The sequence below is a fragment of the Acartia tonsa genome, chromosome 11, assembly GCF_053477335.1.
Source record: "Acartia tonsa isolate MP-2025a chromosome 11, ASM5347733v1, whole genome shotgun sequence".
Classification (NCBI taxonomy): domain Eukaryota; kingdom Metazoa; phylum Arthropoda; class Copepoda; order Calanoida; family Acartiidae; genus Acartia; species Acartia tonsa.
The window spans coordinates 24,501,367-24,559,921 of NC_137270.1; the positions used below are offsets into that span (position 1 = coordinate 24,501,367).

Genomic DNA, 58,555 nt, shown 5'->3' on the forward strand with positions numbered 1-58,555 from the left:
ATAACCCAATTTCTTATTTTAGATTTTAAAAGAAAAAGTTAAAAAAATATTTTGGGGAGTGGAAATTTTTTTTTATTGGTGGGGGGGGGGGCGGGGGGTGCCCCCCCCCCCCCCATCATTTTTAATTTAAGTTTAAAAATGTAAAAAAAATATTTTTTAGGGGGGGGGGTATTTTTCATTTTTGGGGCGGTTGGGGGTGTCCCACCCCCCCAAGAAAATAGTTGTAAACCTTCCATGGACTTATGAGAAGCTACCCTGTTAAGGAGAACCCGATCGGCCGATCCTTCGGTACAGACACACAGATACACAGACACACAGATACACAGATACACAGACACACAGACAAACATCCTGTTACTTTAGTATAAGGATAATAAAGTAAAGGGATGTTTGTTTGTTTGTCTGTCTGTTTGTACTGAAGGATCTTGCTTTCCGCTGAATCGATCGGGTTCTCCTTAACAGGGCAGCTTCTCATATTTTGGGAAGAATACCACCTTCCTCCCATTAGAAATCACAAAAAAATCTAATTTTTAAAAAAATATTCTTGCTTTTGCGTAGAGACTTAAAGAAACATAGACAAATTATTTCTCAAATTAAATATTTGAAATAACCCACCAGAGGCCTCTAGGGGCGTAGATTTTGCAAAATGCTCAGCAAATTGAGTTCTCCATTGTACGGACGATTCCGTGATATATGGTTTAAGGCTATTTTATTTCCCTACCTCACAGATTACAGATCCCCTAGTCCCTAGATTTTAATGGTTTAATAGTGTAGCCGCTAGTACTCATACTGCTCTATATATTCTAGTTGTTACCCCCTCCTAACTACTTTGTATTTTAGTGATGCAAGCGACTACGCCCCTAGATGCCTCTAAGGAGACTTTTATTTAAGGGAGGGGGGAAATTTGACCCTAACCCCCCCCCCACCCCATTTTAAATTTGAGATTTAAAAAGAAAATTTAAAAATATTTTTTAAGGGGGGGAGAGGGGTAATTTTTTCGGGAGATTGGAGATATCCTTCACTAAAATAATTTAAAAACCTTCCCTGGACCTACAAGAAGCTCCACAGAAAAGAACAACCAAATCGGCACAAAGTGAGATCTTTCGCTAAAAACAAAAATAGCTTATTATAGGATTTATATGAAACCGAGTTACTCAACTAGAAGCTAAACCTTTTTAATAACGCAACAAACAAATCTTAAAAACAATCAATAAACAAGTTTTTTTTACATTTATGGGTTTCAAAAATTCCAACTCAAAAGAACAAAATCAAATTTAAAAACTAAATTTTTTTTGCAGAATAGTGTAAACTTTTAAATAGTATAATTATTGTTATTAGTTTGTTTTTAAATTACAATTAGTAAGGATGACAAGAAAAAAATAATTTTTATAAATTTTCCAAAATTTTGCATTTATTTGAAAATTATTATCATTATCTTTAGTTAAAACTTTATACAAATTGTAATTACTTTTGTTAGCTTTTTCCATTAAGACCTAAAAATGCAAAACGCGTGTTTAGACCTGGAAAAGACCTTTGATGGTGTCAAAGCTACTAAACACATGGTTTGTCAGTCTGTTTGTCTGTCTTTTTACTTATTTTCCAGCTCAGCTACTTTAGTATTTTTTCATTTACGATGGTCTGGACTAATGTTCGAACATTGATTTGTAAAGCCTTGTAAAGCTCAATAAATTAATAAGATGGAAAGACAAACGATATAGAGTAACAACACATTCAAGTAATATGGACATACATACAATTTAAGACTTAATCATAGAGATGGTTCGCTTATATCATTGTGCAAAATCGTTCTAGGAATTATTATTCTAAAATTCAAGCTTTTAACATTGTTACTTGTTGTAATAGGAATCAGTATTCCAAAAATCAACTGAATAGGACAATTATATTATAACAAAAATTTGTTATAAAAAACGAAAAAAATCAGCATGTTTTAAATAGACGTACGGACTTTCTTCTAACGATTAAAGAGTCGCCGTGCTTCCTAAATCGTACCTAATTGATATAGGAATCTACAATCTACATGGGAAGTTTGAAATCGAAAGGAAAATTCTAACATGATTAAATTAACGGGAAGAGCTACCCGTTAAGCTAGAACCTGCCCTATATGTAGAAAAGCTTTGTTTGAAAAATAAAAAGATGATATCATCATTTTTTTCTTTAATGTATTTGAAATAGAAATGAACAAAACAGAAGTGGATTCTTTAAAAACTATTTGGCTCACTAAAATTAGTGAGGCTCGCTAAAGATTTTTGTGAAAAATCCTCCAAAATCGCATTAGAAATCTACAAAAATTAAACAAAATCTTATGTTAATAACCCTTTTATGATTTTAATTAATTTTTGTAGATCTTTTATGCAATTTTGGGGGATTTATCACAAAAATCTTTATCGAGCCTCACTAATTTTAGTGAGCCAGTGAGCCAAAAAGTTTTTTAAGAATCCACCTCAGCATTATATTTAGAATTTTAATGGATTTTAATGGTTATAAATTATATAAAATGAGTAAACCTTTGATATTCTTTTTTAGTTCTTAAGGTACAGTATTGAGTAAAGGAACATAAAATAAAATACTTTAAATTGTAATTTATAGCATCGCATTTTAGACAGCTTTCCGTGGATAGTCAAATAAAAAATTATAAGATAAATTCGAGTTTAGTTGGTCCCAAAGGATCGAAGGCCTGGGCCAACAAAAATGTTATTAATTTTATGAACTTTATTGAATTATTTATGGAAAATTGTCTTTGATACGATACATGATTTTCCAGTATGGCGCAGAACCGGTTCTAATCCAGCAGATATTAATCTTATTCAAAGCCATACTGGAAAAAGAGTTCCATCTAGCCTTTATAGTACCATACTAAGAATCATTTATCATCTTGAAAAATTTAATTAACATTTAAATTAAATTAATTAATGATTCTCAAAGGCCTCTTTATGGTTTATGCATGAAATATATTAAATTTATAGAGGAGGGTGCTTGATTAAATTTACCCCAAAAATTTTAAAAATTAGTCTAAATAATAGAACAAGTATTCGTTTAGGTTAGGTTTAGTAAATGTTAAAAAAGCACAGCATGAATGAATGAAGTGTTCTGTAGGGTTAGAGCCCCCTATAGGGGAATAATAATATTCTTTTATTGAACAAAAAGGGGTGGGGATTTAATTTGGTCCAAAAATGGGTGATTTTAAAAATGATATAAAGTAAAAAAGACGAATTCACATAGAAGTAAGTTATGGACTAGAGCTTTTAATGAAATACAAAGAATAAGTATTTTTTACCTGGGATCTAAAGAGATAAGACAATGACTGATAAATTGATGTTCATCCCCAATAATGATAAACAGAATTGCCTCTTTTGTAGATTAAAATTAGTGGTTGAAACGTTTGGACACCTAACTTATTGAACCGACCAATCAAAATTCCATAAAAATTCCCAAAGTTATTGAGCCAACGAATAAGACCAACCCTCCCTGATTTTTTATGCATTATTCAAAGCAGTTGTGTGCGGGGGGATTGTTTAAAAGATCCCCCCTTAGAATTCAATTTGCCTAGGCCCGCCTTCCCCTTTTTTTTATCCCCCTAATGGTTTCACAGCCACCTGGTGAATCGCTGTGCACGCCACTGATTCAAAGACTGCACATCCCTTCTTCTTGAATATATATATAGAGTATAATAGTGTTGTGGAGCCGGAGCCACTATTTTCAGAGCGGCTCTGGGGGAAAAAAAGAGATTTTTAATACCTAAATTGAACTTAATGTTTAAATTTTATAATTTGGAGACCCTTTTAAGTGTTTAAAGTCCATTTTTCTCAAAAATTGAACTTTGAAATTTAAAAGTCAAAAATAGACTTGGAAAAAAAATTTTGTTGAGTTTTTCTTGCTTTTAGGTAGGCGCCGGAGCTGGATCCGTTATTTTGAGAGGCGGCTCCGCAGTGCCGGAGCCGCAACAAAATGAACGGCTCTACAACACTGGTATAAATGATATCTATTGGTTAGATCACACATAGGATATTGGTTAGAAGGAAATCACAGGGATGGAGGGACATCCGGCTGGTTACTAAACTAGTCCCCAAAGTTTTATTATTTTATGTTTGCTCAACAACTTTGGGGACTTTAATTGAATTGTGATTGGTTAGTCCATTTTGTGGAGTGTTTAAACATATCAAACACTAATTGTAATCTACTATTTTGTATCATCATTGGTGATGTACATAAATTGATATGCCATTGTCTTATTCCTGAGTATATTATCTTATTGCATTTCTAACTTGAGCCAAGATTCTAACTGATCATATTGCACAAAGGCATGCAGGGAGAGGACATTGGGCTGTAAATTATACTTAATAAACTCATACTCTAATTCACTGGCTTCAAAAATCGGGTTCTTTGATGAAGCTTTTTATAGTGTCTATAAAAAATGACGTCCTACTGGCCTACAATTGGTTAATTAAAATGTATACTAGTCTGCCATTGGTGATTTTGTCTGTGTATTGGCCTATTATTGGTCATATGTATGGTTTGACGTCATATTCTATAAGCTTTATAAAGCACTAAAGCAGTGTTCAATATTTTCTATTAATAATTTTAAATGATGGAAGGGATAATTTGTTAATAATAATTGTGTGTATTTCCAAAAATTTATCCCCATTGTCTTATCCTTTCGATACAATATTGAAGCTTATTTTGCTCCTTTTTGTTAATTTTTGTTTTATTATTAGAATTAAAAATGGCTTTTAGTTTGAGTAGGAGGAGCATTCTGGTTTATTTACAGGTAAATATTTTTCAGTTCATTCAATTTGTACTCCAGTGGCGTGTACAGGATTCTATGAGGTAAAGTAAACCGGATGGGTGTGTAGAAAATAGTAAGAATGCCTTTTCAATTTCTTTTTTAAGGGGATTGTTGAAAAACCTCTGAAACCCCCAAAAGAACTGGGTGCTTCGCGCCATAGTTCAAAGCTTTCGGTTTTTAAAATCATGTAAGCTTTTACAATTTAACCCCTCCGATTTTTTTATATAAACTTGATTCCCCTCCCCCCCTTTTGAGATTTTTTACCCACAAATTCCTAATTATAAAGCTGTGGAACTTTATAAATGCTAATATTTTACAGATTTTTATCCCTTTCTTTATAATAATAAGAGACTAATTGACTTTTTCCTCAGCTCAAAGTTTGGAAAACTCTTCCGGAGACTCTTCTGCAGTGTTCTTGACATCATTGGATGTACAATATGTGGATATTGTGAGATTTTCTCGGAGATATAATGTTTCTCACAGCTGTCTAATATAACGATACCCCTCATCTCCATCCATTTATGACTTTATCCCATCCTCTCCCCTGACCATGGAGGAACGTATTGACCAATATTGACGACAAAAATTCCCTTGTCACAATATCCACACGTTTTCTTTGTCCATTTTGTCATCCAATATTTAACATCGACAACAAGGATGATAATATCCATAAGTAGTACAGCAACAATAAGCTTGGGAAATCCTTATATAAACAGTATTACAGTCTATCTGTCAACCGGTGTTTGTACCAAAGTATCTCGCTAACAGCTGAACCGAGATGATTTTCCTTTACAAATTACAATTAAGATTTTTATAGGTCCTAGAAAGGTTTATTTTAGGGAGAGGGTATTACACCCTCCCAAGAAAAATTGCCAATAGAAAATGTACCAATGTAAAAATTATTTTTCTTTTTAAAACTAAAATGTAGAGGCTTCTAGGGGCGAAGCCGCTTCTTAAGTTAATTTTAAACGGATAATTAAAAGTTAGCAGTCTGAATACGTGTAAACTTAGATGTCTACAGAGAGTTCACAAACTCCGCTAATCCTATTTGTTGACTTAATTTTGGTTTGTTGGTCTCTTGAGCAGACGTTTCTGTTTATAGAGTTGCTACGCTGCTATAACTTTTATTATACAGGGATTTAGGAAATTAACAATGGATTTCATATTCTTATATTTGCTGTCTTGGATTTTTGGTACTAGAACCTATCCAACTCTTCTAATTTTAGCTTATTTCTAAGGGTTTGGCCAACAGCGCAAAGAATGCCGCTAAAAAGTTATCCTTTAAGCAGACGAAGCTTACTGAAAATAATTAACACAACTACTTGTCTTATCCCTATATCCCTTATTATTTTTGAGCATCAAACTTTTTCTTTTTAAGAACTTGGCTTTGGCGTTAAGAAAATTGATGATTGATACACATTAGACCAAAAATGTACGGAAATTTAAATTTGTAGGTGCAAATAACCACTAGTCCCTAAAGTTTTATAAAAAATGTTTTCTATTCGTTGGCTTAACAACTTTGGGGGCTTTTATTGATTTTAATTAATTATTCATTGAGTGTCTAACGTTTCAACCACTAATTGTTGTAATATACAAGAAATCAGCCGGATACTCGGTATCCAGATAGTTTCAACATTCGGTATCTGGTCGGATATCCGGCCCAATCCTACTTAATATATCAGAAACGGCTGGTTATAGGAATAAATTAATCAAAATCTCTTTAAAATCATGAATATTTAATTCTAAGAAAAAAGTCTATGGAATGTAAAATGAATAATAAAACCTTTCAAATATTTTCCTAACATAGTTTATAATTGAGAAGAATTATTGAGAAAACATTATTCAATTTATACTTAAGCATTCCATTTAGATCAAATAAAAATAATAATGAATATAAATGTTTTGACTTAGATATCAAAAAATTTTATTATTAAAAAAATATTAGATGAAAAAAATGGACACTGTTATTTTGTACCGACAAATTAAGACTTAATAAAAGTATTTCCAATATGGCAGCGAAACCAATTAATATCCGCTAGATTAGAACCAGTAATGAAAACACATGTAAAGCATCGTACTACAGAAATTTTCTACAAATATTAAAATCAAAAATCAATACCAGTTTTGTTAGACGGGCCTTCAATCCCTAGGTGCACACAAAACTAGTATTTTGCCCATTTGATTTTTTTTCCATAAGGATCTTTTGTCCAATAGGTCTTTTGTCAATTTGACTTTTGTCCGTTGGTCTTTTGTCCATTAGGTATTTTGTCAATTTGGCCTTTTGTACAGTAGTTCGTTTGTCCATAAGGTCTTTTGTCCATTAGGTCATTTGTCCATTAGGTCTTTTGTTCATTAGGTCCTTTGTTAATTAGGTCTTTTGTCCAGTAGGTCTTTTGTTTATTAGGTCCTTTGATAATTAGGCCTTGTCCAGTAGGTCTTTTGTGCAATAGTTCTTTTGTCCAATAGGTCCTTTGTACAATAGGTCTTTTCTCAATTAGGTCTTTTGTCCATTAGTTAATTTGTCAATTTAGTCTTTTGTCCCAAGGCCCAAATCTGAGCTTATGTAATTAGAATTAGCAGAAAGTAGGATCTGAGCAAATTTGTTGCCAATTTGGTTTACTAATCTGATTAAATTCTTTCCCATTTAGATTTCTTACCTATTTTTTTATTAGCGAAGCTACTCTTCTAGTCGGTCTGTCTGTACGAAGGGGGTTTGCAATATAAGGGTTTGTGGGGGTGTTCAGGGCTCAATAGGCACTTTTAGGGAAATCATCAAATTTGGTCTGTTCTATAGTTGAGTTTTAGGTTAATAAGACAATTATATCTTTTTTTTTAGGTTATATATATGGCGACTGGCGAGAAATGTGAAGTGGGAAAGAGACAAAGTCCAATTGATATAGAGACTGACTCTGTTAGGTATCTTTTTTCATTATCTAGTAGGCGTAGCAACTCTATAATTTTCTTTAAACATCTGCTTTGTATGATTTATGTAAACAGCATCCCATAATCATAAAGCAGTCACGCCTTTAGCCTAGCAGCTGCGGTTCAATACAAGGTTTACCCAAAAAGATGGGTTAGGGTATTTTTTTGTAAAGAGGGAGAGCTCTAAAAAACTGTACCTACATCCAAACGGACACAGGACGCGAATAAACCCTCCTGGTTTTTTAGGTACAGAGTCATACAATTTTTCAAAACTTTAAAATATGATAATATTAAAATAACCTCTAGGCGTACACAAGAGATTTGAAGGAGGTGGGGAGAGAAGTTGAGTGATGTCCACCCTCTTAAATTTGAGTTTTTTAGCTAATAAATCCTGTCCCTAATTGTAATTATTGTCTAAACACCAAAGTAAGTTCTCTAGACCCAAGGATCTTAAGGGATAAGACAATGGACGGTAAATTGATATACGTCCCCAATGATAAACAACAAAATTTTCCTCCTTGTTGATTTTTTAAAAAATGGTTGGGAAGTTTAGACACTGATCGTTTTAAAACAACCAATCAAGATTTCCATAAAAAGTACCCAATGTTTTTCAACTTTGGGTACCTGCCCAATTTAGAGACCAATGTTCCCTCCCTCCTTGTCTAGACTTGACTCAGCAAATACTATCTCTCTCTCTCTTCTTTAATACTTTGTCAGCATAATAAATCAGGGATCTAAAGGGATAAGACTATGGCCGATAAATTGATGTACATCCCAAATGATGTATGTAAATTACCCCTTCTGTAGACTCCAAAGTTGTTAGGCCAACGAAAACGAAAACGTTTTTTATAAAATTTGGGAACTAGAGTAATAAACAGCCCATTGTCCCCTCTCTCTGATAATAAATATAATATTATCTAGATACATAATTAGTAGATTTGACCAATAATAACACATATTATTGGTTATAGAAGTTTATATACATTTTTTTGGTACGAATGGTTTTTTATCCTTCTACTAAAGTAAGAGGATGTTTGTCTGTGTGTCTGTGTACCTGTGTGTCTGTGTACCTGTGTGTCTGTACCGAAGGATCTCACTTACCGCTGAACCGATTGGGTTCTCCTTAACAGGGTAGATTCTCATATGTCCCGGGAAGGTTTTTAACTATTTTAGGGGAGGGTACCACCACCCTCCCAAGAGAAATCACAATAAAATCGAAAAAAATTGAAATATTTCCACCGCACAGTGTCGCTAGCGTAGTCTCGCTGTGTAGAATCATGAATTTAACAGCTAGCTGATAACATAGACAAATTATTACTCAAATTAGATATTTGAAATAGAAACAAAATGCCACTAGAGGCCTCTAGGGGCGTAGCTGCTAGTCTCGTATATAGTAGTAATAGAAATAGAAGAGTAGAAGAATATTCTGAACCCTTTTTTCGTCAAATCTAAGAGAGAACATTCCTAGCAGACAAAAGTATTGTTTACTTTCGACTCAAGCTGATGTGGATTCTTAAAAAATGATAAACTCGCTATTCGAAAGTGAGGCAAAATTATTTTTGTAAAATCATCCAAAAGCACTTTAAAAATCTACAAAAATTAAACAAAATCATATGTTAATAACCCTCTTAAGATTTTATTTCATTTTTGTAAATTTTTTTATTCGATTTTGGAGGATTTTTCACAAAAATAATTTTGCCTCACCAGCGAGTTGCCAGCCTAACTTTTTTTTTAAGAATCCAACTTTTTTCAAGCTTTCAAATTGTAAACGAAATTTTTGGGCAATTAATTCTGATTCCGCAAAGCTTTCTACTAAGAAAATATACTGTTAACAGCTGACTTTTATGTATGTATGAAATGAAAAAAAACATGCCTTCGTAGGAAAATGTGTACATAATTTCAACCAATGAGATCCAATGTAAATTCCGATGCGATTCTCCTATTGGCTCAATCAGACATTCCCTCTCTTTCTTAGTACCTTTATTATAGTAGTGAAACTTCTTAAAGTGTCTCCAAAGACCAGCCAGTGACGTAATAAAAATGAGGGATTATCCATCTCTTTTTTAGGGGTTTCCTTTCCCACTTCTCTCCTCATCCCTCATTTTTATGACGTCACACGGCTGATCTTTTAAGACACTTCTTCTGCTCGTGTCATTAAAATGGATTTTTTGTGAATAAACAAAACAAAAAAACGTTTTTCTGCTGGAAATACATCTTAAAGTCGGATGGATTATTTCGTCTGACAGCCCATCTGGGGTTATAAATCTATTGTGAGCATCCTACGGCTAGTTCCAGAGTCCTATAAATAACCTGGAGAGCCTCCAGAGGACAGGTAAACCACAAAGTCTTATTGGTAAACCCAGATCTGATCTTCATTAATAAAACGCCTTTATGACTGATGACAACAAACCCTTTTTTACACGATCTTTTTATTAATGTCCTAAATATACCTGACAAAGAAACAGTTGTAATCCTTTTTAATGACTGTACAACCTTATCCTGAAAGTCCTTACTGTTTATAATAAGATTTGCACCTGTTTATGGCCCAAGGCATTATCCCTGAATTGTAAAATATTTGTATAGAATTGAGCAAAAGGTATATAATTATACAGTTTTACATTACTTACAAATTGCCTAGTTTGGTGTTTTTGTTTACAAGATTCAAGTAAAAGAATAGAGGGGGCTCGGGCTATATGTAACTTTGCTGACTTTAAATTGGATCTTTGAATATCAGCCAGTAGCGTCGAAAATATAAACACAGCCACTTCGCAACAAAAGAACAAAAGAAAGGTCCCCACCATATTTGCCAGATAGTTGGCAGGATTATACATCTATACATATACATTTATTGCTACAAATTGTTACAAAACGAACCTAAAACCCGCCTTTTACAAAAAGAATACATCTTCTCTCTGTTACAAAAGGTCAAAGTATAGAAAAGTGAGATAATTAGTAAAACTTCTCATGTATATTTTCACTTATCATGGATAAAAAATGTGTGTTGGTGTGTATCTGTCTGTCTGTTTGTCTGTTTGTACCAAAGGATCTTGCTAACCGCTAAACTGATATAGTTAGTAATCTTTTACAATGTAGCTTCTTATAGGTCATGAAAAGGTTTATAGCTATTTTGGAAGAAGTTATCACCACCCTCCCCAGAGAATTACCCCTAGAAAAAAATCACCCCACTTCCCCGTCCATTCACCTCAAATGCCCCTAGAGGCCTCTATGGGTGGAACCATCTAAAAAGGAAGCTGTGAGTATTGGTGCAAAAAATATGACGTAACAAAAAAATTAGCCAATGAGAGTCCATTATAAATTTTACTATTGGTCAATAACGGCCTCTCATTGGCTATTTTTTTTTGTTACGTCATATTTTTTGCACCAGTACTCACAGCATCTCTAAAAAGTGAAGCGATGCCTGTCCGTTTGTCTCTCAAGCTTAAATTCTTGAAAACGGCTGCCCCGATTAGACCCTGCTTTTCAGGCTATTTTCTTGGGGTTAACACGCAGTTCCCCCCCCCCCCCAAATATTTATTTATTTTTCCACAAATATGTGCAAAATTTAATTTTAAGACTTTTTTTGTATTTTTCAGGTATCAAGAATTTAGACCATTCAAACTTACTGGACATCATTTGCTTTCTTTGAGGTAAACTAAAAGATTATCCGAATAAAGTAATAGGATCTGTTTCTGTCTGTCTGTCCCGAAGGATCTCGCTGAAATCTGAACCGATTTGCTTCTCGTTTAGTGTAGCTTGTCATGGGTCCTGTGATATTTTTAATACTATTTGGGGGGGAAGGGGGGGGGGGGGTCCCAAGTGAAATCGCACCTAGAAAAATAACCATAACCAAAAAAAAACAATCTAAATTGAGCAAAGGTAGAATCCTGTCCCGCTACTTTAAGTGGCCCTAAAAGCCTCTAGTGGCGTAGAAGCTAGTTCTCTGATATTTAACAGTAAAATTGAATAGAACATTAGAGTTTTCGGTTAGGTGATTGCCCCCCAGGGTTAGGCAATTGGCCCCGCAGGGGTAGAGTCCCCCGCAGGGGCTAGAAATGGGAGAAAGCTACTGTGAAAAAAAAAGAATCGCCACTTAAGGAGCGTTGCCACGAAAGGGACTATACCCGATTATTCGTGCAATATAGCTCATTAAAAACACTAATTTTTCATACAAATTTTTATTATCAAACTGGAAAGGTTTTGGGATAAAAAATCTGATTTTTTAGGAGGTTATAAACCCCCACCCCTCCCCTTGTCGCTTTGGCAAACTTTTAAAATTTTATAGTTATTCTTTTAATAATGTTTTTAAAACCTTTATTTAGGAAAGACAGCTTGATTGTAGAGGTATCAAAGTTTTTAATAATTCTTAACACGAAATAAATTTCTGTCAAGTTGATGATCAATCCTATTATATAAAGTAGTAAGCGTTTTTTATCTGTCCCGAAGGATCTCGCTAACCGCTGAACCAATATTGTTCTCCTTTACAGTGAAGCTTCTTATAGGTCCTGGGAAGGTTTTAAACTATTTTTAGGGAGGGTGTCTTCACCCCCTCCCCCCCAAAAAATATTTTTTTACTCTTTTGAAAATCAAATTTAAAATGGGATAATGACGACTTTTCCCCCTCCAACTTTAAACTAGGGCATAGCTGCTAGGTGTTTATAAATCTTTTCCAGTGTGCCTTTGAATTTCCACTAGATTAGAACTGGTTCTGGGAGCCATACTGAAAATCTATTTATCGTATAATTATAGACAATAAAATAAATACTAGTTTTGTTGGCCCGGGCTTTCCAACTGAAATTGATCTTATGACTTTTGATTTTACTATCCACGAAAAGCTGTCTATAATAGAATAAGATAAAAAATAACTATTCCGATAAAATAGGAGACAGCGTAAAGTGCCTCCAAAAAAATGACGTCATACGATAAAAATGACCAGTGAGAGGCCAGTATAAATTTTACCATTGGTCAATTACAGTGTATACTGGCCTCTCATTGGTCAATTTTATTGTATGACCTCATTTTTGTTGGTGGCACTTTACTCTGTGTCTATAATTAGAATACAGGAAACACCATCAAACTCCGCGCCAAATCGACCCACACTAAAGCTACAATAGGTAATCAAATTATGGTCAGCTGAATTCTAGTTTCCTAATTTGTACATAGCAATCTCATCCTTTCTCAATATGTTACTAGCTAAAAAGCTTCAAACTTCCAACAAAAAAATCAAAATTTGAAAAATTAAAATTTTGATTTTTTTTTGAGTTTAAAGCTTTTTTAGTTAGTAGTACATGTTGAGATATTATGAGGAAACTAAGTACACAATCAGAAACTCAAATTCAGTTGACCCAAATTATCATTTCAACCAGGGAGAGAGGGGACAATGAGCTGTAAATGTCACTGGTACCCAAGGTTTAAATTTACGTTATCCTTTATGTTTGTTCTAAAACTTTGGGTACTTTTATTAATTGGTCCCAATATAGTTGTGTCCAAACTTTTCAATCAAAAATTTTATCTTAAGAACAGGTAATTTTGTTAATCATCATTGGAGAAATATATCAATTTATCATCCATTCTATTATCCTTATGGATCCCTTTTAAAAACTTTGAAATGTCCATCAATTACATTTTTTAAATTTTTCCCCATAGTATGACGGATGGATAATACCATTATAGAGTAGTTTCGCTTCGCAACATGACTTCAAAAAAGTTTTTAATGATTTTTTCTTTAAACATCTTATTAAATTGTTATAAACAAAAATAGAAATTTTTATTGAAATTTTATAAAAACAATTATTAAAATGAAAGGAAACAACTTATTTTTTACAAAAATTTAATGCAAAAACAAGGATGGTAACATTGATAAAGGCGAAGCTCAAAAATTAAACGGTATGGCAAAGGACCGTCAACACTTTAGAGTGTCAGACCTTAATTAGCAGAATATTAATTTATCAGTCTAAATATAATTGTTTGTAAATTTGTTGCAAAATTGAGTAAATGTAGGATACTGTTCAAGGACAAACTTTTAGGACTTGATTATATAATAATTATTCCAAAAATCTAATTAATAAGATAATTACATCATGTAAAAATATTATTTAAAAAGTTTTAAAAATCAACATGTTCTAAATGATCCTATTAACGAAAAGAGCTCTCTGTTACAGCAGCGTACGAACAGACAGACGGACGGACCGACCATAAGTTATTAACAAATAAACTTTTTTTTGTAGAGGGAGGCCCATTGAATGTAGAGTATGAGTTTGTTGAGATGCATTTTCACTGGGGAAATGTTTCTTCTATGTAAGTTGGAATAGTTATTTCTCGCATCGTATTATAAACAGCTTTCTGCGAATATAAAATGTACAATGATAAGATTAAAACCAGTTTTTTTAGCCACGAGATGCCGAAGGCACGGGCTAAAAAATAGTTTTAATTTTATCATTGTACATTTTTATATTTGTAGAAAACTGGATATAATACGATGATAGACATCGTTTTTTCGTATGGATAAGAACCGGTTCTAATCCACCGGATATTAATCGGTTTCGAATGGATACGAGAAACTTTATTATTGTGCACTTTTTTTCAGCCTGCCCCTAGCATCAAGGGGCTTTGTATTCGAAGGGGGAGGTAAGGGCAGAAAGATACCTTAAACCTTCCAAAAATAGACTAAAACCATTCCCGAAGCAATGTGAAGGTTGCTTAATTTTAAGCGGGACAGTTGAGCCTAGCCCCTATTTAACCTAACCTACCCTAAGCCGTTCAAAAGTGATATAAAGAAAACATTTATTTTCCTCCAATTGCAATAGATTAAAGTTCAGCACCTTGCCTTTGTAATATATCAAAGCTTTTCATAAATTCCGCCATACTGGTCTACCATTGCATTGGCCAATAAAATTCATACTGGCCTACCGTTGGTGATTTAGTATGTGTATTGGCCTATCATTGGTCATTTGTATTGTATGACGTCATATTTTACAGGCACTATAAAGAGCTCCTAATATATTATAAAGTTTATAGAATCCAACTTTTAGAAAAGAATAAAATAAGAATTAATTTTGAAATGAAAATAAATGCATATTTAAGTATTGACAATGCCCCTGGGTCGGAGCACAAGATTGATGGTAAAAGGTAATCATATTTTTTGCCCCTTTCAATTTCAAAATTTTAAAATAATTTCATAAAAGATCAAAAACAATATTTTTTGACTTATTCAACGGCATTATATGAAATTTTTTTACCCCTTAAATTTCTTATTTCAAAATGATGCCATAAAAGAAGCTAGTAAAAGTGGCGGCACAGATAACGTCAAAAAAATTAACCAATGAGTGGCCACTTTAAATTTTACCATTGGTCAATTACTTACAGTGTATACTGGCCTCTCATTGCTTATTTTTTTTGACGTCATAATCTGTGCCCCAATTTTTACTGGCTTCCCATAAAACATTTTTAAAAGACCAATATTTTTGGACTAATTCAATGGCATAACAAGAATATTACCATATTCCCAAAGTCTGCTGTCTTAACCTCTTTTCGAGGAAGCTTTGTGTTTATCAAGATCAAAATTAATTTCCTTATTCCATAATTCCAGTCCAGAAAAAATGTCGTCTTTGTTTAACTTTCCTAAAGAGTCGCGGCATTTGAATATTGTTTATGTTTTGGTCTCTCCACGTTACTTCTGATTTATATGTGTGTGGATAAAGACATTCGGAGAATTGAGTCGGGCCTAACATTGGTCTCAGAGTGCGTGAATAACCCTAGTATGCCAGGTGCTTAAACCATAAGAACTTCAGGTAGTTTTTTCTTCGTTTCATATATAATTGTATGGCATATAGGACCGATTTATTAAGTTTTAAGGCTTTAGCCAGCTACACGTGAAACTTTATTATGATTCAAATATTATGTTTTAGTAATTTTTATGTGCTTATATTTATGCATTTAACAATGGTCTATAAACCAAATAATTTTCCTTTAAAGCCAAAGTACCCAAAGATTCTTTAACCATAAGAAAAAAAAAAGATTTTTTTTAGTGCTCAAAGTTTTAAGTTAACGTATAATATTTTATTCTGTTTATTAATTGATCTTGTAATTTCAGGACTTTGAAACAGTTTGTGTCAATAAATCTATACTCAAACCTGCTGTTGAACTTGATGGTCCTGGTATTGGGGGTTTTGCCTTGAAAGACTAAGATCTCTAGAACTTCCCGCAAATTCGGAAGTCACACTTAAAGGAAGCCTGCAAGAAATACCACGCTTTAACTGCTGAAAGACTGCCACAAGTAGATTCAATACCCCAAATTTGAAGCCTTCAGCTTCTATAACAAAAAAGTTCTAGGCATTTTAAAATGACATTTTATGTACAATGGAAAATTTGAAAGAATTGCAATGCTCATGTTGAAAACTTTAAAATTAAACTACGTGGCCTAGAAACAAAATTATAAGCTTATTTTTGTCATAAATTTAGGTTTCCAGTAACTAATTATATTTTTACAATAAAAATACCCATTTTTATAGTCAAAATCATTAAAAAAAATTAAGTTTTACTTGCGTTGTACCGAATGTACTGTAGCCAATCAGAAGGCTGAATCAGCTTAACAACCAATCACAGCTAAGCTTGTATTAGTTTACCCCTTTGTTTCCGCTATTATTTTCGTTTAAAAATGCAATTTAAATCGATTTTTTTTCATAGATTTTGACTATGAAATGTGGTGTTTTTATTGTAAAAATGTAATCAGTTACAGGCAATCTAAGTTTCTGACAAAGATAAGGTTATAATTTTATGTCTAGGCAACGTAATTTAATATTGTTTTTTCTTTTATGAGCATTGGAAATCTTTCAAAAATTCCATTGAACATTAAATGCTATTTTGAAATGCCTAGAACTTTTTTGTTATTGAAGCTGAAGGCTTATAATTTGGGGTATTGGGTCTTCTTGTGGCAGTCTTTTAGCAGTTAAAGCGTGTTATTTCTTGCAGGCGTCCTTTAACCAAAGTGTTATGGTTAAGACAATTTCAAAGTTTGAAGTTTAGGCGTTAGCAAATTTCAAATGGTTCTGAAGAATAGGCATTAGCATTCTTCAAAGAATCTGAAGAATAGGCATTAGCATTCTTCAAGAGATCAATAGCATCCAGTGATTATTGATGCAAAAAACAGTGACAATTTTTCTGTGAAATAAGTACCTAGTGAATCAATATGCCACTCACTAAAAAGCAGAAAATTGAGTGAGCTATCGCTATTGGCAATGAAAGGCTAGAAGTGTTTGATGAACAGTTAAAAGTGTTTTATGATAATCTAAAAGCCTGCCAAAGTTTAAGTTCATGTGGAAATGTGAAATTAAAATCAATTCGTGACATTTTTAGTGAGGTCAAGGACCAATCTGACCTAATAAAAAATCTAAAATCTGCCATGGAAACTAGTGAGATGCGCGAGTTTAAGCGTGATTTTGATGAAGCTAGTGAACAGAAAAATGTTGCCGACAAAGTTCATGCATCGTTGGAGCAGTGTACGAAAATTCTGCACTGGCTTGACAATGATTCAGACGACGCGAGGTTGAGCACCATCGCCAAGAACCTCGACATCATTGAGAGAGTCAGGATGGACATGGGAGTGCTCGAGATTTCTGTCGAGTTGTGCCAAGAAGTACGTGATATGTACCGTAGGCTGAGAGAGATGGAACGTCGTACATCTAACTTGGATGAGAGTGGGACACCTGCCGCACTCTCCAGGAGTATGTCTGCTGTGGATATTTGGAGTCCCAACCCGCAGTATGGGCGCTGGGATAATAGCTTGCTGCCGTCGTTCGATGGTACTGACACGGATTACTCCAACTTTAAACAGGTCTTTAAAGATCTGTGCGCTGGTTACGGATTTACTGACCAGAGGCTAAGTCTGATGCTGTGTATGGAAAAAGTGATAACCAATACGGAGCTGCGCAAGCAAGTGTCAGCGATTAGAGATCATAATGAACAATGGTTGTTTTTGGATCAGATGTTTTTGTCAAACACCCGCCGGTTTATGAAAATTTTGACTAAGCTGAATAAGATGAAACCGGTGGAGAAACCTGTAGACGTAGTCAGTGCAATTGCTACCTTCAAAAGCACCATGCAGGAGGTAGAAACCATCGTTGGTTCTGAAGCAAAGGATTATCATCATCTGACTCTGATTCATATTTTTAAAGACAAATGTCCAGACGTCCTGAGAGAAAAAATTATGATGGAGTTAGGCAGCATGAACAATCCTAATATCAAGAAGATTGTAGAACTTCTCGATAAGACAAGAGGAGCAATGTTGGCTGGTGATCTGTCTTATGACACTGATGCCGGCAAGAGAAATCGTGATAGAGCTGCCGCCGCGCAAGTAAATGGCCGCAGTGACAATGAAAATGGACGGGCTGGAAAGGACAAAAATTCCAAGTGGAATAGTACATGTCCTATTGAAAGTTGCAACAATAAACATCTGATTTTCCGTTGTCTCACGTTTAAGAAGATGGATGTTGTTGACCGAAAAAAAGTTGTCCAGCAGAACGAGCTGTGTGAACTCTGCCTGTGTGATGGTCATGCTGCTGACAATTGTACTAAATCGGATAAGCTTGGTGTCTGTGGCACCAATAATTGCGACAGATATCAAAGTCGTCTGTTGCATGAGGCTAGTGCTAGTGTGAATACAGTTTACAAATCAAGTTCTGCGCCTAGCACATGTACCTTCCTGCTGCAGTTAGTTCCAGTTGTAGCACCTGGCGGCGGCGCCTGCCATGCCGCCGTCATGTTTGATTCAGGTGCGAATCTTCCGCTTGTGTCTGAGAATGTAAAATGACTTCTATGGGGTCCTAACGATTGACCCGATTAAGAGAGAAAATGAAACATTTTATCATTATTAACGTAATACTTTAGATACGCATATAGATTAGTTTTTTACTGATTTATTGAGCTTGAACAATTAAAACTATGTTCCCGGCACTAAACGAATGCTCATTATCACAGATATATTGACAATCTAAGGTTGTTCTAAATTTTACTACGAAAATCTCTGAAAAAAGATAAACTTATTAAATAAAATATTCTCGTAAAATTATAACAACCATTTAAAAATACATTAAAATTAATATTAACGTAAATCACACAAACAATTATATTAACCTCTCACAACCAAAAAACGTGCTAAACTGAATATGTTTGCTGTCACAGAATAGCATGATGAAATATTTAAACAACAACAAACGCGGCATATCCAAGAAACTGCGCTTCAAATGTCGTCGTTGTTCCAAGAATAAAACAACGAACGCGGCATCACCAATAAACTGCGCTTCAAATGTCGTCGTTGTTCTAAGAATAAATATTGTCTTTAGTTTGAAGCGAAATTATTATAAGTTTTACAACATTCCCGCCAAGGGAAGAGCTTCAAACCAGCTTCTGCAACAATTAGAAGATAGAAACTTCATACATCACTCAAATTGAAACTTGAATCTCAACACCTTGAGGTATTAAACCAGGACTTAAGGAGTCCTCAAAATATAAACTGATCAACAAACACATAGATTTAAGGTATGTAACCAGAACTAATGGAGTTCTCATTAGGTGTGCGTTAAAGAAACAAATACAACCCACCTTTAATAATGTCTTCTGGAGGAACTCTTGTGAGATCTTCTTCTTAGAACTTCCTCATTGCCATTCAGCTGATCTCTCAGATCCCTTGGGAACTTATTAGGATTCCTCTGGGATAACACATGTCTAGCATCATTGTGCTGCAATCTCTTTAGACCTCTAGTATAGTCTCTTACAATTCTATTACTAGAAGTAGAACTGGAAGGTGTAGGCTCTGTCTCATTATCCTTCTGTCTCTCCCCAACAGTAACAGACACATCTCTCAAAACTCTTAGCTGCTTCATTTTCCTGAACTCTCTATTATTTAGAGCATCAGGATTATACCTCTTAAAAGTATTCATCCTAGCCTTTCTCTCCAATGCCCATTGCCTATTTCTCTCAGTATTCTTACCAGGCATAGCTTCATACACAGATTGGGCTAAACCCACTCTGTCCTCAGACTCATAAAAAACCTTATCATTCAAGAAATTCATTCTTCTCTTGGGTAGAATCCCAGATACAGAATCCTCAATCCTCTTTAACTGTGCTCTAGTATTATCTTCTCTCTTTGTTAAGACCAGATCCAAAATTCTAACACATGTCTTCTTTTCTCTCAATCTGAGTAGGCAGCCTCTCATGTAATCATATGCTCTGATGTGCTGAACCCAAAATTCACCAGCTTCCTTAGTATCCAGAGTAGACAGTTTAGACAGAAGAGAGTAGATATTAGCCGGATCAAGTCTTCCCCATTCACACAATGCTGGAATGATTTCACGACCATTTTGAGGTCTAGGAGACTTAATCTCATTCTTCAAAGCAATATCCACACTGAACTCATAAACAGAAGTGGAAAACTGGGGGCTTGGCTGAAGATCAATTTGTAGACATGGCTCACCAGAATCATCAATTACATATTCCCTCTTGAACAACAGATCATATCTATTGGCTAGCAAGTCTGGCCTTGGAGTTGGCTGTTCACACATAAAGTCAGGCAGGTGGACTCTCTCTAACACAGCAAACTGATTGAAAAATACATGTCTGGCATGATGCAGATATCTTTCACCACCACATTGGGGTACAGGAATATTAGAATACAAATCAGCTAGATTCTCAAGAAGAGGGTTAAATCCAACTTTGATTGATCTCAGCAAATCTGCTCTAGTCTTAGCATTACATATTGCATCAGTGTCATCAATGCAAGTATTAATCAGAGCTTTAGCTACAAAGTAAGAGAACCAACAGTTGAATGAATCCTGAGTCATTCTCAAGGAGTATAAAGTCAAATCAGGATCAGGAAAGAGATTTCTAATCAGGGTGCCCATCAGAACCTGGTAAATTTCAACCATACTTCTAAGCCTTGCTTCTAAGTAATACCAGATAAATAAAGGTTGCTCAGAACCAGCCCATGCCCATCTTTGATCCATGAATTCAATACCAACTGGAAAGGGACTTCCATTGCAGACTACAGACAGCGAGAAAATATCAAAGCTGTCCATTCTGCATCCTGCAGCAACAGCTAGACTTCCCAGGTCAAAGGCCTTGAAATTGATACTAACTCCATAGAAATCTTCAAGAAAAGAGGTTAGTAATTTGACTTGATGATCTGCATTATCCATGTACACAACAGGCCTAGCTTTCAGGAACTCAAGAACTTCATTAGGCATATCACTGAATGTAAAGGTAAATGATTGGCACTTCGGGACATACTGATCATGGGTATCCTCTGGTACCCTGTCCCAGGGAAATTTTATGGTAAGGGTGGTTGTGTAACCATCAGAAAAGGTTATTCCAACAGGTACTTCAACTAATGTTTTGTCATCAGCATTGACTTCAACAGTATGACACTCCTTCCCATCTTTCTTGGCTGACAGAAGATCAAAGTAGGCTTGTCTTGGTATTTTCACTGTTTGAATGAAGCATGGAGCATTGAGTGTATGGAAAAATGATCTTGACTGAGCATTGAGTGCATTATTCAGCCTGGACAGTGCAGAGGACAACTCCCTCTTACTGTAATCACCCATCAGGATCAGCATATGAGTCATTTTGTCTGGTACTAGTTGTTTGTTCATAACAGGCTGATTCCATGATCTAGTGTAATATTGATCAGTGTAAAGTGAGGTATTTAGTGGTGAACCTCTAGGTAGGATATCAGAGATGTTCCAGTTATCTTTGATTTTCAGATGTTGCTCATAGATTCTTAACTTGACTTGACTTGAAAGGTATTCTGTCTCGTAAGACACTACCGCCCATCTCTACACTTCCTTCTATGTCTGGCTAAATTTTGTACTGTGTACTGTAGACCACAGTGTTCACATGGGGCTCTTCTGGACCTCGGAGCTTGCCCCTCATTCTCTGCGTCAGGATTGCACTTCTTCTTGTGCCTGGCAAAGTTAGACTTGCTGACTATCTTCTCACATTTATCACATTTCTTTCTGTCTGCGTCGATGTATGATCCTGTACAGCTCTTCATGTGTGTTGTTAGATTTGACTTGTAGTCAAAAATTTCTCCACATAAATCACATGTAAATTTCATTTTATGACTAGATTTCTCGTGGACTCTCTTTCTGTGGTTAATGAGACCTGTCTTGTTTTCGCAAACAATACCACAGTTTTCGTAGGTGCAAATAAAGTTGTCGTCAATGTCGTCTACCGGATTTCTAGGGCCGCTTTCTTCCGGGATTCTCTTTCCTTTCCGTCTTTCCCAGGACTCCAGGTACTTCATCCGTTCCTGGACTGTTGCCTTCCACACTTTCCTGTCCTCTGTCAGCTGTCCGATCTGTGTGTAATCTATACTGGCCTCCCTCAGTAGCCTCTTCCAGTACAGTATGGTTTTTCTCTTCTTTCCTGGAACTTTGTCAAATGACTCCAAATCTTCCATCCAGCCTAATACTACTGCTTTCGTCATTCTGTCGTCATCCATTCTGAAAACATGTCCAATCCGTTCCATTACTCGTTTTTCAATTTTCCATCTTACACTCTTCACGTCCAATTCGTTTCTGACATCTTGCATGTTATAACCGTCCTCTTGCATCTGAATAAGTGGGGGTTTGATTTTCTTACTCCACAGCCACCTATATTTTTTGTCCATTGTGCTCTGGAGTTGCTTGATTTCGCTCAGGTGCCATGTCCTAGTCTGACAATCAAAAAGTAAGGTAGATTCAACACAGGCCTCAATGATTTTTGCCTGCATTTTCTTGGACAATTTAGAGCCTTTTAACCTGTTTTTGACCTTAAGCCAGGTGGCTCCAGCCCTCTTCTTTCTCTGTTTGGTGTCTTCACTCTCACCCATGTAACATCCAAGCATTCTGATCTTTTCACTATCCTCCCTTCCAAAATTTAGTGTCTCCTCCTTGTCATCATTATTTCTCTCCTCAAACATGTTCATGACCTTCTTTGTCTCGTCAACACCCTGATTTAGCTCTTTTTTCTTTCCAGCAATTGTTGTGTCATCAGCAAACAGTCCTTTGTCAATCTTTATTCTCTTAGCTTCTGAATTGTTGGGTTTCTCCCATGTTCCAGTGCTTGGAAAGGCACTACCTGGGATCCACTTGAAGCTGATGCCTACCTCCATATCTGTCTCGTCCGCCTTTCTTTTCCTTGCTTTGGCTCCTATTCTCATCACTACTTGGTGAAAAATGTTGAATAGGACTGGGGATGATGGGCAGCCTTCTCTCAGTCCCCTCTGTGGTGTCCAACTCTCGCTTGTTCCTTCTCTGCTCTTGATTTTGTACATTGTAGTCTCATGCAAGTCAGAAATAACTCTCAAAGCTTTCTCTCCAATTCCGTATTTCTTTAAAATTTTCCATAGTGTTGGTTTATTTACTCTTGGGTAAGCTTTCTTCAGATCTAACAGACGGGCTCCTGGCATTTCTCCTTCGTCTATGTTAGTTCCTGCAGCTGTTGCTCTGTTAAGTAAGTCTCTGGTGTCCTCTTGTATCCTAAACATGATTTGCGTAACATCTGCTGTTGATCTGTTTTTTCTAAAACCGGCTTGGTCGTCGTCCAGTAGGTTCATTTTCTCTGACCACACTCTTAGTCTGCTGGCCATGATTCTGGCAAGAATCCTGGAACCCATGGCCAACAGGCAAACTCCTCTGTAGTTGTTAGCATTGTTTCTGTCGCCTTTCTTGTATAGTGGAATCACCAGGCCAATTTTTAGTGATAGATCCCACTTTTCAGCCCCGTTTTCAAACATATACTGAACCATTTCTATAACCTTTTCAATAATTTCTGGTCCTCCTTTGAACAGGTAAATTAACCTCACTCCGTCTTCTCCAGGTGCTGACTCTCTCATTTTTTTCATCTCCTTTAGAATTTCTTCTCTCGATGGAGTCTGTTCCAATATGTCCGACCATAATCTTGCTTCTTCAGTGTTACTTATATCTTCAACTAGATCTGCTGCTGCTTCCATGTCTTCAGGGTTGTTTTCAAATCTATCCTTCGAGATTTCCTGAAAATGGTTCTTAAACTGCTCTTTAGTCAAGTTGGTGGAGTCTGGGGCTCTAGTCATACCTCTAGTGCCCAACTCTTTCAATTTCTTGTAAACAGCTCCAGAGTCACCTCTGATCCCGGCTTCCTCACACTCTGATATTATTCCGTCCCACCATTCTTTCTCCCACAGTCTAGTTTTTCTCTGAAGGTCAGTCCTTGCTTCTTTCAGTTGTGTTTTTATCTGGTCTAGTTCTGCTTCCAGTCTTTCTATATCAGCGGCATTTCTCTCTCCTTGTCTCCTCTCCATACAGTCATTTCTCTGGGTAAGGCATCCAGTTATTCTGGCTCTCAATCTCTGTATTTCCTCGTCTCTTCCAACCATCCATGGGTTCTCAATCTTTTTTTCTTGTAAGCCACATATGTCCTCAGCAGCTTTTGTCACAACTTTTGTTATCTCTGTCCAATTCGTAGAGTCTTGCGGCATGTTCAGCCGTTCCGGCACCTCCAGCCGTTCCGGCACCTCCAGCCGTTCCGGCACATCCAGCCGTTCCGGCACATCCAGCCGTTCCGGCACATCCAGCCGTTCCGGCACCTCCAGCCGTTCTGGCACATCCAGCCGTTCTGGCACATCCAGCCGTTCTGGCACATGCAGCCGTTCTCGTTCTCTTTCCTCCAGTAGTATTTCTACTCTGTGTCTGTATCTAGTGGCAATGACCTCGTCTTTCAGTTTCTCCCAGCATATTTTTGGTGTCCGTTTTTGGTTAAATGGTATACTCTTCTTTGGTTTTTCTATGGTCAACGTCATTTTCTTTGGTTTGTGGTCTGACAATGAGTTTTCTCCAACTGTGCAAATTTTTCTGACTAGTTTATGTCTTTGGTTATTGCGCATGAGGAATCCATCTAGTTCATACCATCTTCTAAGGGCCGGGTTGAACCATGTTCCTCTCCTTTTGTGATTGAAAAAACTGTTTACGAAACATAAGTTGTTTTCTTCACAAAACTCTATCAGTTCTTGACCTTGTCTGTTTGTCTGTCTCAATCCAAACTTTCCACACACTCCTGCTCTGTCCTCGTTGGCTCCAATGTGTGCGTTAAAGTCTCCTCCCACTATTAGAACTTCATCTTTGTTTGCCCATTCTGTGTGTACTCTCAGGTCCTCTCTAGCTTCCTCTATTTCTGCTTCATTGTTTCCCTTCCACACTGGCATGTATGTGGCTGTGAGGGAATGTCCTAGGGATTTGATAGAAATTGTTCTCTCATTGTATTTGGTGCGTTGGCCATTTTCACACCAAGACTCTAATATGCGACCCCTTAAAAGTATTGCAGCTCTGTTGGTGTAGGTGATAGCTGTTAGGTTTTCATTTTCCCCTAACCAAATTGTCCCTTGACTCTCGCTCTTTACTTCAGAAATTAAAACTGCGTCCCAATTGTTTTTGTTAGCTCTGTCTGCCATTGCTCTCAGTCTCCTTCTGTTCTGTTGTCTTAGTGATACTCTCTGAGCATTCCAGGTGATGATATTTAGGGCCTGGTCTGTTCTCCTGTTCTGGTCAGTATTTTCTCTGGCTTGTCTCTTTTCTGTTCTCCTAGTATTCCTCCTTTCTCGTCTCCGTCTCTTTCCCTCCTCTGTCTTGTCTCTGGGTCCTGGGTTGGGGTGGATTGTCCTTAGTTTTATTTTAATCTCAGCCTCTGTTCTTCGTCTGTCTTTGGTAGTAGTAGTTGAAAGTGTATGCACTGGACTCCTCATTTTCATCCTTAAAGATGTCAGACTCATCATAGAGTACATTTTCATATTTTTCTGATTTTTCAGAAAACAATTTTCTTTGGTAGGATTCAGTCAGAAAAAGCTCTTCTCCACCTAAATCCTTTGGGTCTCTGCTTTTCAATCTTTCATCCAAATACTTTCGCTTTGAAATTGGATCTGGTGCAGACATTATAAATCTATTAAACAATCACATAATTATATTTAAAATAGAAATATTTGGTGTGCCGGGAATTAAACATAAAATTAACTATCTATCTTAATGATAAAAACAATAAAATGAATTTTATTTACATAGTATAAAATATTTTTATAAAATTACACATTCAATAAGTGATTAAAAGATAGTAGAGATGAATAAATACAAAAAAAAACATCCAGATTTACTTAACAGTATTGATACTTTGAAAGAATTCTTTAGAATTGAGGTTAAGATCTGTCACAGATGAAATAACACACACATCTCTTGGTGATCTCTCAACAAACCGGATAACACACTTCTTTCCAGAAGTGTTTGGATAGGAAATAAGGACTCCTCTTCCATTTTTGATGATATCTACAACCTTGCCTAACTTCCACTTCTCTAACTTATTATTGATGTTATCAAGAAATCGAAAAACAACAATATCCTCCATCTTCACTTCATCAGTATGGCTCATTTTGATAGGTTTAGGAATGAGATGGTGCATACGATCTAGAAGAAGTTGGTACCAATATGACTGAATAGATTCCAGGCGTTTTAAGAGATGAGTGGGGCATGATGATTCTGTCAGATGCATCGGTCCTTCAATAACTCTATTGTGTGATCTGCCAAGTTTAAATCGGTTTGGTGTAAGTATATCCCACCCAAAGTCAGCTGAATTAGATTGGTCAGCTCTTGCCAGGGGTATATCATCTATCTCTGATGCCATCTTGCTGAAGATTGTTTCCCATTGTATGGGGGTAAGAGCAATATCTGTGTTGATAGCTGATTTATTAAGCATGTCCCTGAGGGTTCTAATTTTTCTTTCAACTCTTCCTCTTTCCATATGGCTTTTAGAAGTGGATGGATAAACTTCTATGCCAAGGGACTCCCGTAATTGATGATTAGCATCACGCAAAGTGAATTCTACTTTATCCAAGCTTGTCATCTGTGTGCCCTGGTCGACAAATAGGCATGAGGGTACTCCATGTCTGCCAGAATGCCTTTCAAGAGCCATTACAACATCTTGGGTTTCTAATCCTTCTAGTACTAGGATACTAGTTGCAGATGACAAGAGACATACTATGACTAAAGCATAAATTTTCACTTCAGGTTGAGACCTTGTAGACCGAGAGTTTCTGAAAGGCTTTGATTTAAAGCCATATACTATGTCACACATAGAGTGGTAGAAAGCAGGTACTATTTGATATCTAGATTGAGGATGGTTACCCATTTCTAATTCAAGCGTTTTCTTCAACAGCATACGGCAGCGAGGGCAATTCCTGCGAACTTCTTGAATAATCCTCCTTCATTAGCTCATTTAACGTGGCTTCATTTCCAGCATGCTTCCTGGTCTTGTGGTGAATTTCCATCAATAATGAAAAGAACAAGTCAGAATCAGCTGATACAATAGGTAACACACCTTTTATCATATTTCCATCAAAAAATACTTTGAAGTTTAGGTCTTTCTGGATTACCTCGGCATCTGCTGGGATTCTTCCATGAGCGTAGAATATACCATCTTTCTCTTCGTAATCCTGCAATTTAACCTTATTTAGTTTTGACAGCAAGATACAAGTTTCAATACGGAGAAAATGATTAAAAGATTCAATGCTGAGAATCTTAAAGTACTCAGGAGGAACACCATTAGAAGCTGCTATAGCAGAGCACTTTTTACAATCCTGGGACTGATGGAGTCCCCTGCTCTGATGGGCTTTGTGTTTGACTGACCAGATGAAGTCAAGTACTTTAGTCATAATTCTTATTGATTTAGAGAATCCATTCTTAATTACATCAATAGGTGATGTAGAAACCCTGCCGGCTTTAGCAACGAAAGAATGGAAATTGGTATTACATGAACATTCTAGACAATGTTGAACTACATTTGAGATGCCAAAGCATTGCTCTATTAGAATCTGGCCATTATGTTGAGGGCAACCACTACAATGCATTGAGGTAGGAAAAAATTGTAGTGAAGCAGAGGAAACTTGTGCCGAAGGAAGTGGAACTTCAGGAAAGCATTCCTCATTAAGAAGTTGGCTCTGTGTAGCAGAGAGTTGTATGTCCAGGAATGTAGTTTTAGGCATTGATTTCTTTGGCAACTTCATCCATGGATAACCTGATACCCACAAGGAACCACTTGAGAGGTCTGATGGTTTTAAAGAAGATGGTTTTGTAATCATGTCTGCTGGATTCAAAGAACCATCAATATGATATAAAGGTATAGATTCCTTTGTTCCTACAACTGCTTCAATTAACCTTCTGATTTCCATGACTCGATTCAGACAAAAGAGTCTAAGCCTCTTGTTTGTATTGTGGCACCAGGCCATAGCTATAGAACTATCTGTGAAGTAAAGAACTTCAGTGACTAAATCTCCAAGTGATAGCTTGATATCATAGGCAAGAGCTGCAGTGATTCTGATAGCCTCCAGCTCGTTGCGAGGCACAGAGTTCTTCATCAATCTGCTCTTAGATGCCATTAGTTGACAGCTGTAATTACCATTTTCTAATTCTACTCCAGCATAAACAGCGCCACCGCCAGCAAATTCAGCTGCATCACTTATACATAGGAGTCTTATAGACTTAGGAGCAGTGTTTGCTGGAAAGAGATATCGGGGAATACTAAGACTGGGAATTTCTAGAAACTCTGCAAACCTATCTCTCCAATACTTTTGTAAATCTTGGGATAGCGGTTTGTCCCAATCCAGGCCTGAGAGAGCCTGACAGTCAAGCTTTAATTGAAGCTTGTATGGCTCCCACCATCCACTGGTGTCCCAAAACTCACAAACTCTTGAAATAACCATTCTTCTAGTAATTTCAGTTGATTCAAGAAGTAGAGATACATCAGCTGGATTTTGGACTGGAAATGGGTTTGGAGATTTAATTCCCCTCTTCTTAATGTTGAAGTTTAGCTCTGTGAAACCAGGAGAGAATGTGTCCTGAGACACGTTCCATTTGTAACCTAGGACTTTTAAGGAGTCCTCAAGCTCTGGGTGACCAGATAGAATCACAAATTTTGCAGAAAAGCCACCTGCTTCTAAGACTTTAAGGACTTGTTCAATTTGTTCCAGGCATTTTTCTTTTGTATGGTCTCCACCAATCATGTCATCCACATATGTGTCAAGGATGATGACAATGTAAGCCAAAGGATACTGGTCTTTGAGGAGTGTTGCAAGTTTTTCTAAAGCATATGTAGCCTGATTGGCACTGCTTGATACTCCATACCATGCTACTAGCATGACATACACATCAGGTGGTTTACTGGGGTCCAAGTCCCCAAATAAGAAAAGTTGATATCTATAAGAGCTTGGTTTTAAGTGGAGCCTATTGTAAAGCTTTGATATATCACTTGTCCAAATAAATTTCTTTGTCCTTGCCCGGTTAAGGATGTCCTGGATTTTCTTCATCTTGTTCTCACCCTTGGCTAGACATTCATTTAATCCTGACATTGAAGGATCAACCACCAGTCGCACTGGTGTGCTGGCTGAATCCTTCAGGACATATCTCCATGGCATATAATGCCTAAATGCACCATTATTTATCAACTCCTGATGTTGTTGGGGGAGATCCTCCAGTTTCTTAAGAAAACCTTTACTAACTAGGTCTTTATGAGCTTCCTTGACCCTTGCTTTGATATCATCAGATGCTTTGCATTGGGACTTGTATACCTTTTCAGCTTGTTTATAATTATCATTACCCCCATGCTTATCAGATAGGAATTGATCTGCAGGCTTGACAAACGGCAGGTCAACATAAACTCTTTTCTCATCAAGATTAACAGAGACACTCTCCTCAATCATTTGTTGCTCAATTCTTTCATTCAGCGACATCATTTTAGTACGGTTAGAGACCGAGCATTTACAAAGCTTACACTTTTCACACCTGAAGTTGACTGTGTCGTCTTTATCTTGCTCATCCAAGAATGATCTGAGTTTTCTTAATGGGACCTTGGCCTTAAATGCCGTAACACTGAAACACTGGCAATGAAGGCTAGAGCACAATTCATAATCAGGTAAACATTCATCAAAGACTTCTTGACCCAATTCATTGAAACTCTTACTGTCGACTGGGGTAGGAAAAATGGTTTCCCCTGATAGAGTCGTGTAGCTGTACGACAGTGATGGAGTTTTGAACTCTGATAGTGCACACTCAGAATCAACTATATCTGGCTTAAGGGCATACATTAATGATGGATATAAAGAATTACGATACTGGTTAACCACTTCAGAGAAGTAGATATTGAAGTGGTTTACATTGCCATGAAATTTATGATTTGCCTCAGAGAAGGAGGAGTGGGGGCCACCATAGCAGTAATATGAACCAAAAATGTCTTTAAATGGGGCTTTGTACAGACCTATCCCTGACGGAAGACTGAGGACACATTCTGGTTCAAGCTCGGGTGATTTTAACCCAATTAACAATCCAATTCTATCCTTACCAATGTACTGTGGTAGTGGAGTGTTGAGAGGGAGATTAGAATGTTGACGAGCTTCTTCATTAACTGCTGTTAGATCATACCCAGGAATCTTAATAGTTATGGTTTGCATTCCCTGAGCTTCTAGTTCATGATATTTACCAGATGGAGTGGGGCCAAGTATCATTTGATAGGTTCCATACTCTGTCCATATTTTTCCACCAGAAACAACGCCTATAGCACTTGGTTCTGTTCCTGTGACTTTCATCCCTATTTCTTCTGCTAGCTTTCCCTCGACTAGGTGCTGGTTAGCACCTCGGTCGTAAAGGCACAAAATAGATTTGCCATTAATATTAAGGAACTGCATGACTCCAATAGAATCATGCTTTACTTCATTAATGATATCCTCAGGACTAGGTTTTTCCTCTTTACCTGTCGAAGTATCAAATACAGGTGTAGGGTCTAGCAGGTTAGGTTTCTTGGAGCGAGATAGATCTTTGCTTTTAGGTTTCAGCCCAGTAAGAACTTGAAAGTGAGATGCCATATTTATTGGGGCTTTCAGATTGTCAACATCAAACCCAGGAATGTATTTCTCAATAGCTTTAAGGATCTCAACATTGGAGGGCTTAGTATGTTGGGGGTTGAAACAAAATAGCACAGAATATGGTGATCTTCTTGGATTTGATTTAGAGGCCTTTTTACACTCTTTACAAATCAATTCAAAGGGAACTTGATCCATATTACTACACCCTTTAGAACTGCAGTTGTCAGATGACTGCAAGCATACTAGGCAATGACGATATGGAAATTTCCTGCGATCTTCAATCCTCTCCTTTGGGCTTCTGAAGAAAAACTCCCTGCATTCATTTAGCTGGTGCTTGTGACCATCAAGTATACAAGGAAACTTTAATTGGGAAGCTGGTTTACTGCTAGAAGCTTTTTTTTGAAAATTAACAGAACCTGCAAGGGGTTCTCTATCATTATCTGCATCAGAATCAGTAATATTTCTTTCAGATGAAACAGCATGAGCCCTTACTGTCTTTGACCTCTCAACTCGTACTTTATTTAGCTCACTGTTTGGTGGAGCCTCTGTACGTGCTGCAGTATCATGGGACTGGTATGATTGATAAACAGCATTTATCAATAGTTTAAATGCAGTTTTACCGCGAATTCTTACAGTATCTTCATCCATCATCTGCATTTTATCGACAAATTTTGATTTGGCATCATAAGGAACATATGATAGTAATAAATGGAGGAAATCAATTGAGAAAATGTATTCCTTTGCCTCATCTGAAGGGATGTCTTCAGAAACAAGAAGTTTGTTGATTCTTTGAAAGGCTGAATTAAGAGTCCTGTAATACTCAAAGCTTGTATTAGGATCATGGTGTGAATTAGGTTTACTTAGTTTGCTGACAGGAAGCAAGATATCTGTAGTCAATGTTTTTAAATCACCATACCTGTGTATAAGGACTCTTTTTATGGATTCATAATCATTTTTGAATTCCGAAACCTCATCCTGAATGCTAGATGATAGGAATTTGTTGTACAGCAGTTCTGCCTTTTCCTCTGAAATGTCAAAATCTTCAGTATAAGCAGCAAAGCGCCTAAAGAATTCAAATACAGTTATTTCTGAATGTTTGGAGAATTTTGGCAGGCTGTCATACAGTTTGCTGGCTTGGGAACGCTGGTGAATACCAAGACTGTGATAAAGGTTTCTTACTTGAGCTGACCAGTCAATTGCCCTTTCAATGGTGACAGTTACCTCCTCGCAAAGCATAATATCATGATTAGAGTTTTTCATATAATAATGAAGTGATCTTTGAATTTCCCTACTCTGTGAGTCAACAGCTGGCAACTGATTCCTGTAAATGTCAGAGAGTGTACATTTTGACATTTTTGCAGGGTCGGGAGATATTAACCTCTTTAATCCAGCAATATTGGATTTTATAAGTTTTCCCTGTAGGTTTAGAGCATTGCTGACATTATCACTATTGTTACTTTGGATTGAGGCATTATCATCATTGCTCATTGGATTAGGTATATCACACATTGCCTTCTTGTTTATAGTAGGTTGAAGACCAGTATTGACTTCAGGAATAAGTTGAGCATTATGAGGTGCTGCTAATTGTTGATATGGATTAGACTTACGCTGAGATTCACTCCAGGATGTAACATGCTGTGAATTAGGATCAATTGGTACTGATGGAGTACCCTTAAGATTAGGGGCATGGCTCACTTCATTAGGAGCTGTTAATTGTTGAAGTGGGTAAGACTTACGCTGGGATTCAACCCAAGATGTAACACGCTGTGAATTATGATTGGATAGTACTGGGGGAGTACCCTTAAGATTGGAGGCATAACTCACTTCATTCGCAATGTATGCAGTCTGCTCTTGGGTTGTTGGAAATGGAATGTTTTTACTATTGCTTTGACGTATATATTCCAATTCAACAGCAGTGTTAGTCTTGAACATATTAAGCTCCCTGAGCAAAGCCCTTTGAGAGGTATTCAACTTTTCATTTACCTCAGTAATATTTTTTATAGCCAGATCAGTATTTGCACATTTTTGAACCAGTTCATTGGAACTGGTAAGTAGTGAATTAAGTGCATCACTCGATGGAAGTTGCTTCAAAGTATTTTCCAAGGAGATTAGTCTTGCATTCATGTCTAGCGTTTCATTGGCTTCAAGTACTGCTACTCTTTCAGCTAGACGAGGTTGGTGAGCTTTCAGTGAATTTAATGCTGGTATGACTGCCTCAAGAGCAGTGAGACGATTAAGAATTTCCATGGTTGTTGATGATGATTCTCCAATTTGTTTTATACCACGGGGAGCTATTTGGTCAGAAGAATTTTCAACCAGAGAAGGGAATCCATGGAAGCTGCTTAGGTTGGATTCAGATGTACACTTCAAGCTCCACTTTAGCTTATGCTCATCAAGAAGAGTTGCTAGCTCTGAACACCTTTCTAAGACATGATCAAGTTCACGCTCAAGTGCAATCATTCTTACTTTACTCAAGCTGGATGATAACGATATATATTTTGAGTGAAATTTGGATTTCCAATTCTGATCAACGCATGTATTTGTACCATAATGATTTATATGGACTGTGACTGAATCCAGAAATGTGTTTATGTCTGATAAAGAGCAGTCATTATTGATTGGAGGAAGTGAGTCCGGGTTTGATATCAGTGCAGTACCTGCACTAGCAGCAAAGGGAGTAGAGATGAATGTGGAGGTATCATCATTATTGACCTTTGGGGTGTTATTATCTTCTCCACTAGAATGATTTGGACTGCATAATGGCGTACTGGTACTAATCCCAATGGTAGGTGACAATGCTCGCTTCTTATCTATAATGGCTGACCGCTGGGATTTCCTGATAGTCAGCAAGGGATTATCTTTCTCACTGCATTCTGTTAATCCAGACTTAGCTGATTGTGAGCGTGTTTGAGCTCCTGTAACAGTTATTGATCTTCCTCTTGATACAGGCACACCCCTCTTAAGAGAACTTGACCTTCCTCGACAGGGGGATGACACATCTTTGGGGGTGATTTGATCTCTAATCCTATCAGTGGAGCTTTCTCTCGAGCCTGGTGGTAAATTCATTTCTATAATTATTTAGCTAGCTCTAGAGGAGAGCCCTGCTTAGAAAATATACTCTAAGATTATATCCTTATTCTTGATAGTATTTATATAAAAAGGAATATGAGGAACTTTATATTATAACTGGCAGCAAAGTCATTTAGAAAAAAAAAAAAAAATTAATATAACATGACGCTGCATGTCTTTGATACCTTGTAATTAATCGGCTAGCTCTAGAGGAGAGCCCTGCTCAGAATTATCCAGTAAACTGTATCTTTTTAACAGTATTTATGAAAAAGACAAATGTCATGGGTTAAAATACCCATAAACTATGAATTACAGGTTCAGTATCACTATTAAGTTTAAAGGAGATAATAGACATTCTGTGGAGTATTACTCAAGTTTACATGAATTATCACTTTTATTTCTGCAGGATTTTGCATCTAATTAATTCACAGAGTAATTGTCAATAATAATTAGATCTGACAAAAGTGCTTATATCAGCACACACAAAAAAGAAAGGTTAAGTGCTGAGACAGAGGTTACTAGGGTGTTATTAATAACTTAAATAGTGACTTTATTTAACTTTCCGCGGGATTTAAATCTAATTATATTACAGAAAGTTGACAACAGATTATTCTGCAGAAAGATCACTTTTATTAACAATAATTTCTGTATTATTTCAATTGAATAAACTGCCGAGAATCGCGGCAAGTTCGATTAAAATGCGCGGAAAATTAGACGAAAATTATTGTGTTATTTTACTAAAAATCCGCCGGAATCTTAGATTTAACACACAGTAGGATAGTGTATAATTGTACTATAATAATAACTTGGTATTTCCGCGGGAATGTCAACAATAGATTCGATATATTATCACTATATTCACCCTTTAATCTCGCGCGATTTAGTTTGAGAAAATTGTTGTGTTCTATTACTTAAAATCCGCGGGAAATTTCGTATTAACACAGTAGAATAGTGTGTTATTGTTTTGTGCTAATAACTCAGTATTTCCGCGGAAGATTCACCGACAGATGCAATATCATCACTTAATTTCGCGGGATTTATTTGTTATTAAAAAAAAACACTAATAAAAAATCGCGGCAGATTGGATTGAAATCCGCGGGAAAATTAGACGAAAATTACAGAGTATTATACTTAAAATCCGCGGGAATTTCATTTGAGAACACAGAATAATAATGTGCAGTTGTTTTGTAACATTAAATTAGTATTTCCGCGGGAAAATCAATGTTAGAAGCGATATATTATCACTATATTCGCCCTTTGGTTTCGCGCGATTTTATTTGATACAAAATTGTTCTACAACACACTTTTTGATATAAAAAAAAAGTATAAAATGCTTTTATAAAACTCATTAAAATTTAGAACTGTAAAATGACTTCTATGGGGTCCTAACGATTGACCCGATTAAGAGAGAAAATGAAACATTTTATCATTATTAACGTAATACTTTAGATACGCATATAGATTAGTTTTTTACTGATTTATTGAGCTTGAACAATTAAAACTATGTTCCCGGCACTAAACGAATGCTCATTATCACAGATATATTGACAATCTAAGGTTGTTCTAAATTTTACTACGAAAATCTCTGAAAAAAGATAAACTTATTAAATAAAATATTCTCGTAAAATTATAACAACCATTTAAAAATACATTAAAATTAATATTAACGTAAATCACACAAACAATTATATTAACCTCTCACAACCAAAAAACGTGCTAAACTGAATATGTTTGCTGTCACAGAATAGCATGATGAAATATTTAAACAACAACAAACGCGGCATATCCAAGAAACTGCGCTTCAAATGTCGTCGTTGTTCCAAGAATAAAACAACGAACGGGGCATCACCAATAAACTGCGCTTCAAATGTCGTCGTTGTTCTAAGAATAAATATTGTCCTTAGTTTGAAGCGAAATTATTATAAGTTTTACAACAGAGAAGTTGTCCAACAAATTGAAGCTGAAATCTACCGGCAGATATACAACCATTTCTGTGGCTGACGGTAGTGAATCATCCTGCCGCAATGTTGTGTTCTATCTGAAGGACAGGGATGGTAATTTGAGGGAATTTGAGGCAGCTGTTATGCCTAACCTCGGCGGTGGCAACAAGATGCGCTCGGTCCATCCTGAAACCGCCGCCGAAATATTCAAGATGCCGCCAGAAAGATTCACATATATTAGTGGAGGCTTGGATATCATCATTGGAAATACTCATCCTGACGTGTTCCCGTCAACCTACCAGAAAGTGGGCCAGTCTATGTTGTGGAGAACCATTTTTGGAAGTGGTTTTATCTGTGGACTGTGGAGCTGGTGAGCAGAAATCTGCGTATAAAGCTGTCAGTGTTAGTGGAGGCACCTTGCCTGATTTTTTGTCCTCAGAGTCATCCAGGAGCACCTGCAAGGTAACAGATTTGGGTCCAGGTTCCAGGTACAGATTGGGTCCAGAATGGTTGCGCCAGGACGAGAGTGCGTGGCCGGTGAAAACTGCCGAGCAAGTCAAGCAGGATTTACCACTGGAGGAGTTGAATACTAAGATGGTTAAGTTGTGTTCAATGAAAGTTACTGGAGAAGCCGCTGAAGATGTCTTACCTGATAAGCTGGTTCCGAGCAGGCCAGTTGAAGCAGTGCAAGTTGACCTTATGGGTCCACTGGTTACAAGGAGAGCTACCGCCAAAACGAGGAGTCAGAAAGCCACGAAGAATGTGTGGGTGTTCGTTGTTGTTATTGTTCTGTTGGCAGAGGTTAGCAAGATAATGAGTAACAGGCCTTTGACGGTAGAAGCTGCGAATGATGCGGAAAATTGGCGGTTGATTACACCTGGCCAGCTGCTAGGGAATGTAGGCTGCCAGCCGTTGTGCAATGTGGCAATGAAACCAGAGGACCAGATTTCCTGCAGGTTGAAGTTGATAGAAGATTTGTCTTCCCAGTTTTGGGCTTCCTACCGCCAGGAGATTTTGCCAAAGTTATTGAGGTTGTCCAAGTGGAAAGATGAAATGGCGGAGCCGCTAGTTGACGGAGATGTAGTGCTGGTTACGAGTACAAATCCGCTGATGAGATGTCTGCGGATGGGCCGTGTGACAAAGATTGAAGAAGGGAGAAAGACTGCAAGAGTCTTGTTCAGGCTGACAGATAAATCTCCCCTGGAAGAACATGCTGTATCAGTCAGGCAGTTATTAAAAATTATGATTAATAATTGATTCTTATTTTATGAAAATTAAAAACATTTTTTTAGTAAAAAGCTACATTTTCATATGCCTATTTTTATGCCTAAAATAAGAATCAAGCGAAATGCGATTAATTTTTATTCTATTTCATATGCTCAAATTTATTTTTATTGAGTCTAATTTCTTTTCAAAAGTACAATTCATTATAAAACTTACCTGAAAAGTTTACCAAAAAAAAAAAAAAGAATAAATGTGTCGAGGTTGCGTGATTCGATATTTATTCTAAGAAAAAATCAAGTATTTTTTTAGCAGATTTTTCTTTAAAGTTACATATGAATTTCAATCAAGTAAAAGATTTTATTCAGATCAAGGAATGATTGAAAATTCATATTTAAATTCTCAATGTTGTTTTGCAAAGATTTAAAATTGATATTTTATCATAATTTCGATGGAAATTCTAACAGAGATATTATTATCATTTTGCTATTATCTAAGTATTGAAAAGTTTTATTGTTGATTAAGATAATTACAGTTCTTATTCATTAAGTTTGAAAAACTTTCTGCCCGAGGATTTTGAAATTTTTTTCTTTCTAACTACTCTTTTTGATGCTTAACAAATTTAGTTTTAAGTACCTATAAATCTTAATTTTCTTGTCTAAGATTTATTTCGTTATTTGTCTTACCATTATTTGTTTACATTTCAACCAAATTATCGTAGGTACTTATTGATTATTAATAATGTTTTAATACCTATTGATTATGAAATGATTATTAACCAGTATAAGTTGTTATATTTATAAAATCATGATTAATAGGATTGTCCATTTTAGGATGTTGTGTATGTGATCTTGTCAATGTCATGTGCCTGGAATATCGTATGGTACGAACCAATCCCCATCCTTTTATCCTAAAATGTTAGGTATTATGAGTCCTAGTGAGGAGTATAATATTGCGTATGCATTTCACGGGGTTTCATTTAGTTAGGAGCAAAAATTGTCATGTTTTTCGGGATGTGGCCATTCTCATGTGATTATGGTGAGTTGAGTTTAGTGAGAAATGTTGCTAGTGCTAGTGTTAATTTGACTTTCAAACGGGGGGTGTGTCTTAACCTCTTTTCGAGGAAGCTTTGTGTTTATCAAGATCAAAATTAATTTCCTTATTCCATAATTCCAGTCCAGAAAAAATGTCGTCTTTGTTTAACTTTCCTAAAGAGTCGCGGCATTTGAATATTGTTTATGTTTTGGTCTCTCCACGTTACTTCTGATTTATATGTGTGTGGATAAAGACATTCGGAGAATTGAGTCGGGCCTAACATTGGTCTCAGAGTGCGTGAATAACCCTAGTATGCCAGGTGCTTAAACCATAAGAACTTCAGGTAGTTTTTTCTTCGTTTCATATATAATTGTATGGCATATGGGACCGATTTATTAAGTTTTAAGGCTTTAGCCAGCTACACGTGAAACTTTATTATGATTCAAATATTATGTTTTAGTAATTTTTATGTGCTTATATTTATGCATTTAACAATGGTCTATAAACCAAATAATTTTCCTTTAAAGCCAAAGTACCCAAAGATTCTTTAACCATAACACGTATGGTCCCTCAGATGTCAAAACTTTATTTTAGTGTTTGGCCAAAATGACTTAGCAATTGTATCTGTAAGTACGTCTAATAACACCCTATGCTATTTTTAAAATCCTAGAAAATTTTTTTTGCAAGAAAATTGCATAAATTCGCAACCTTTTTTAGAACCACTACATAACTCGAGTTTTAAAACTTTTTATATAAAATCCTTTTTACAAAAAATATCAATAATTACTTAAAATTAAACCTGAAAGAAAAAAAATCTCATTACACGTGTTAATTTGCATGTTTTAGGTCTTTTTTTGAGGAAAGTATAACTTCCACATTTTTGACAATAATTATATTTTTTAACATTTCAAAGTAAAATATAATAAAACTTAAACGATTTTTCTTGTATTATCAGTTGAAAATTTCATCAAACATGCAATTTAAGTGATGAAAATTTAATAAAATCATTTTTTGAATGTTTAGAATTACCAATTTTCTACATTTAAAACAAAATGTTAACAAAATTTAAAAACATTCTAATATAAAACTTTAAAAATCAATAACATTTTATAAAATGATGTTTTAAAAAATAAATCATTAAAAGGTATTAAAATGCATTTTAAGTTGCTTAAAATTAAAACGAGAATATCTTTTTACACTTTATTCTTTGTAATAGAGATTAATCGTCATTTGCTGAAAATGAAACATTTAATAAACTAATTGAATCTTTTTGTGACCATATTTAGAATTTTTAATTTTTACACTAAGGTGTTTTTTAATAAAAATCTTTGTTAATTTCTGTTTTACGACAAAAAAAGAAAGGGACTTTTTTACTATTTCTAGGTTATCTTATGCAATTTAAACTATATAATATGAAATAAATTTTAATTGTCTTTCTTTTGAGCCACAAAACACTGTAAAATGTAACATATATGCAAAAATAACAATTTTTTTAATGAATATTATAATATCCTTACATGACATTGCGTCAGAGCTTATTCTTTAGATCATATGTTCATGAAAAGTAGCCATAACTTGGAGGGTTGCGCTATTTATTAGAATATTAAATAAACTTGAATGGTAAAAATATTAGCATATCCTTTGTTAATTCAAATGCTTTAGGTATATTGTTCGGAAAGTTAGTTAAAAAAGAGAGAATTTGCTGTGTATACTGTTGAAAGACTTTCAAAAATGTGAATTACAAAGCAATCCTAAAAGATCGGGCCGTAGGCGAGTCTTAGTCGATTGGGGGGGTGGGGGGGGGGGTGGGGGTGGTTAATGATCACCTTTTCCAACCAATATTCAATCAACTTCTATTTAACACTTATCAGTCGGTCGCCTGCCCCCCTATTATCTCAGCTCCTATTTGATCAGGGCTCAAAAATTTTGTGCATGTCCCCTGTTTCATAATGAATTTCCGACTATAAGTGAATCAGATTTTCGTTATTAGTATACGAGGTAAAAAAAAGAACATTTTAAAAAAATTATTTAAATAAAACCCAACGTGTATTGGCAGTACAAACATCTTAATGCTAGCAGACATATGTTTATCAACATTTGCAGAAAGCTATTTCCACAAGAAAAATTATTCAGGTTTCTACCTCACAATTTTAAATATTTCTTTTTGATAAAATGTTTGACATATATCGTATAATCATTTACCAAAAAAAATATTTTGATAATTTAGATTTCAGAGAAGATTAATCCTTTCAAAAAACTAAGACGACATTTTACATCTTCTGTCATGACATTTTAGAAAAAATATAAAAAAAACAAAATTTAGTATGAAAACTATTTTCATCGATTTTTCTGAAGGTATTATCGTATTCTGTGGCTTTGTTATTATCATTTACTTATATTGAAAGTGCCAAACATTGTACCCTAACTTATCCATTTAATAAAAAATCAACCGTGATAAGAAAAAAAAAAGATTTTTTTAGTGCTCAAAGTTTTAAGTTAACGTATAATATTTTATTCTGTTTATTAATTGATCTTGTAATTTCAGGACTTTGAAACAGTTTGTGTCAATAAATCTATACTCAAACCTGCTGTTGAACTTGATGGTCCTGGTATTGGGGGTTTTGCCTTGAAAGACTAAGATCTCTAGAACTTCCTGCAAATTCGGAAGTCACACTTAACCAAGGTGTTATGGTTAAGACATCTGCTGATTAGAAACTTTTTACCGTTATCGCCGTTACCGTAGATAACGGTGCCACGGCGGTAAAAATAATTACTTGAATTTTAAAATTAAACAACATGCTTTTGAGTGTTTCTTGATATCTTTTATAGTTTTCGAGAATTATGTGGGGGGGGGGGGGGGTGGTTGGTGGATATTACGCCCCTCGGATTAGTGATTACTTGGAGGTCCCCCGGAAAGTTAATATTTTGCACATTTTATAATTAATGTATGTACTAGAAATATAGTTGTTAAATCCTTTATTTTCAGTTATCCTCTTGAGCTTCATATGGTTCATAGGTAAAAACATTTTTAAAAGCGAAGCTTTTCTATAATTAGGGTCGGTCAGTATGTCCGTCCGTCACAGACGAATAGCTTTTATCGTTAAAAAAGACATGTTTGAATTGTTCTATCGATTTAAAACTTTGCATGGTGATTCCTGTAGTAGTTAGGTACGATTCAGAAAGCGTAGCAACTCTATAATCATTACAAGAATGTCCGTACGTCTATTTTAAACATATTGATTTTTTTACTGTTTTAACAACTAATTTTTATGTGATCTAATCATCCGATTGATCTGATTTTTGGTATGTTGATTCCGGGGACAACAAAGTATAATGTTAAAAGCGAAGCAACTCTATATTCAAGTCCTAAAATGTAAGTATGTCCATAAACATTATCCTGTATCAAGCAGTTTTTCAACAAATATACTTACAATTTTGTTTCGACTCTTATACATTTATATTATGATTATTCAGTTCTGACACTATATAAGTGTTAATGTCCGTTTGTCCTACCGTTTCAGTGCTTCGCTTTTATGGATGTTGTCATCCTTGTCTTGTCACAAATAGATTAACAAGAATGACAACATACATAACAGCGAAGCTAAGCAAATCCGACTAACTAACCAGCATTAACAAATAATAAGGGTCAGATCGATCTAAATATAACCAAATATAACTGAAAAAAGGCTGTTATATATCACCGTACTTTTAGACTTATTATACAGATGCATCGCTTATTGTATTATACCTAATTGCAAAATTATTACCTTTATAGAATTTGAATCGATAATGCATCAATTAAAGAATATCCTTTTTTATACTGTAATTTACACGTTTTTGCCTAAAATACGACAACAATTTTTGTATAACCGATGAACAGATATGGTTCTCCTTTACTTTAAAGCTTCAGAAAGTCCTTGGAAGGTTTATAACTATTTTGGGGGAGAAAAATAACCCTTAGAAAAAATGACCCCAAAATCATTTCTCTTTTAAAATTACCCCTAGAGGCCTCTAGAGGTGTAGCCGCTAGTTGAATATAATAACAGTATATATCAAAACCATTCTAAATATATACAAATTATAATGATTATTCCTACAGAATAATTTTGCAGTACAAATGTAAATTACATTCCAAACATAACTGAACCTAAATTAATTACATTCTTGACAATGACCTTTTATTCGGAAATCATCAGGGATAATGCAATATATGATATATTGATGTACATACACCCCCCATAATAATCAACAAAATCTTCTAAATACTTTTTTTTTGAAATGGTTGGAAATTATTTTGTACAAACCAATCAATATTTAATATTATAAAGCATTTAAGCCATCGAATGACAGACTGTGTTGATAAAACTTTGGATACAAGCATAATTTACATATCAGTGTCCCCTACCTGCCTGACTTTCACTGATGTACAACAATGGATAAATATAGAATACCTGGATATATTGACATGGGGAAAATTTGTCGTCAATTTCAGTTGGCTTGAAAAGTAAGAGATACAAATTTTCCGGAATTTTAATGTAGGGAGTAGATTTGAAATCTGCATCAAATTTTAAGGATTTTTCATAAAATTCGTTTTTTTGTATAATTCTTTATCTAAAAGCGAAAATACAAATTAAGTTAATTAATTTTGGCATCTGTGATTGGTGGATTTAAAAAATCTGCGCTCTGATTGGATGTCGTACATCATTCAACCAATTAGAGCGCAGGTAGTTTAAAATCCACCTATCCTATTGGTCAAAATTAATTAACTTAAAATGTATTTTCGCTTTTAGATAAAGAATTTTACAAAAAACGAATTTTATAAAAAATCCTTAAAATTTGATGCAGATTTCAAATCTACTCCCTACATTAAAATTCCGGAAAACTTATATCTCTTATTGAAAAGACCATATTTATTGATCAGTTTGTTCATTCAGTAGGAGAGATGGGGATGGGGTAAAGGAGTAATGTTATTTAGTCAGCTGCGAGTATTTTATTAAAGAACATGAAAATCTGGAGCAACATCCAAGTTATGATATATCTATGGTGTTCAACAATACAGCATCTGTTCATTTACTAATTATCTGACTTCTTAAGAGATGGGTCAATGGACAATAAACCTTTCCTTATTTGTAAAATTTTGCTGGGAAATTTTTTCCTTAACGTGACTTGTTAAACACAGAAACCCACCTTCCCTTGTTTAAAAACAGACAGATAGACAAACATCAAAGTGCTTTTGAATAGGAATCTAAAGATAAAAGTAACAGAATGTCTGTGTGTCAATACCTAAGGATCGCGCTAACCACTGGACCAATATGGTTCTCCCCCTTTACAATGAAGCTGCATAGCACCTCCACCACCACAAGGGAAAGTGCTGTTTGAAAAATACTCCCCCCCCCCTCCAAATGTCCCTCAAGTACTTCTTGAGAATCTAGGGAAGTATCCGCTCGAAGTATTCTAAATTTTGTTACAGAAATGTTCACGATGAAACTGTAGGAGAAGCTGTAGAACATGAAAATGGTATCACAGTTCTGGGCTTTAAATTTCAGGTAAAAACAAGGATGACAACATCCAAAAAGCTAAGCCCTGAAAACGGTATTCGAACTTCTTTTTTAAGGTTTAATTTTAAAAAGAAAAATAATGAAGGAAGGTTTTTTAAGTGGCTATTTCTCTTGAAGGTTTTGAACTTTTTTCTGGACCTATAAGAAGATACACTGTAAAGGATAACCGTATAGACACAGAGGTTAGCGAGATTTCAAGCACAAACACACGTCCTTTTATTTCGATAAATGAATGAGAAATTTGAGATAAACAGGATGACAGAGCAGTGGCGTTCGGTAAGAGGGTGTCAACACCGCCCTTAAAATTAAAGTTGGAAAGGCCTTTTTCCTCCCCTAATGTTTTTTTCTTCCTTGGTGAATATCTGTGGACGCCAATGACTAACAAATGATGATCTTGTTTAGGTAGTAGATGATGAGGAAATTGCTGTTCCTGCAATGGAAACTCTAGAACAGATCATTGCAAAGAAACTCAGGTAGAAGCAGTGCCTATAAAAAATGATGTCAAACAAAACAAATGACCAATGAGGCCGATACACATACTAAATTACACACAGCAGACCGGAATTTTTTTATAATATATTTTTTTTTCATATCAAAACTATTGGAAACCATTGATTTTAAATATTTCTTCTGAAAAACTTTGATCTGCAAAAATTTTATTTTCAGAGAACCAGGATCAATTTGGACTGCTGAAGATTTTAAGGTCAGATAAAATTGATATAAAATTGATAAATACATTAAATATATTATAAAACATACAGTTTTCTATAATGTTAGCTTCTTATGTTCAGAGTGGCAAAAGCGCTATTAAATTACAAATTTCAAACCCTGATAAAATGTTTCTACCAGCTGGCTAATTTAACGAAACCTTCCACCCCACCCCAATTTCCTTATGACTTTACTTAATCCACTCCCCTTACCATGGTAGAACCTATGGACCAATATCTGAGGATAATATTAGCAACACTTTATTGACAATAAAACTTCCCCCTGCCACAATATCCACGTACTAGCGGCTACGCATCTAGAGGCCTCTAGGGACACTTGAGGAGGGGACAGTCAAATTTGATAACCCGATTTATTATTTTAGATTTAAAAAGAAAAAGTAAAAAAAATTTTGGAGGAGAAAATTTTTTTGGGGGGGAGAAAATTTTTTTCCAGGGGTGATTTCTCTTGGGAGGGTGGTGGTAGCCTCCCCTAAAATAGTTATAAACCTTCCAAGGACCAATGAGAAGCTACCCTGTTAAGGAGAACCCGATCGGTTAAGCGGTTAGCAATATCCTTCGGTACAAACACACATACAAACATCCTGTTACTTTAGTACATGGATTGTATTGTAGGGTGGTGTTTCTGGTGATATCAATGTGTTCAACTTTCTTCCTGTTCTTATGGATGAATATTTTCATTATCATGGCTCTTTAACTACAGGTATAGATAGATAGATAGATATCAATGTGTTCAACTTTCTTCCTGTTCTCATGGATGAATATTTTCATTATCATGGCTCTTTAACTACAGGTATAGATAGATAGATAGATAGATAGATATCAATGTGTTCAACTTTCTTCCTGTTCTTATGGATGAATATTTTCATTATCATGGCTCTTTAACCACAGGTATAGATAGATAGATAGATATCAATGTGTTCAACTTTCTTCCTGTTCTTATGGATGAATATTTTCATTATCATGGCTCTTTAACCACAGGTATAGATAGATAGATAGATATCAATGTGTTCAACTTTCTTCCTGTTCTTATGGATGAATATTTTCATTATCATGGTTCTTTAACTACAGGTATACATAGATAGATAGATAGATAGAGAGATAGATAGATAGATAGATAGGTAGATAGATAGATATCAATGTGTTCAACTTTCTTCCTGTTCTCATGGATGAATATTTTCATTATCATGGTTCTTTAACTACAGGTATACATAAATAGATAGATCTATAGATTATTCAGTATAAAGTAATGCTGAGGTGAATTCTTTAAAAGAAATTGGGTCGCTACAACACTTGTGAGGCAAAATTGTTTTTGTGAAAATCCTCCAAAATCACATAAAAAATCTACAAAAATGGAATAAAATCATAGAAGGATTATTAACATAAGATTTTATTATAACTTTTGTAGATTTTTATGTAATGTTAGAGGATTTTTCACAAAAAGAATTTTGGCTTACCAGCGATGCAGCGACCCAATTTTTTTTTTAAAGAATCCATCTCTGATGTCAATTTACATGATTTTATTTCATACAATTACTCATTTCATTATTCATGATTTAATTTATATCGTTTTTTTCTTATAAAATTACCTTATTCAAATAATTGAGCTTTTGACCGAAGTATCCCGAATGACGTCATAGTTGAATAGTTCATTATTCTCATATGACGTGATTCGGGATTTTTTGGCCAAAAGTTTTTAAATTTAATTTAATAAAGTGCTTCTACTGCACCAAATAAATAGAAGGCGAAAGTTAGATAAACAGATAGACAGAAGATAGATAAATAAACAGATATAGGCAATGGATAGATTGACAATTAGTTAAATGATAGATAGATAAACAAACAAACTTACAGACAGACAAACAAGTATCTATAATACAAAGTAGTACGATGTCTGTCTGTCTGTCTGTCTGAAGCTTAAGATAACAGTAACCACTGAACCGATTGGACTCTACTCTTCAGGGAATATACCTACTGGTCCTGGGATGGTTTTAAGCTATTTTCTGTGGGGGTGGAACCCCCCCCCCCAGAAAATGAAAAATACCCGCCCCCCCTCAAAAAAAATTTCTTTTTAAAACTAAAATTAAAAAAAGGAAGTTCGATTACCCTCCACAAAAAAAAAAATTTCTCCCCAACAAATTTTTTAAAACTTTTTCTTTTTGAATATAAATAACACAAAAACAGATTGATTAAACCTCTTGGGTCAAAGGCCCTAGAGGCTAGGGCCGAAGCCTTTAGTTATTATATGAAGTAAGAAGAAAAAAGGTTAGATCAAGACTGGTTTATTTCCCATTAACTTATCCTTGTCTCCTTGTCAGGTGGTTGTCAGGAGGCTGTGAACTGGATGGTCTTCAAGGTTCCGCTGGCCGTCAAAGAAAAACATCTCTTTGCCTTACAGGTTTCATAGATTTTAAAATATTTAAAATTTGATGTTAAAAACTCAACATGTTTAAAATTGACGTACGGACATTCTGGTAATGATTATAGAGATGCTACGCTTTCTAAATCGTACCTAACTACTACAGGAATCACTATGCAAAGTTTGAAATCGAACAAAGGACAATTCTAACATGCCTAAATTAACGACAAAAGCTATCTATCTCGTATGGACGTACGGACGGACCGACCCTAATTATAGAAAAAAAAAGCTTCTCTGACAACATGCACAAAAAAATCCCGGATTGGAATACGGACAAGGTGACATAAAGAATTTAAAATTACAGACTGTATGCTATTGCTTATTGGTATAGAAAACTTTTACACAAAAAAAATCAGCTGTCTATTCTGAATAGCTGCCGTTAAAAAAAACATTTACCTTATTACGGACTAACGGACAGAAAACGTAATTTAGAGAGTAGTGTTGTATAGTGTCAGAACTGAATAATCAGAATATAAATGTATAAGAGTCGAAGCAAAATTGTAAGTAAATTTGTTGAAAAACTGCTTGATACAGGATAATATCTATGGACATACTTACATTTTAAGGACTTGATTATAGTGTTGCTTCGCTATAACATAATATTTTGTTGTCCCAGGAATCAATACACCAAAAATCAGATCAATCGGATGATTAGATCATATGAAAATTCGTTGTTAAAAAAGTAAAAATCGACATGTTCAAAATGGACGTACGGACATTTTGGTAATGATTATAGAGTTGCTACGCTTTCTAAATCGTACCTAACTACTAAAGGAATCAACATGCAAAGTTTGAAATCGATAGGACAATTCTAAAATGCCTAATTTAACGAAAAAAGCTATCCGTTACTGATGGACGGACGTACGGACGGACTGACCCTAATTATTGAAAAGCTTCGCCTTTAAAAACTATTTTCTTTAGTGTTAAATATTAAAATACTTTTCATATATTTTCAGTCTTTGAAGAATAGGCAAGGAAAGGAGATTGTTAACAACTTCAGGCAAAATACATTTCAATTTAATCATAGATTTATCATATGCCTGACTCTCTAAACCCATAATTGTTGGGCAGGTGATTGGTTCGAATCCCGGTGCAACTAAGAAACTAAAGTCATTAAAAATGGTTCCTACTGTTGCTATGTCATGTGCATGACATATATAATGAGAGAAGGGAGATGAAACTCATTAACATGCAGAGTTATGACTTTCCAGGGATCTAAAGGGATAAGACAATGGCAAAAAATGTAAGTACATTCCCAATTATTATACTATAATTATTTCTTCTATAGATTACAATAAGCGACTGAAACGTTTGGACACTCAACTTTTTGAAGCAACCAAACAAAATTCAACAAAGTCCCCAAAAGATGTTAAGCAACTAATAAGAAAACATGGCAATAATAACAGCCTAACGTTAAGCAAGATTTTTGTTCAGACTAAAATAAGATCTTGTTGTGTATCCCATCCTCCATAGGCTATCTGAGGCTATCAATGACACGAGGGCTCGGCATAAGTGCGTAAGCCTCATTGAAATCGTCATATTATAAACTTCAGCTGGATGCCTAAAAATATTCTGAAACAGACAATCCATCTTTTCGAATTATCTTTTTATATTTGCAGACAAGCGGCTGAGGCGCAGTGCCGAGCCCTGATTGATACTAATAAGCAACAGACATATTATATCTTGATAGTATAAATTAAAAAGGGAATTTTTGCAGACAGACTTTTTTTACATCTTGGTATGTACTAGATACGGGCGACGAAATTTTAGACGAATTTATTCGACGATATAATTTTTAGAAAGCCAACTTTATCAAAAGAATTTTATAACTAACTCAATATATGTTTCGTCATACGCCAAATTATACGAGGGAAGAATTTTTTACACTAATTAATTTACCCAGGAAAAGCCTAATCCTAAAATATGCGACAATTTATAGCTGACTCATAATACGAACGAAATGAAAAAAATATGCAAAATGTGTACACAATTTCAACCAATGAGATCTCTTGTATGTTCCTTTATTATTCTCTTATTGGAGGAATCAGACAGTATGTCTCTTGAGTAAATCTATTCAATAAGCATTTTTTCTATTTTTTTAATAGCCATTTCTATCAGATGCTTTGCTAAGGTCAAGGAGATTCAGCCTTAAATAAATCATATATAGAGATGTTTTATGAAAGACTTCACAAAAGCAAAAGGGTATGAAAATTGAACTTGAAATTTTCAAATCTAATTTTCTCAAAAAGGCCTCATTTTAAGATTTTCGTTTTTCCACTAAATTTATATGTTCATTGGGACATTTTCGAAACAGTTGGCCTTATGTCTGGGAATTTTTTTTCTCTTACTGTCGCTTCGAGTGAACTGTGAATAAGTGTTAATATTAATGAAATGTTTTTCTTGTGATGTCTAGAGAAACCCAGCCTGTTAATGAAAGGTCAGTAATTATTTACTAAGTATATTTGCGATAACTTTTATTTAATGAAATCTTCCAATTTTTAACCTGTACAAAACGGCCTGCTTAATTGCTTCAAGATCCATGTCAGATCTATGTAGGAAATAAATGTCTATAAACGAGCTCAAATTTTCCAAGGACTATTCGTTGAAAACTCATAGTGCTCCAATAATCCATAATAAACTCTCATTGCCCAGAATGATAAGACCCATTATTTTACTTTATTAAAAACAAATTCATTTTTTTCATTTCATGTTGCTATTTACATTATAATGAAGTATTTAATTTCTAATCATAAAAAAGAAAATTTAAATTTATGATATAATAAATTTAAGAAAACTCTGTTTTAAAAGAATTCGATTGTGGCGACACTTTGTGTGTTCAAATATTGAACTAAAATTGTAATCATATAATAAACCCTTTGGTGATGGTAATGTAAAGAAAAAAATATAATTTAAAAAATCTTTTTAAGATCATTTAAATTATTAAATATTTACTTCCGTTTAAATAGTAATGCCGGGTGAAGAAAATAGATTTATTGAGAAATAAATATGCATATAGAAAACTAGCCAATAGGGAGATAGTTATATCGAGCCAACTCTAGTTATTCATATGTTAATGTTTTTGTTTTTAGTATCGAAGCTACTCTATAACTCTGAATGTCCTTCGGTCCTTCCGTAATCAATGAATTGGGGAAAACGTGATTTTCTCGGCTCCTATTCAAGATAGACAGCTGAAATGTTTAGGGAAGATTTCTATGACATATGCCCATCTAATCAATACATTGTTTTTTTCTGTTATTTAAGGTGCTAGATCGATTCCTAGATTCTTAATTTTTGTGATTTTAAAGGTTTTGTTATTTCCCTTTTTTATCAAGTTTATTGTTTATTGTATGACACTGCTCTATAGTGATTTTTTTCCCGATATCCATTCATAATTTTTTAGCTTTGCTACTTATGGATGTTGTCATCCTTGTTTCATATAAGAACAAGGATGACAACATCCATTAGTAGAGAAGCACAAAAATCAAACGGTAAAACTAACGAGTACACTTGTTTAGTGTCAAAACTTTAAAAGCAGAACATTATAGATTTAAAGATATACACAAAAATGAATATTATAGAGATGCTTCTAAAAAATTTGGCACCTTTTTGTCTTTGGAATTATTGTTTCAAAGATCAGCTGAATAGGATAAATATACCATACAAAAAAAAGTTTAGAATTAGCATAACATGTTGTAAAGGGAAGTAAGGACTTTCTAGAAATGATTATAGAGTTGCAACGCTTTCTGAATCGTACCTAAATGATACAGGAATAATCATCTAAAGTTTGACATAGATATAACAATTCAAATATGCATAAATTAACTAAAAAAGCTAACCGTTACGTACGTACCGACGAAAGCACATACATTCCCTAATTATAGTAAAGCTTAGCTTTTAGAATAGGAATATTTTTTTGTAGAAATTTAACAAGGTAGCTTGATATTGTTAGGGACACAACTAAAAAAATCAAGGAAACGTTTTGGTTTTGAAATAAAAACTTTTTGTTATTTCTCTTGACCAAATATGAAATTCGAGGTGTTTTTGTCCAAATGATTTCTACTATTTAATTTTTGAAGATTTTTAAATCTAACATCTAACATTGGAGCATTTATTACAAAAGTAATGTTATCGATTCTCCGCTCCTAACGATGATTCTTTTTTTTCACGAATGGGAACACTTTTATGTCTTATAGACTGACAAAAAAAGCTACTTTAAATCAAATACAAAAACGATAATATTTTAAATGATACAGTATATAAACTAGCGGCTACGCCCCTAGAGGCCTGGGGCACTTGAGGAGAGAAGAGTCGAATTTTATAACCCAATTTATTATTTTAGATTTTAAAACAAAAAGTAAAAAAATTTTGGGGGGGGGGTATTTTTTATTTTTGTTAAAAAAATGAAGAAAAAAAATTTTTTTGGGGGGGGTTTTCTAGGGGCGATTTCTCTTGGGAGGGTGGTGGTACCCTCTTCCAAAATAGTTATAAACCTTCCTGGGACCTATGAGAAGCTACCCTGTTAAGGAGAACCCGATCGGTTAGCGAGATCCTTCGGTACAAACACACTGGCACACAGACACACAAACAGACATCCTGTTACTTTAGTATAAAGGATAACTAATATTTTCATAACTTTTAATTTGTACTTTAGGACGTATAAAAACGTTTCAAACATATAAAAAAATAAAAAGTATAATCTAATAATAATGCTATAATTCTACATAGGAAAAAAGAATTATCTCATTTTGGACGCAGACTTATACATATTATTATTATTAGTTTACATGATCTAAAATAAGGAAGATTAGAGAGGCTTGTACATTTATTATATTAAGAGTAAAGCTACTCTAAATTAAATATTAATTAAACTAAAATTCGGGTATAGTCCCTTGCGAGGTAACACCCCTTTAGGGGCGTTTCGTCGTATTTTCACAATGGCTTTTGATAAGGTGAATTGCTGTGCACGCCACTGCTTGCATCATACTATACACGAAAGACAAACGAACAACTAATACTTGAAGAATAGCTTTACCACTAAATATTCAATGAATTATAACGTCCTTGTCACATTAATGAAATCAAGATTTTTCTAGCTTTATTTGGTTAATAAGTCATATTCTTTGAATGATATTTTATAAATAATCATCATGCCTACTATCTATAATACAAAGTAGAATGATGTCTGTCTGTCCTTCCGTCAGTCTGTCTGTCCCTTAAGATCTCGGTAACCACTGAACCGATCGGATTCTACTCTTCAGGGAATATACTTACTGGTCTTGTGGTGGTTTTAGGCTATTTCTTGGGAGGGGGGAACACCCAACCCCTCCAAAAAACAAAAAAAATCCCCCTCATTTTTTTTATAAATTGATTTGAAATTAGTGGTCGCAGCACCAAATTTTTAAATTACCTCTTGGGGCAAAGCTCCGAAAGTTTAGGGGCGAAACCGCTAGTATTTACAAAAAGAATTATAATCCTTCTAACAGCTCTACTTTTAACAACTTATTTTGTATAATTTTAGGCCTGTGTACTATCATGGCATTGAGCTGATTCAAAAGGATAAGATTTCTAGAGGATGTAAGTAATTAAATTTGTATTGCATAGCTACTTAATAAGCAAAGCTTTTCAGCTTTTAGGGTCGATCTGTCCATAACGGATAGCTCTTGTAGTTTATACAGAAATGTTAAAATTGTTCTATCGATTAAAAACTTTTAATAACAGTTACAATTTAGAAAGCGTAGCAACTCTATAAATATTACCTGAAAGTCCATTTTTATCATCAGGTGTATTGATATTATCGAGGCATTTACATAATCAAGTCTTAAATGTAAGTCCATATTCAGCATATTAACTTATCTTTTGTGTATACATTTATAAAGCTCAGTTTTCTTTCAGACTTTTAACTAATATTGAGTTAATTGAATTTGTTGCTACTCCACTTGTTTTAAAAGTTCGGGTATTTGTTTGTCTGTTTCTTTTTTTATTGATGTTGTTATCCTTGTTGAAATAATTTTTTTTTAATTTGTGAATTTATGTTACTTTGAACTAAACAAAACGTTTAACTCCAAAAGTTATAGCAAAATAAGATATATAATCCGATTCTGTGCATTTAGTCTATGCTTTTTTTGTAATTCATAAGCCTTATTATGCCATTACAATTGACGGGAATTTTATGTTCGTTCAGTTGTTTATCAGCTAACAGCCTTAGAGTTTTTTATTTAGTTATTTTTAAATAACTCTATTGATACTAACATTAAATTTGTTTATATGTAGTAAGTAATCTATTTGTTGAAAATATATTATTTATTAGCGGCTACGCCCCTAGGGGCTCATTGATAAAAGAGATGTAAGTAAGAGTTGAAAGGAGAACTATGTCGGGCAATTGGAGAGTGATAAAATTTATTTTCAAACATTGAATTTAAATTATGCAAGTTAGCCAAAAAAGAAACAAAAAAACTTTTCAAGAAAGTTTTTAAGTTTAAAATTTAATTAACAAAGTTATAGAAAATATTAGAATATTTCTCAAGATTAAATGATATTTTTTTCTTGCTTAGTGAATGTATACCTAAAAGGAGATTGTAAGTAAAAAATAAAGAATAATTTTTTACCACATATTGTAGTTAAGATTTGAATCACAGATTAATTGATTTTTTTTTCACTGAACATTTCAGCATTTTCTTTTTTTTGTGATTTGTTTCAGAAAATATTATTTTCAGTGGTTTCTCTCACAATGTCAAGTCGAGGAAATAGACCTCCCCCTCCCCCCCCCCCCCATTTTAAAATATTTGGTCAAAACCAAAAAATCTAAAGGAAGGGAACATTCGGCTGTTTATTACAATATTCCCCAAAGTTTTATAATAACGTTTTCTTTTTCGTTGGATTAACAACTTTGGGGACTTTTTATCGAACTTTGATTGGTTTGTTCATTAAGTTGGGTTCTTACGTTTTCATCACTAATTGTAATTTACAAAGGGGTAATTTTGTGTATCATTAATTTATTGGCCATTGTCTTAAACCTTAAGATTCATGGTTTCCTAAAAAACGGATTCATTATTTGAATATATCTTATTATTTTAAAACTAATAGAATTAGATCAAATATTTGAATCTTTTGTTAGCATCTGTTGGACTGCGAAGCACTGCCCTGCCGAAACATGAGGATTTTGTTCTGACCACTCCATGCCCTAACAAGAATATTCCAATGCATGCTGTCATGGCCGAGGTTAATATCCTTATATGCAAGTAACAGGATGTCTGTCTGTCTGTGTGTATGTCTGTACCAAATAATTTTGTTCTGACCACTCCTTGCCCTAACAAGAATATTCCTATGCATGCTGTCATGGCCGAGGTTAATATCCTTATATGCAAGTAACAGGATGTCTGTCTGTCTGTGTGTATGTCTGTACCAAATAATTTTGTTCTGACCACTCCTTGCCCTAACAAGAATATTCCGATGCATGCTGTCATGGCCGAGGTTAATATCCTTATATACAAGTAACAGGATGTCTGTCTGTCTGTCTGTGTGTATGTCTGTACCAAATAATTTTGTTCTGACCACTCCTTGCCCTAACAAGAATATTCCGATGCATGCTGTCATGGCCGAGGTTAATATCCTTATATGCAAGTAACAGGATGTCTGTCTGTCTGTCTGTGTGTATGTCTGTACCAAATAATTTTGTTCTGACCACTCCTTGCCCTAACAAGAATATTCCGATGCATGCTGTCATGGCTGAGGTTAATATCCTTATATGCAAGTAACAGGATGTCTGTCTGTCTGTGTGTATGTCTGTACCAAATAATTTTGTTCTGACCACTCCATGCCCTAACAAGAATATTCCAATGCATGCTGTCATGGTCGAGGTTAATATCCTTATATGCAAGTAACAGTATGTCTGTCTGTCTGTGTGTATGTCTGTACTTAATAATTTTGTTCTGACCACTCCTTGCCCTAACAAGAATATTCCAATGCATGCTGTCATGGCCGAGGTTTATATACTTATATAAAAGTAACAGGATGTCTGTCTGTCTGTGTGTATGTCTGTACCAAATGATTTGCTATCTGATGAACTGATATAGTTCTCCTTTACAAAGTAGCTTCTCATAGGTCATGGGAGGTTTTTAAAAACTTTTTAAGGCATAGTCGCTACTACATATATAAAAAGAAGAACATTCTTAAGTAGAGAAGCCAATCATGGATAGAAAAATGGAAAAAAAGTATCTAAGTCATTTGAAGCATAACCGACAGACCGACGTACCAAGTAATTTATATACTGGATACTCACTTCCACAGGGAATCATTAGAATAAAATTTCAGCTGCCTATCTAAAATTAAAAGTAGCCGAGAAAATTGTTTTTTTTTTGGGAATAGTCCCTTTCGTGGCAACACCCCTCAATGGGCGATTCGTCGCATTTTTAAAATGGCTTTTGATAGGTTATTTTAGGTTAGGTTATATTGGGTTAGGTAATTGGCCCCGCAGGATTAGAGCCCCCCGCAGAGGCTAGGAATAGGAGAAAAGCTACTGTGAATGAAAACGAAGAATATCGCCCCTTAACGAGCGTTTCCAGGGATAGGTTTCTAATTTATCGTCCATTGTCTTATCCCGTAAGAACCCTGATAATATAATAGTATTATTCGTTTAAAGGCTGAAGAAAGAAAGAGCGCTGAAGCCCTCTGGGCCAGGTAAGTAATTGAATTGAAAAAAAGATTGAGAAAATATCAAAGCTTAACAAATCAGAAAGTCAGACAAACTAACATTACAAATATAGAATTACGACGCATTTTTCATATAGAATACTGTTATATTAAAAAGCTAAAAATTATCATGTTTAAAATGGACATACGTGCTTTCTGGTATTAATTATAGAATTGCTACGCTTTCAATATTCAAAACTAATATTAAGCTATAAAAATTGGAAAGAATTTTAATGAATATAATAGATTTGAAATCTGCATTAAATTTTAAGGATTTTTTATAAAATTCGTTTTTTATATAATTCATTATTTAAAAGCGCAAATCCAATTTAAGTTAATAAATTTTGACCAATAGGATAGGTGGATTGGAAACTACCTGCGCTCTAATTGGTTGAATGATGTACGTCACTTAAGCTTCTTCAATCAGGGCGCAGATAGTTTTCAATCCACCAATCTCAGATGTCAAAATTATTTAACTTAATTTGTATTTGCGCTTATAGATAAAGAATTATACAAAAAACGAATTTTATAAAAATTCCTTAAAATTTTATGCAGATTTCAAATCTATTATATTCATTAAAATTCTTTCAAATTTTTATTGCTTAACTAATATGTCTCTATTTTATTATTATAGTAGGAATGTGGATATTTGCAACTCCTGTTCTAGTATTATGTCAAGTTTTATCATATTGGTTCCAGGTATGATATAAACAAGGATGACAACATCCATAAATAGCGAAGTTTAAAAATTGTGGATGGACATAAGGAAAAAATGAACCATAGAGCAGTGTAAAACAATTAAACATAAAAATCAAGGAATAGATCTAGCACCCCAATTAATTGGCATATGAAAATATGAAGAATGGGAAATTATTTAATCCTAGAAAATTTCAGGCGTCTATCTTCAAAAGGAGCCGAGAAAATCATGTTTCCCCAAAAAAATTTCAGACGGACATTTCAAATTATAGAGTAGCTTCGCTACTAGAAAGGGGAGGGGGGGGGGGGTTGTGGAATATTTGTAATAAGTGGAAAAAGATACTTTCATAACTAGAACATACAGCTACATGTTATACTAAGTTAGAAAATACGAAATATTTTGAGAATTACCAACCTATTATATAAAGTAGTAAGCTGTTTTTGTCTGTAGCGAGGGATCTCGCTAACCGCTGAAGCTTCTTATAGGTCCAGGGAAGGTTTAAAAGTATTTTGTGGGAAGGTATCTCCACCCTCCCAAACAAAAATATATTTTTTTCTCTTTTTCTTTTATAACTCAAATAGAAAAGCGTAGAGTTCGATTTTCCCCTCTCGCCTTAGTAACCATAGGGGCATCTAGGGGCTTAGCCGCTAGTACCTTTATAACTATTTTTTTATTACCACCGCACTGACTGTGTGATCTATAACTTACTTTGTCCGTCAAACCTTGCTTTTTGTACTTGTTAAATTGTAAAAAAACGTCGACCCTTTACTTTACAAAATAGTTTTATGAAAAAAAGAATAGTAAGGGAGTTATTTTTCTTGGGAGGGTGGAGGTATCCTCCCCAAATATAGTATAAAACCTTCTCTGAACATATAACAAGCTTCACTGTGAAGGAGAATCTGTCAGCTTTATAGACACACAGGCATCCTGTTACTTATAAAGATTACATAACCTAAAGCTTACAATCTCAGGATTTCTTTTTCAGGCATTTTTCTGCTGTTGGTGAAAAACTATTGATATTGTAATTTTACTATTGAATAAGGATTTGCTAGACTAAATATAAATTTTTACGTCTTAATTAGTGTATAAATTTAACATAATAAATAACCATTTGATAAAATTTGTTTTCTTTTTTATATTCCCGACGTTATTGGCTGATATTCAAAGAACCAATTAAATTTCGGCACAGGGTCCACGGGGTGGGGACATACAGTTATTTAACCTCTTCTCCCTCTCTTGTTTTAATCTAATGATGTACATACATTATAACAAGACCAAAAAAACGGTTATAACACGCAAAGATTGCAATGAATAAGGTTTCGATTATGCCTTCGTACATAGTAACTTTCAGGAAGAAGGGACAATGGGATGTTTATTACACCAGTCCCCAAAGTTTTATAATAACACTTTCTTTTTCATTCTCCTAACAACTTTGGGGACTAAATTTTGGTTGGTTGCAGTTTATACCAACAATGAAATTAATTCGGGAAAAAATCACGAAACCTATACGTGTTTTTCAGCTGTCGTTGGGGGGCAACACATCGTAAAATTGACGACCTCTCCATTTGCCCCCCAAATATTATTTTAGATTTATTTCGCTTGTTGGTTGTACCTTATACCTGGATTTAATTATATATTGCTTAGTGTGGTAAGAATGATTTTCTTTGGTTTTATCTAATTTGCAAAGAAGGTGTATTAACTTTTTTGCTTTTTATTTAAGATAGCTAGCCGGTTCTTTTAGTAAGTAGTAGATGTAAAATTTTTCATAGAATTCAGATATGCAATCGTTTTTTTTGTAGACCTCTTATTTTTGAAGTAATTTAAGTTTTTCAAAAAAATAATTAAGTCGGTTTTAAGGTACTAAAACGCAACAAAATAAAAGAAGAAAATTGCCAGTATGAACAAAAATAGTAAGATCTTTAATTTGACACCTTACTTTTAAAATTCTGTTGAGTAATTATTGAAAAAATCTATTTTTTAAACTTCGGTTTAATAAAAACTTTAAACCTAAATATTTTCTCAAACAGACATAAAAAATATGGGTTCATATATACCTTTAGAATCAGAAAAATATTTCGAATCCATTCTAAGCAAAATTGAAAAAGTTTTATAAAACTATAATAAAAAATATAAGTTTATTTTAAGAATCATAATTTTCGACTTTTAAGGGTTGACTTGAACAAAACCTGAACAAAACCTAAATAAATGTACATACACTGTAACAGATATTTTTTAAACACAAGAAACAATAATGCATTTTTTACTGCATTGTTTTGAAGTTTATAAACAGACTGAAGCAAATTTGTTCATACTTTTTCATTCTTTACATGTTATGTAAGTATCACTATTTTTATTGTAGTATCTATTGTATATATTGTATGAACATTATCCTTTTTTTTTGTCAATTCTATTGGTTAAGTTTTGAGGTGGAGCTTCATGATTCGTCAATTTTTGAGATTTTGATTGGCTAGTTTAATAGTTAAAATTAAGTGTTGCCTGTAAAAATATAATATTTTAGGCCATTTTTATTTTTTAAAGTTTTTACTTTTTTTCAATTTTGCTTAGAATGGATTCGTA

The 58,555-nt window shown here is 34.6% G+C and overlaps 1 protein-coding gene across 2 annotated transcripts; it reads left to right on the forward strand.

Annotated features, from left to right (window-relative positions):
- Positions 1-4,736: 4,736 nt before the first annotated feature.
- On the forward strand, positions 4,737-57,098 carry LOC145331935 (carbonic anhydrase 2-like). Of its 2 annotated transcripts, none has more exons than XM_080176809.1 (20): positions 4,737-4,786; positions 7,641-7,720; positions 11,320-11,373; positions 12,046-12,067; positions 12,780-12,837; positions 13,951-14,020; positions 14,807-14,851; positions 40,878-40,907; positions 43,362-43,437; positions 43,852-43,922; positions 44,116-44,152; positions 44,790-44,877; positions 46,493-46,572; positions 47,550-47,593; positions 49,007-49,030; positions 52,112-52,167; positions 53,708-53,811; positions 55,232-55,269; positions 55,916-55,980; positions 56,964-57,098. In XM_080176809.1, the coding sequence occupies exons 1-20, from the start codon at positions 4,742-4,744 to the stop codon at positions 56,993-56,995; spliced, it is 1,119 nt and encodes a 372-aa protein (XP_080032935.1). In that variant the 5' UTR covers positions 4,737-4,741; the 3' UTR covers positions 56,996-57,098. The 2 variants fall into 2 exon arrangements, with proteins under 2 accessions (XP_080032935.1, XP_080032936.1); XM_080176810.1 differs by having other exon boundaries at positions 55,919-55,980.
- The last annotated feature ends 1,457 nt before the right edge of the window (positions 57,099-58,555 follow it).

Coding starts and splice junctions, on each gene's coding strand:
- LOC145331935 (XM_080176809.1), top strand. CDS start 4,742: ATGGCTTTTAGTTTGAGTAGGAGGAGCATTCTGGTTTATTTACAG. Junction 7,721..11,319: donor ATAGAGACTGACTCTGTTAG/GTATCTTTTTTC, acceptor TGTATTTTTCAG/GTATCAAGAATTTAGACCAT. Junction 46,573..47,549: donor AACATCTCTTTGCCTTACAG/GTTTCATAGATT, acceptor ATATATTTTCAG/TCTTTGAAGAATAGGCAAGG.